At 38.1% G+C, this 72,089-nt stretch overlaps 2 protein-coding genes and 1 non-coding gene across 3 annotated transcripts; 2 read left to right on the forward strand and 1 right to left on the reverse strand.

Moving 5' to 3' along the window:
- The first annotated feature begins 27,808 nt into the window (after window positions 1-27,808).
- On the forward strand, window positions 27,809-31,263 carry LOC130980808 (uncharacterized). Its single transcript, XM_057904450.1, has 4 exons — window positions 27,809-27,988; window positions 29,821-29,989; window positions 30,353-30,371; window positions 30,978-31,263. The coding sequence occupies exons 1-4, from the start codon at window positions 27,809-27,811 to the stop codon at window positions 31,261-31,263; spliced, it is 654 nt and encodes a 217-aa protein (XP_057760433.1).
- A 5,074-nt stretch (window positions 31,264-36,337) lies between these two features.
- Window positions 36,338-37,036, reverse strand: LOC130980809 (uncharacterized). The gene has a single exon (XM_057904451.1). It carries the CDS (start codon window positions 37,034-37,036, stop codon window positions 36,338-36,340), a length of 699 nt encoding a protein of 232 aa, XP_057760434.1.
- Window positions 37,037-55,759: 18,723 nt separating this feature from the next.
- On the forward strand, window positions 55,760-55,863 carry LOC130984406 (small nucleolar RNA R71). Its single transcript, XR_009088344.1, has one exon. It is a non-coding gene; the product is annotated as a small nucleolar RNA R71 (small nucleolar RNA).
- Window positions 55,864-72,089: the final 16,226 nt, after the last annotated feature.

Raw genomic sequence — 72,089 nt, forward strand, 5'->3', positions numbered from 1 at the left:
TAGGCATATATACAGACAAACAGAAAACTGACAGTAAAAATGGCTTATACAATTCTTGTTCTCTCAATACATGCCTTTAGGCCAAAAACAAAATACAAAAGTGAGAGACGTATACAAAATAAATCAAAGGACTAAAAAAGAAGTATCCGGATCCTCTGCTTCTGTCACCAACCAAATAACTCACCGAGGTGGGTTGTGACCTGCATTTGAAAAACGCAACAGAAATATGGTATGAGAACCGGAGGTTCTCAGTATAATAAAAGTGCCCAGTGATGTAGGATATAAGACCCTGGGATGCCCAAGGCAATCCTAAGCCCCATATCCATGACAAGATTCCATCTTAAGGTATACTAAAACAATAAAATATATATATATATATATATATATATATATATATATATATATATATATATATATATATATATATATATATATATATATATATATATCGTAACATAAATAAACAGGGTACTCTATCTTAAGGAATTTCTATTCTAACCAAACACCGCTGTCCCATAGCCTTCACTAACCTATCCTCCACGCGATCACATCGCCACCGCCTTCTGAACCTCCTCAATCATAGTAGAAAACACAATTATATACAATGCAAGTAAAACACAAGTAGCAGCATATAAGGCAAGTAATTCAAGTAGCAATTAAACATGTTATACAAATAGGCATACAATTACAAGTCGGCAAAGCAATCAAACAGATAGAAATACCTGTCCTACTGGCTGTGATATCACATTGTCGGTTCAACTGCCAACCCGACACATCTCCCAGAGATCTTGCCTTTCAAAAATCATAATGGGAACCCTCAAGATATCGTGCTCGGATCACCGACCCGGATATAATGCTGGCACACTATATTGATTTCGAAAGGATGCGAGCGAGATACTCTTGCCTTAGACCTCACATCTCAATGTAAGCGGGATCTAACCATCGTCCTTACGCTGCCGCCGCTACCTCGACAGGCGGGATCCAACCGCCGTCCCTGCCGGGCGCATAACGTCTCATAATTTAGATATACAAATGATACATCAGTGGTTTTCCGAAAACACTTTCAATATCACATGGATCCATCATCTCTTTCAGAGTCCTCGACTCATCTCAACCACTGTCAATTCAACATTTTCCTTCCTCCTTCCCACTCCATCGAACCCATCCTCAGTACACCAGAAACCTAAACCTCCGTTCGCTAATTTTTCATAATAAACATCAATTAAAACCCTTAGTCCATTTCCCATATTCCCACACTCAAAACTTAGCCCAAAAACCTTAAAATGGTGTTATAGAGGCTTACAATCTTATTGGGAAGGTGAAATAGTTGAAAACAAAGTTTAAAATTGTTAAACAGGGCGTGTGCGTCCGCACAGGGGTGTGCTTGTGCACGCCCAGGAAGATTTTGAAAGTGTGCGTACGCACGGGGATGTGCTTACGCACAGATACTAATGTTTACAAGCCTGTTCACTTGCACAAGCTGTGCGAGCGCCCCCAATAGATGACCCTTCCCGACTTCTGTGTGTGCACAGGGATGTGCGTATGCATAGGTCGTAATTCTTCATTGATGTGAACGCGTACAAGCTGTGCTAACGCTGCAAGCAGAGAGCCTTTTCCTGCCTGTTATATCGAATTAAAGGGTTTTCAATGAAATTTAATTTCAAACAATTTTCAACCAATTTTGAAAACCGATGCATAAGTTATGATCAAACAAAGTTTATTAAAAATCAACTTTTACCCAAAGTTCCCAATTTACCAATTCTCCTAATTGTCATATCCCAAACAAATCAAAACCATACCAAACTCCCCTCTACAGCATAATCTACCCTCTTAGTTTACTCTTCACAATTAATACTAATCTTTCCATCCAATTTCATTATTTTCAACCTCAATAATAAAGTATATATATAACACTCCAAACACATATCCACCAATCATCATTTTATCACTAACAACCTTCATTATCAACTCAACCAAGCTTCATATTATTAACCAACAATATTCATTCATCCAAAACCGTCATATCTCAACATCATCATTTAACATCAACAACAATATCAATTCATGGTACATCATAAACCAACCAATCATCAACAACACATCAATTTTTAAACCTATCATATGTGTCACTAGCCTAAGTGTCTTTGAATATTATATACTACATAGAGAAAACTGAAACCATACCTTGGCCGATTTCTAATATGCACCAAAATCCCAAATTGAGCCCAATATAATCTTTCAAGCACAATCTAAGCCACCAAGGATCTCAAACAAGCATCAACGAGCTCCAAACATCACCATAAACAAGCTATATGTACATAAACATCACAAATCAACCTAGGGCTCATTAAAAATTGAAATTTCACAAGAGTTTCAATGCCTCTTACCTTGCCCAACAGTTTTGGAAGCCAAAACCAACATCAATCAAAGGCTAGAGTGCACCTAAACACCCAAAAATCACAAAACCTCACTTTGCTGAAACCCTAAAAAATCAAAACTTTGAGGAGAAGAATGGAAATGATTTCGTGGTTACCTCTCCAGTTTCTTGTATGGGTTTTATAGAGCTCTTCACAAGAAACGCGTAGCCACAAACTGTGTGGCGATCGGAGCTCTGTAGCTCAAGATATGAGCTTGTGAAGATTGAAGTGAATAGTGCTCAAGGGTTTCTCTTCTTCCCCTTCTCTTTCAGCTGAATGTGTGTTATGAGTGTGTTGTGGGTGTTTGGGTTCATTAATGAACCCTTATATATGTTGGGCTTGGGTCCAACTCGGGCCCGGTCCAACCCGTTAGCATTTTTAGCCCGTTTGGCCCAACTTTGGGCCAAACCTTTAACACTAACGCCCGGTTTTCCATCTCTAATATTTTTCTAAGATTTCTGGCTGTTTTCACTATTTCTTGCACATCACCGAGCAGGCTTGAACCGGTTTAACCGGTTTGACTGCCGGTTTACGATTTTTCAAGGTTTTTCGCAGAAAACACATTTTCTGACTCAGAAAGACCTACTGAGTCCAAAAATCATATTTAAATCCCCAAATTCTCAACCTAACTTTCCGGAATTTAATTTGGGCATTTAAATAATTTTATCCATGAGAAATCTAGTTCTTACATCCTCCCCACTTAAAAAAGATTTTCGCCCTCAAAAATCTGAATCACGCGATGTGATATATATATATATATATATATATATATATATATATATATATATATATATGCATATTCTCCACGAAGCATCCTACCGTGTTAATGTTCTCTCTCGCTAACTCCTCCATAGAATAGTTCACTCGGATAGGCAAAAAATGAGCGAACTTGGTTAAGCGATCCACGATCACCCAAATCGCATCAAATCCCGACTTAGCCTTTGGTAAACCGGTCACAAAATCCATCACGATTCCTTTCCACTTCCACTAAGGAATATCAAGAGGCTGTAGCATTTCTGAAGGCTGCTGATGCTCTATCTTCACCTGCTGACACGTCAAACACTTGGATACCACTGTAGCTACATCATCTTTCATCCCAGGCCACCAGGACATCTTCTTTAAGTCACAATACATCTTCATACTTCTGGGATGAATAGAAAATCCATTGTGATGAGCCTCCGAAATAAGCCTTGTCTCAAACTCCAGACATCCGGTATGCAAATTCTCCCCTTATATCTCCACAATCCTTCACCATCGATGGTGAATTCTCCAAGTCTCTTCTCACCAACTAGTTGGAACAATTACTGAAACTTCTGCTCATCTTGCTGAGCCCTTTTGAATCTCCATCTTAAACGTACTTGAAATCTGTAACTGGTTCAAATAAGCTCTTCCGGTAACCTCATCAATGTCCAGCTTAAGATCCACAAACTTATCCACTAGCTTCTCTTCTTGATTCTCATCCTGGCAATTGTTAAAGATCTTCGACTCAATGCGTTTGCGACCGCTTTCGCCTCTCCAGGGTGATAACTCATTTCAAAATCATAGTCCTTAAGCAACTCCATCCATCTTCTCTGACGTATATTAAGCTCTTTCTGATCAATGATGTACTTGAGACTCTTATGATAAGAAAAAGACACTAAACCTTACTTCATACAAGTGGTGCCTCTAAACCTTCAGTGCAAACACAATCGTTGCTAATTCCATGCCATGAGTTGGGTAGTTCACCTCATGCGATCTTAGATGACGTAATGCGTAAGCCACCACATTCCGGTGTTACATCAACACGCAACCTAAACCCTTTAGAAAAGCATCACAACATACTTTGAACGGTTCATGCAATCCCAACAAGATTAAAACAAGTGCTGAAGTTAACTTCTGCCTCAAACTTTGGAAACTCTCTTCACACTCTGATGTCCACACAAAAGGCACTTCATTTCTTGTCAACTTAGTCATCTGTAGTGCTATCCGGGAAAAATCTTTCAATGAATCTCCGGTAATATCCGGCTAAACCCAAGAAGCTTCTGACTTCCGTCACCATTGTCGGTCTTTTCCATTCAATCACCGTTTCCACCTTAGAAGGATCTACGGTTATTCCTCCTTTGCTTACCACGTGACCTAAGAACTTCACTTCCTCCTTCCAAAACTCACACGTCAACAACTTAGCGTACAACTTCCGCTCCGTCACTCTGATTATCGTCCTTAAGAATCCGAAAAGTTTCCTTAAACCAAATATCAATTTTGTAATATTTGTCAAAACCTTTAAAAATACTTCAATCTAAATGAGTCCATTGTTAAAACCTTATCAAAGAGTCAAAAACCATTTATTTGTAATTCAAACATTTAAAGCATGATTTGCCTAAATTCATTGAAACCTTTTAAATCAAAACCTTTCCTTTTGAATCCCTTTTGTTAAATTAAAATTTACAAACCAAAGTCACAAGTGAACAAAATCTTAGGACTCACTTTTCCTTTTTAAATCATATCATTTGATCAAAAGTTCCAATCTTAGTTTCAAAACCAAATCATTCAAAATAGTTCATTCTAAACCTTAAAACCGCAAAATCATAGCTAAAAACCGCAAAGGCGTCAATCGGTACTTCCGTTGCCACTAGTGCTGAACCGCAACCATCACCCATGTAGGGAGCCGCCAAGACTTCTAGTCATATCTGTTATCCATTCCGGCACGTCCACTCTGATCGTTTGTCCTTACCAGTCCGAAATCCTCGGCTACCGCCACTAGAATCTTCCCTTCCTATAGTTTACTTCCAGCAAAACACTAAGCTCTCTTAACCCTAACGGCGACTTTGTGAAAGATAGCACCAAGCTATCCTTAGGTCCAGGCAACATAATACTAAAAGCATACGCTTACCTCTTGTTAGAGGATCCGACCCCGTCGCATCACGTGCATCCAAAGTACACACACGACCTGACTGTTGATTTTGACCCTCATCTTGGCTGTTACCACGATAGCAATTTCTGGCAATATGTCCAGGTATTCCACATGCATAACATTGACCATTTCCTTTCGCCCGGCGAAGCTGGGAATTGTTGCTTCTTCTGAAGTTTTCTTGACCATGAGGATGTTGAGTGGCATGTCCATCCTTTTTGAAGATCTGGCCACTTGGTGGAAAATAACTCTCACGACCTCTGATACTTGTACCCCCGCGAGTATCTCTCGTTAAAGTCTGCTTCTTAATGCAATCCTTCACCATTCTTACCTCGTTCACCAATTCTAAGAATCCCGTAACCTCCAATGGAGCCACTACAGGCATGATATCTTCTCTCAACCCTACTTGGTACTTAATGCATTTCCAGCCTTCATAGGACTTAGGGGAACCCTGACTTATTCTCGAGAACTTACAAAGTTCCTCAAACTTACTAGTGTATTCAGCTATAGTCATGGACCCTTGCTTTAGCTGTAAGAACTCCAACTCTCTGGCCTTCTTTATTGACTCAAGAAGGTACTTTTTGTAGAAAGCTTCCTCGAATAACGCCCAGGTAATGTTCACGTTCTGTTGGTGTATTAGTTGGCGCTTTCCTTGCTACCATTGTTGAGCTTCTCCCACTAGTTGATAAGCCGCATGTTCCACGAACTGGTCATACGGTACATGTTGAGTTAGCAATGCACGCTCCACATCTTGGAACCAGTTGTTAGCTTCAGTATGGTTTGTCGAACCATTGAAAACCGGTGGGTCAGCTTTCTAAAAAGCAGCTAGAGTTCTCAGAATGCCTCTCAAGCTGTCTTCAGCACCCTCTCCATTTTCGCTTCCGTTTCCAGTCGGTTGGGCTAGCCTCTACACAATATGCAGAGTCACAGCAACATTTGCTTCCATGGTGTTTGGCAAATTCGCCATCGCTGCCATGAACTCAGCATGGTTATCAGCCGGTTGCCCATTTTTACTCTCTCGTGAATGTACTTGACCTCGTCTGCGAGTGGTCATTGGGTTTCTTGTTTATTCCAAACAATCGATATCGAGGTGATCAGTCCCAATATCAAAAGCCTAGTGTTTCCATTATCCCAAACAAGCACTCACAAACAAGCATGCTAGGAAATATCAAGTAGATAACCTAATAGCATCAAAGAAGAAACACATAGAGTATGCAATGAAGCACAATCGGTCCATCCTCAGGCTCACAAGGACAAACCACTCTAATACCACTAAATGTAATGCCCTAATTAGCCTAAACTTTACCTCGCATCATAAAGCAAAGGTTAATCAGAGATTACGATAGTTCTAAGCTCATATATATAATAGATTAAAGAATTAATATTATCTAGAAGTCTGATGAAAGGTATAGCTCAAAAATAGAATTTCAAAAGAGCAAAACGTACTAACGAAACTACTAACTTAAAGCACAAAGAATAGATACAGTATAACAAAATAACATAGTATAATATTATGAGAATCTAGTCACGGATCACGGAGTTTAAGCTGGCTAGGCATATATACAGACAAATAGAAAACTGACAGTAAAAACAGCTTATACAATTTTTGTTCTCTCAATACATGCCTCTAGGCCAAAAACAAAATACGAAAGTGAGAGACGTATACAAAATAAATCAAAGGACTAAAAAAGAAGTATCTGAATCCTCTGCTTCTGTCACCAACCAAAAAACTCACCGAGGTGGGTTGCAACCTGCATCTGAAAAATACAACAGAAATATGGTATGAGAACCGGAGGTTCTCAGTATGGTAACAGTGCCCAGTGATGTAGGATATAAGACCCCAGGATGCCAAAGGCAATCCTAAGCCCCATATCCATCACAAGATTCCATCTTAAGGTATACTAAAACAATAAAATAGGGTACTCTATCTTAAGGAATTTCTATTCTAACCAAACACCACTATCCCACAGCCTTCACCAACCTATCCTCCACGCGATCCCATCGCCACCGCCTTCCGAACCTCCTTAATCCAAGTAGAAAACACAATTACATACAATGCAAGTAAAACACAAGTAGCAGCATATAAGGCAAGTAATTCAAGTAGCAATTAAACATGTTATACAAATAGACATACAATTAAAAGTTGGCAAAGCAATCAAACAGATAGAAAATGCACATGATGAATGCTTGTCCTACTGGCTGTGATATCACATTGTCGGTTCAACTGCCAACCCGACACATCTCCCAGAGATGTTACCTTTCGGAAATCATAATGGGAACCCCCGAGATATCGTGCTCGGATCACCGACCCGGATATAGTTCCGGCACACTATAGTGATTCTGAAAGGATGCGAGCAGGATACTCTTGCCTCAGACCTCACATCTCAACGTAAGCGGGATCTAACCAATATCCTTACGCTACCGGCACTACCTCGACAGGCGGGATCCAACCGCCGTCCCTGCTGGGCGCATAGCGTCTCATAATTTCAATATACAAATGATACATCAGTGGTTTTCCAAAAACACTTTCAATATCACATGGATCCTTCATCTCTTTCAGAGTCCTCGACTCATCTCAACCACTGTCAATTCAACATTTTCCTTCCTCCTTCCCACTCCATCGATCCAATCCTCAGTACAATAGAAACCTAAACCTCTGTTCGCTAATTTTTTATAATAAACATCAACTAAAACCCTTAGTCCATTTCCGATATTCCCATACTCAAAATTTAGTCCAAAAACCTTAAAATGGTATTATAGAAGCTTACAACTTTGTTGGGAAGGTGAAATAGTTAAAAACAAAGTTTAAAATTGTGAAATAGGGCGTGTGCGTTCACACAAGGGTGTGTGTGCGCACGCCCAGGAAGATTTTGAAAGTGTGCGTGGGCACGAGGATGTGCGTACACACAGGTACTAAAGTTTACAAGCCTGTTAACTCGCACATGCTGTGCGAGCGCCCCCAACAGATGACCCTTCCCGACCTGTGCGTGCGCACAGGGTTGTGCGTACCCACAGGTCATAATTTTTCATTGATGTGCACGCACACAAGCTGTGATAACGCTGCAAGCAGAGTTCCTTTTCCTGCCTGTGCATACTGATAAACCACTATTTTATGGTTTATATTGTATTTAATTGAGTGGTTTTTATCAAATTCTTGCCCACTTATTCATAGGATTTGCATGATTTTACAATTCCTTCCTAGTTTAGTTCTATGGTTGAAAACTTGCTTCCTAGAGATCTTTTAATTACGTATTTTAATTTTCCTTTATACCATTCGATGCCGTGATCCGTGTGTAAAAAAAGGGACAAAATGCCCCAAAGTAAATGGCGATAGCAATGCATATGTACTGTACTCGAAATTAGGATGCATTAATTTGTGGAAAACATGGTTAATGGATAGTTAGATGTGGTATTATGATTACATGGATTGTCTAAATTTAGGTGGAAAATTTAAGTTAATTAAGGATTCAAATTTTAGTCCACTTGGTCAAATACAATCTTACCTTGACCCTAACCCCATTACAACCCTTAAAAGACATCTTGATATGTGTATCTGTGCATTAAATTTTTGTTGATTGTTAGATGAAGAGCAAGCCTTAGCAAGCAAGATTAGTAGAGAATTGAGAGAATCGAACCTTAAACACCTGAGCGATTAGAGTGCATACACTTCTAGTGACAGTTCGATGCTCGATTCCTTGCTCCCTTCTTTCATGAGCTATTTTCTTCTTGCAAGTTATTTGTACTTTATTTTATGATTTGAATTAGTGAAATCCAGTTCATATTTGTTCTTGAAAGATTTATTTACTTTTTCACCAAGTAGGTAGAATCATTTTAGCATGTAGTTGCATTCACATTCATAGGTTGCATTGCATGAGTCTTGCTTTTCCCTACTCATTTATTTTATCTCCTTAAGCTAAGCATGAGGACATGCTAATATTTAAGTGTGGGGAGGTTGATAAACCACTATTTTATGGTTTATATTGTGTTTAATTGAGTGGTTTTTATCAAATTCTTGCCCACTTGTTCATATGATTTGCATGATTTTATAATTCCTTCCTAGTTTAGTTCCATGGTTGAAAACTTGCTTCCTAGAGATCTTTTAATTACGTATTTTAATTTTCCTTTTTACCATTTGATGCCGTGTCCGTGTGTTAAGTGTTTCAGGCTTCATAGGGCAGAAATGGCTTAGAGAATGAAGAGAAAGCTTGAAAAAAGGGAAGGAGCACAAAAAATAAAGGAGGCAACTAGCGAACAGCGACGCGCATGCATGGCTGATACGTGCGTGCGATTTGGACAAAATCACAGCGACGCGTACGCATGCTTGACGCAAATGCGTGAATTGGAGTTCACGCAAACGACGCGAGCGTGTGCCTGACGCGCACGTGTGGAGAGGAAAATCGTCAAACGACACGTACGTGTGACCGACGCGTACGCGTGACATGCGCGATCTGCAGAAAATTCAGGAAATGCTGGGGACAATTTTGGGCCACGTTTTGATCCAGTTTTTGACGCAGAAACACATAATAAAGCCAGAGAACATGTAGAGACTCAATTCATACTGAGACAGCTTTAATATACATAATTTTAGGTTTTAGATGTAGTTTTTAGAGAAAGAGGTTCGTTCCTCTCTCTTAGGATTTAGGATTAGGATTCCTCTTAAAGGATTTAGGATTTCTTCTTCTCAATTTCCAGGTTTAATGTTCTTTTTATTTATTTTTCCAAATTAATTTATGAACTTTGCCATGTTATATTTGATTTCTTTTATTAATGCAATTTGAGGTATTTCAGATTTGATTTTTCTCCTTATTTTATTTATGAATGTTTTTAATTTAATTTAGATTTATTTTCCCTTTTTGCCTTTGGTTGAGTAATTAGTAACACTTGAGTTATCAAACTTAGCTGTTGATTGAAATTGGAATTCTTTGCTGATTAATTTGTACTCCAATAACTCTAGTCTTTCTATAGGAGTTGACTAGGACTTGAGGATCAAATTAATTAGTCCGCTTGACTTTCCTTTATCTTAACTAAAGTGGGAGCAGAGTCCGATTCTCATCACACCTGATAAGGATAATTAGGATAGGACTTCAATTTCTCATACCTTGCCAAGAGATTTTCGTAATTATTAATTTATTTTTCTCGCTATTTAAATTACTTGTTCCTTATTACAAAAACCCAAAATAAAATATATCTTTTCCATAACCAATAATAAAACACACCTCCCTGCAATTCCTTGAGAAGACGACCCGAGGTTTGAATACTTCGGTTAATTATTTTTATTGGGTTTGCTTAAGTGACAAACAAAACTTTTGTACGAAAGGATTCTCTGTTGGTTTAGAAACTATACTTACAACGCGATTATATTTGTGAATTTCTTTACCGATAGAAAATCAGTTCGTCAAAAATGGCGCCGTTGCCGGGGAATTGCAAACGTGTTCCTTATTATTGGTTATTGTAAATATTTTCTTTTTGATTGTTTATTTGTTTTTATTTTTAATTTTTTTAGCTACTATGAATTCTCACCCCTTTGGCTATGAGTTTAGTTATAATCATGTTGCAGGAAGAGGAGATTATAACAGGAACATGCATCAAGGTCAAAACAATCAAATATGGAAGGAGCCACAAGGATCTGATCAACCCTTTAGGAATCAACACCCTCCAAGATACCATGGACCACGACCATTCCATAATGCATGTCAAGACAATAGATATGGTGGACCCCGTTGTAGTTACCAACAAGCCCCACCCTATGATTATGAACTACCTCCACAACATGCCTTTGAACCACCAAACTCACAAGTCCCTTTTCGCCATTCACCTCCATATGACCCTAACCCTCAACCACCATACCAACCACCTTATGAGCCATATGAACCATACATAGAACCACCCCCATTCCAATACAATTACTCTCATTAGCCACCACCTCAATATTCACCATCTCTGTGCCCTTACCAAGAAAAACCACCTTCCTACCATGAACCCTTTCTCCCAACAAATGAACCCTCCTATCCACCTCAACCTCCATTGGATACCAGCACTCTTAGAGTTATGCACCAAAATCAAACATCCATGGAGAAAGCACTTACCGATTTAAACTCTGCTATACAAGCTCTCGTCGCCCAAATTGGACCACCGAATACCTTCAACAATCAACCCTCAAGCTCTAGTGCACTTTCTTTTCAACCACAAAATGATCTCTCCATCCCATCACCACCGTCCATGGAAGAGCACCCACATCCATCAATCCAAGAGCAACATGATCCCAATGATGCTATTGACATGGAATAAGAGAGAAGGGATCATCTTCGCGAATCCATAGTTCATAAGGAGCTAGAGGAGGCACTAAAGGTGAATGTAGAAGAGACCTTTGCAGATGAAGGAGTAGTTGAAGGGAGTTGTCATATAAAAAAATCATCAAGGAGGAGTACGATTTTATACTTAAACAACTAGACAAAGCAGCAATTATTGAAAAGGAAAATATGGTTGCAGACTTAGGAGATGTTGAACCTCCATGGGAAGGTCAAGTCATAGAGCCTCCTTCCAAGGTGTTTGATGTTGATGTTGAGGAAGGTGTACAACCTCCAAGGCATATCATAGTTGAAGACTTAGAAGAGGATAGTCAAGAGATGGAGATTCAAGAAGACGAAGCACAACCTCCCATGCCCTTGGTAAGCAATGAAGAAGAGATTGAATTGGAAGAAAGCTACCAAGAGGAAAAGGTTGATATTGAAGAAGCTTGCAAAGAGGTGAAAGATGTCAAAAAAGAGAACAATGGAGTAGAGCTTGCAAGATCATTAGAAACACCTCTCCCAAAGCCATTATCGTCCAATACAACATTCAAGTGGGTAAAATTCTTATCCTTAACCTTTACCTTCCCACTTGAATATGGGTGATGACAAGTCATCTTAGCCTAGTTTTACTAGTCTTTTTCTTGTGTTTTCACTTGAATTATGCACTTTCTTGAGGCTTAAGCAAGCCAAATTAGGTAGATTTTCATGCTTCCTTTGATTGAATCAACCATGTGTGAATTAAGGCTTTTTCATGAGGTTTGATGCCATAATTGGTGCATATTAGGATAGAATGATCATCTCATGATTTCAAGCATAGCTTTGATGTGTTTGGTTGATTTATGATAGGTGAAGAAAGCTTGGAAAAGGATTGAAGTGAGAAGGAATGGCTAGAAGATAAGAGAAGACAAGGAATCAAGTGAAATTGAACCAGGAAGAATGAAGTTGGAGTTGAAGTTAGCCTCAACGTTAGCCCCCTAACTTGGAGGCTAACGTTGGAAGCTAAAAATTCCTCCCAGGGCTAGCCACGTTAGCGCCAACGTTAGCCCCCTAACTTGGAGGCTAACGTTGGCATGAAGATTTGCTCCCAGGGCTGCCAACGTTTGCGCCAACGTTAGCCCCCTAACTTGGAGGCTAACGTTGGCATGAGTACTCTCCTCCAGGGTGTGCAACGTTTGCGCCAACGTTAGCCCCCTAACTTGGAGGCTAACGTTGGCGCCTCACCAACACAAAGCAAGGCCAACGTTAGGGACAAAGTTAGCCCCCTAACGTTGGCTCCAACGTGAGATGCAGAAAGTGAGTTTTGCTGCCATGAAAAGTTGGCCTCAAAGTTAGCCCCCTAACTTTGAGGCTAACTTTAAACCCAACTTTGCAAAACTCAATCCGGTTCAATTGATTCACTTGGGTCTCTCTCTAAACTTCAAGAGCAATCAACCAAGGCCTCTTTCAACCCAATTCCACCAAGAGCAAAGGCCCAAATCAAGGCTTAAAGATCAATTGAAGAAAGTGTATAAATAGGCTAGAATTCAATTCATTCGGGGGTTCCCTTTTTAGAATTTTTCATAGAACTTTCCTTTATTTTTCAGTTATAGAGAGTGATCTTTAGTTTCTTAGTTTGGGGAAGGAGAATTCCATTCTCTTCCTTTTAGTTTTAATTGCTTTCAATTTGAATTACACTTGTCTTGGATCTTGGGTTTGAGAATTGAAGGAATTCTGTTTCAATCTCACCTTGAATCTTGTTTACTTTCACTGCAAATTGAATTTCCTTTTCTGCTACTTGCTTTCTCATTTACTTTCTTTGCAATTTACAATTTCCTTGCTATTGTTCTTGTTGGATCTAGGAAGGCATTGAGATCTAGACTCAGTTTTCTAGTCTCTGGGACCTGAGATCCGAATTTACCATTTCAATTTTCTATTTCTTGCAATTATTGTTCATTTACTTTTCTGTTTGAATCTGATTCAACCCCAATTCCCATTTACTTTCTGTTTGAGGCAATTTAACTTTTCTTGGTTTAATTCCTGCAAATCTAAGTCCCAATCCCCTTTACATTTCAAGCCATTTACATTTCTTGTCATTTAAGATTCTTGCAATTTACATTTCTTGCAATCTAAGTTTTTGCCATTTAATTTCTTGTTCCTTAAGATTCAGCACTTTAATCTCTTGTTCTCTTTACTTTCAATGCAATTTAAATTCTGCAACTCAATCAACCAAATCTTGATTCGCTTGACTAATTCAACCACTAAATTAAAATTGCTCAATCCTTCAATCCCTGTGGGATCGACCTCACACCCGTGAGTTTTATTACTTGATACGACCCGGTGCACTTGCCGGTTAGATTGGTGTGTTTTTGGGAGAGATTCTTGTCTCCAACCAAAAAATTCCCATCAAGTTTTTGGCGCCGTTGCCGGGGATTGATTAGATTGACAATGATTAAGTGAGGTGGTTATTTAGATCAAGCATTTTTTTCTGTTTCTTTTATTTCTAACTTGCACACTAACTGTTTGAGACTTTGTCTCTACTAACTCTCACTGCACTCAAGCTACAAAATGTTCTGTGTATCTTTGCTGTTTTGGTTGTATGGCATAAACCAGGAGAAAGTTCTCTACCTCTGGAATTTCTGAAGAAGAGCACCAAGAAATGGAGGAGACTGGAAGGAAGTTCATAGTAAGAGGAGAAAAGCTAAGGCACTATGATTTTCAGCCTCCATGATCAAAGAACAAGATGTCAAGCTAGTGACAATAAAGAAGCGCTTGTTGGGAGGCAACCCAACCGGAGGTAACCATCTTTTCATATCTATCTCAATAAAAAAGGGTTAATTAGTTTTATCTATATTGCAAGAAGCTAAGTTTGGTGTTGCACACCAAAACAATCTAAGGGAGAATGAAGGATTTTAAGTTTGGTGTTCCACCAAAATTCCATCATACAATATATTCTCACCTTCTGCATAATGCTAGCTTCAAGCATTTAGACAAACTAATTAACTATTCTGCTATTTTCAGTTTTATTGCTTTTGAAAAAAAAAAAAAGAAAGAAGAAAGAATTTCACACATGGTTAATTTGATGCATTGGCAAGGTACTAAGTTTGGTGTTCCCACACCAAAGTAAGTTCAAAAAGCCTACAAATAGATCATGCAGACTAACCATTGTTTTTAAGTGCTTGGGGAACAAGCAACTTTTAATATCATTGCAGAATGTCATACAAGCCTTTGGAGGGATTTATCATCATCAATCAAAGAAGCAAAAGATGAACATAAAGGCTAGCATTAATGATGATGAGAAGGAAAGCAAGTGAACTCCAACAGGTTGTATTGTTAAGTGATTGTTTTACATCAATTGTTGCTGTGATTGAAAGTTAGATTGTATCCTTAATTGCCCTGTTTGTCTGCATCATATAGTTTTCTTTTTATGTTCCTGCCTGCCTGCATAGCATAATCTTCCTTTATAATTCAATAAGCAAGATGGCTGATCATTCACAACATTCTTATCTTCAAAACTTGTTTGCACTCAATTTTCAAGAATGCATCACATGAAAGTTCTTTGAAAAGAAGGATTGAGGGATTAAAAATAATTTTGAGGAAAGCAAAAGATTAGGAAAAGTGGTGGTTCTATTTGTATGATTATGTATTGAGGTTGCATGCTTGTGAAAACCTGCATGGGAGCTCATAGGCAGGATATGAAGTTCAAAGAAGTATTGTGGAGATTCTCAAAAATCAATTGATCCGAGAAGCAGCAACCAAAAAGAAAAGAAAAGAAAATACAAAAACAAAAAGAACATGGCCCAAGGCTCTGAGCATCAATTACTAGGCAGAAAAAGAAAGAAAGAAACAAAAACTCAAAGAGTTGCTATCCTAGTAAATGCTTGTGGTTGAAGTGTGTCAAGGAAAGAGGCTTGAGCAAGTAAATCCTGAGGGGTGCTTTAACACCTAATACCTTAAAACCAACTGGTTTAGGAGTATTGATTGAAAGCTTATCTAAAGAGCCGCCTTGAGACATGACACTTAGAGTCGAGGTCAAAGCACAGAAACTATAAGCTGCTTCAAGGTGATTACATATAAAGAGATCTCCATGATACCATTTGGATGAAAATCCTAAAGACCTACGACTCCTAATATGTAAGGACTAGTGAGCACTGAAACCCTTGCTTGAGCATACAATTTAGAGTTCACCCCACTGTTACTTAATCACTTCTCTCACTGTACTTTACAAGTGTTCCTCAGTCCATCTTAATTGAAAGAACCTTTGAGCATAATTCATTTCTTGCTTGGGGACAAGCAAGCTTTAAGTTTGGTGTTGTGATGACAAGTCATCTTAGCCTAGTTTTACTAGTCTTTTTCTTGTGTTTTCACTTGAATTATGCACTTTCTTGAGGCTTAAGCAAGCCAAATTAGGTAGATTTTCATGCTTCCTTTGATTGAATCAACCATGTGTGAATTAAGGCTTTTTCATGAGGTTTGATGCCATAATTGGTGCATATTAGGATAGAATGATCATCTCATGATTTCAAGCATAGCTTTGATGTGTTTGGTTGATCTATGATAGGTGAAGAAAGCTTGGAAAAGGATTGAAGTGAGAAGGAATGGCTAGAAGATAAGAGAAGACAAGGAATCAAGTGAAATTGAACCAGGAAGAATGAAGTTGGAGTTGAAGTTAGCCTCAACGTTAGCCCCCTAACTTGGAGGCTAACGTTGGAAGCTAAAAATTCCTCCCAGGGCTAGCCACGTTAGCGCCAACGTTAGCCCCTAACTTGGAGGCTAACGTTGGCATGAAGATTTGCTCCCAGGGCTGCCAACGTTTGCGCCAACGTTAGCCCCTAACTTGGAGGCTAACGTTGGCATGAGTACTCTCCTCCAGGGTGTGCAACGTTTGCGCCAACGTTAGCCCCCTAACTTGGAGGCTAACGTTGGCGCCTCACCAACACAAAGCAAGGCCAACGTTAGGGACAAAGTTAGCCCCCTAACGTTGGCTCCAACGTGAGATGCAGAAAGTGAGTTTTGCTGCCATGAAAAGTTGGCCTCAAAGTTAGCCCCTAACTTTGAGGCTAACTTTAAACCCAACTTTGCAAAACTCAATCCGGTTCAATTGATTCACTTGGGTCTCTCTCTAAACTTCAAGAGCAATCAACCAAGGCCTCTTTCAACCCAATTCCACCAAGAGCAAAGGCCCAAATCAAGGCTTAAAGATCAATTGAAGAAAGTGTATAAATAGGCTAGAATTCAATTCATTCGGGGGTTCCCTTTTTAGAATTTTTCATAGAACTTTCCTTTATTTTTCAGTTACAGAGAGTGATCTTTAGTTTCTTAGTTTGGGGAAGGAGAATTCCATTCTCTTCCTTTTAGTTTTAATTGCTTTCAATTTGAATTACACTTGTCTTGGATCTTGGGTTTGAGAATTGAAGGAATTCTGTTTCAATCTCACCTTGGATCTTGTTTACTTTCACTGCAAATTGAATTTCCTTTTCTGCTACTTGCTTTCTCATTTACTTTCTTTGCAATTTACAATTTCCTTGCTATTGTTCTTGTTGGATCTAGGAAGGCATTGAGATCTAGACTCAGTTTTCTAGTCTCTGGGACCTGAGATCCGAATTTACCATTTCAATTTTCTATTTCTTGCAATTATTGTTCATTTACTTTTCTGTTTGAATCTGATTCAACCCCAATTCCCATTTACTTTCTGTTTGAGGCAATTTAACTTTTCTTGGTTTAATTCCTGCAAATCTAAGTCCCAATCCCCTTTACATTTCAAGCCATTTACATTTTTTGTCATTTAAGATTCTTGCAATTTACATTTCTTGCAATCTAAGTTTCTGCCATTTAATTTCTTGTTCCTTAAGATTCAGCACTTTAATCTCTTGTTCTCTTTACTTTCAATGCAATTTAAATTCTGCAACTCAATCAACCAAATCTTGATTTGCTTGACTAATTCAACCACTAAATTAAAATTGCTCAATCCTTCAATCCCTGTGGGATCGACCTCACACCCGTGAGTTTTATTACTTGATACGACCCGGTGCACTTGCCGGTTAGATTGGTGTGTTTTTGGGAGAGATTCTTGTCTCCAACCAAAAAATTCCCATCAATGGGATTCTAGAGATGGATGGTCAACTTAGAGCTCTTTGTGGCATTAAGAGCAAGAGGAAGATGGTTAGTGGTTGGAGTTGTCAAGCAAGGTTCAACATGGTTGTATGCTCCAATTTGAAATGCAAGGTTTGGTGTAAAGCTCAATTGTATAGATCAAGGAAGCTGCTTGGATGCCTTAGTAAAAATTTCAATTGCGTGCCACCCGGATGGAATCATGATAATCAACAAGAAGACGGGTATAAAAGTAAGATCTGGGACCCCGAAATTCATTCTGGCAATCAACACTCTTGGGGTCTAGTCATCTGCTTTAACTTGCTTGAAGGCTTTATGTGCCTAGTTTGGGATCCCAGAGGATATTGGAATTACAAACATTGGTGGAGATTCCTGGATGAGTTCAAGCATAAGACACCATAACAAAGGACTCCCCAAATGTCCAACTTAAGGACTTTAACTAAAAGTGCTAGGTGGGAGACAACCCACCATGGTATAATCATTCCTTTGTTTATTTTATTTTTATTTTATTAGTGTCATTCATAATGTTTGCATTAGCATCTGCATACTGCATTCTGCATTTTGCATATATACCAGAAAAAAAATGCGTCCAACGCGGGCGCATGAACCACGCACACGCGTCACATGCGACACTAAACCTTACAGAGAGTTGCGCGGGAGCGTGGCTGGAGGCATGCCTCAGGCACAAACATGCCCACGCGAACGCGTCCCTGACGTGTCCGTGTCAATTGCAAAATCAGCCTTCCACGCGTACGCGTCACCCACGCATACGCGTGACCCTACAAATCGGCGTAAAAAGGTGTTAGGTCGAAAGTTGTGCTGGCCTGGTGCGGGCACTGTGCCCAAGGCACAAAATCACCCACGCGTATGCGTCACTGACGTGTGTGCGCCATTTTTAAATTTTGACCACCCACGCGTACGCGTGGGCGACGCTTACGCGTCACATGGTTAATGCGGTTTTCACGCGCACGCGTGCCCTGCGCGCGCGCGTCGCGCCTTGTTTTTAAATTCTTACTTCTTTCTTCTCTCCTTTCCTCCTCCTTTCTTACTTTCTTCTTCTTCATCCCTTAAACTCATCACTCTTCACTTCCATTCTATTTTATTTAATTTATTTGCATACTTTCATTCATTGCATTTTAATTTTGTGCATATTTTTATTTTTTAAAATTTATTATTTTTCCGTTGGCGTTAAATTTTCTTATTCAACTATTATATCTTTTCTGGTATTATTTTGGTGCTTAGTGACTTGTTTGCCATTGTTAGGTAATATTATTTAAGTCAATGCTCATCTTTTATGATACTTGTATTACTTTTGCATTGACATGAGCTTATACTATCTTGCATTACCCACACTCTTAGCCCCTTTGTTGCAATTCTTGCACTATTGATATGCCATGTACTTCTATTGTTTTCTCACTTGCATGTCGTAGCTACCATGTAATTGAGACCCTTATTATTTGGCATTAAACACCCATACTTTATTTGTTTTCTTATCTTTATTTCTGGGTTACTTTTCTTTCCTTTCATCTTCTTTCAGGATGGCCACCGAAGAAAGGAAAGGAAGAACTTCTATATGGGACAACCGACAAGTCCATCTGCACAATCTTTGGAGAAAAGCATCAGTTGGAGCCACCCGTCCACTTGCACGTCTCAGCATGCACCGAGGACACTACAATCTTTAAGTGTGGGGAGGTCGATACCGACTTCCGTGGGTTAGTTACTTCCTTCTCAACACCAATGTTTAATTTTCTTTGTTAAATTAGTTGTTGCATTTGCATGTTTGATTTCATGTTTGTTTGATTTTGTGCATATTTTACCACTTGGTTGCAGTAATATTTTCTTTTTCAAGAAACTTTTTATAGCATTTCACTAATTTGAATTAAACTTTTTGAAAAACTTGTTTGAAGAAATTTTATTTTGGAACATGGTTTTAGAGCTCGAACACACAAAACCAGTGAGATTTTGAGCCTAATTGATTGGTTGCATCTTATCAACCAATATTTTATTTTTTTGGTGTGTGTTGTTCTCTCTAAAATTGTGATCTTTGTCTTTCTTGATTCTATATTTTCATTGTTTAATGTATGAATACACTTATATGATTGATGCCTTATTTCACTGAGCTTACATACCCATATGGCCTTACCCTTCATTATCCCTTGCAACCCAATTTTGAGCCTATTTTACCCCTTTGTCCTTTACTTTAGCTCATCACTAACTCTAAGCGGAAAACAATAATGTCCTTAATTTGAATCCTTGGTTAGCTTAGACTAGTGAGAGTGCTCATGAATTAAGTGTGGGGAAAAGTGGGTTTGAAAACGTCTGGTTTAAGAATTAGGTGTTGTATATCTTTATGAAAATGTGAAAGAAATGTTTAGGACATGTTCATGCATTCAATAATTTAATCATATGCATTGAGAAAATTAGAAAAAAATAAAAAAAATAAAAAAAATAAAAAAAGAGAAGAAAAAGAGAAAAAGAAAAGAAAAAAGAGTAAAGAATAAAAAGGGGACAAAATGCCCCAAAGTAAATGGCGATAGCAATGTATATGTACTGTACTCAAAATCAGGATGCATGAATATGTGGAAAACATGGTTAATGGATAGTTAGATGTGGTATTATGATTACATGGATTGTCTAAAGTTAGGTGGAAAGTTTAAGTTAATTAAGGATTCAAATTTTAGTCCACTTGGCCAAATACAATCCTACCTTGACCCTAACCCCATTACAATCCTTAAAAGATCTCTTGATATGTGTATCTGTACATTAAATTTTTGTTGATTGTTAGATAAAGAGCAAGCCTTAGAAAGCAAAATTAGTAGAGAATTGAGAGAATTGAACCTTAAACACCTGAGCGATTAGAGTGCATACACTTCTAGTCACGGTTCGATGCTCGATTCCTTGCTCCCTGCTTTCATGAGCTATTTTCTTCTTGTAAGTTATTTATACTTTATTTTGTGATTTGAATTAGTGAAATCCAGTTCATATTTGTTCTTGAAAGATTTATTTACTTTTTCACCAAGTAGGTAGAATCATTTTAGCATGTAGTTGCATTCACATTCATAGGTTGCATTGCATGAGTCTTGCTTTTCTCTACTCATTTATTTTATCTCCTTAAGCTAAGCATGAGGACATGCTAATGTTTAAGTGTGATAAACTACTATTTTATGGTTTATATTGTGTTTAATTGAGTGGTTTTTTTTATCAAATTCTTGCCCACTTATTCATATGATTTGCATGATTTTACAATTCTTTCCTAGTTTAGTTCTATAGTTGAAAACTTGCTTCCTAGAGATCTTTTAATTACGCATTTTAATTCTCCTTTATACCATTCGATGCTGTGATCCGTGTGTTAAGTGTTTCAGGCTTCATAGGGCAGGAATGGCTTAGAGAATGGAGAGGAAGCTTGCAAAAAGGGAAGGAGCACAAGAAATAAAGGAGACAACCAGCGAACAGCGACGCTCACGCATGGCTATCGCGTGCGCACGATTTGGACAAAATCACAGTGACGCGTACGCATGCTTGACGCGTACGTGTAGATTGGAGTTCGCGCAAACGACACGAGTGCGTGCCTGACGCACACGCGTGGAGAGGAAAATCGTCAAACGACGCGTACGTGTAACCGACGCGTACGCGTGACATGCGCAATCTGCAAAAAATTCAGGAAATGCTTGGGACGATTTTGGGTCGCGTTTTGACCCAGTTTTCGACCCATAAACACAGAATAAAGTCAGGGAACATGTAGAGACTCAATTCATACTGAGACAGCTTTAATGTTCCTTTTATTTATTTTTCCAAATTAATTTATGAACTTTGCCATGTTGGATTTGATTTCTTTTATTAATGCAATTTGAGGTATTTCAGATTTGATTTTTCTCCTTATTTTATTTATGAATTCTTTTAATTTAATTTAGATTTATTTTCCCCTTTTGGCTTTGGTTGAGTAATTAGTAACACTTGAGTTATCAAACTGAGCTGTTGATTGAAATTGGAATTCTTTGCTGATTAATTTGTACTCCAATAACTCTAGTCTTTCCATAGGAGTTGACTAGGACTTGAGGATCAAATTAATTAGTCCGCTTGACTTTTCTTTATTTAGTAAGGGCTAACTAAAGTGGGAGCAGAGTCCAATTCTCATCACACCTGATAAGGATAACTAGGATAGGACTTCAATTTCTCATACCTTGCTAAGAGATTTTCGTAATTATTAATTTATTTTTCTCGCTATTTAAATTACTTGTTCCTTATTTCAAAAACCCAAAATAAAATATGTCTTTTTCCATAACCGATAATAAAATACACCTCCCTGAAATTTCTTGAAAAGACACCAGAGGTTTGAATACTTAAGTTAATTAATTTTATTGGGTTTGCTTAAGTGACAAACAAAACTTTTGTACGAAAGGATTCTCTATTGGTTTAGAAACTATACTTACAACGCGATTATATTTGTGAATTTCTTTACCGATAGAAAATCAGTTCGTCACATACGCACCTATCTGTGCATCCGCACAGAATAAGCTTTTCGCAGGGCTGTGCATTCACACAAAGCTATGCGTTCGCACATATCAGAAATCCTGAAATTCTGCAACAGATTTTTAACACCAACTTTGAATGATCATAACTTTCTCTACAAAATTCCAAATTTTACAAACTTTATATCGAATTAAAACATTTTCAATGACCTTTAATTTCAAAAAATTTTCAACCAATTTTGAAAAATGAGGCATAAGTTATAATCAGACAAATTTCATTAAAAATCAACTTTTACCCAAAGTTCTCAATTTACCAATGCTCCCAATTCTCATATCCCAAACCAATCAAAACCATACCAAACTCCCCTCTACAGCACAATCTACCCTCTTAGTTTACTCGTCACAATTAATACCAATCTTTCCATCCAATTTCATCATTTTCATCCTCAATAATCAAGTATATATATAACACTCCAAACACATATCCACCAATCATCATTTTATCACTAACTACCTTCATCATCAACTCAACCAAGCTTCATATTATTAGCCAACAATATTCATTCATCCAAAACCGTCATATCTCAACATCATCATTTAACATCAACAACAATATCAATTCATGGTACATCATAAACCAACCAATCATCAACAACATATCAATTTTCAAACCTATCCTATGGGTCACTAGCCTAAGTGTCCATGAATATTATATACTACATAGAGAAAACCGAAACCATACCTTGGCTGATCTCCAATATGCACCAAAATCCCAAATTGTGCCCAAGATAAGCTTTCAAGCACAATCTAAGCCACCAAAGATCTCCAACAAGCATCAACAATCATCAACAAGCTCCAAACATCACCATAAACAAGCTATATGTACATAAATCATCACAAATCAACCTAGGGCTCATTATAAATTGAAATTTCACAAGAGTTTCAATGCCTCTTACCTTGCCCAACAGTTTTAGAAGCCAAAACCAACATCAATCAAAGGCTAGAGTGCACCTAAACACCCAAAAATTACGAAACCTCACTTTGCCAAAACCCTAAAAACTCAAAACTTTGAGGAGAAGAATAGAAACAATTTCGTGGTTACCTCTCCAGTTTCTTGTATGGCTTTTGTAGAGCTCTTCACAAGAAATGCTTAGCCATAAACGGTGCGGCGATCGGAGCTCTGTAGCTCAAGATATGAGCTTGTGAAGATTGAAGTGAATAGTGTTCAAGGGTTTCTCCTCTTCTCCTTCTCTTTCAGCTGAGTGTGTGTGTTATGAGTGTGTTGTGGGTGTTTGGGTTCATTAATGAACCCTTATATATGTTGGGCATGGGTCCAACTCGAGCTCGATCCAACCCGTTAGCGTTTTTAGTCTGTTTGGCCCAACTTTAGGCCAAACCTTTAACACTAACGCCCAGTTTTCCATCTCTAATATTTTTCTAAGATTTTCGGCTATTTTCACTGTTTCTCGCACAACACCGAAAAGACTTGAACCAGTTCAACTGGTTCGACTGTCGGTTTGTGGTTTTCACGGTTTTTCGTAGAAAACATATTTTCTAACTCAGAAAGACCTACTGAGTCCAAAAATCATATTTAAATCCCCAAATTCTCATCCTAACTTTCTGGAATTTAATTTGGGCAGTTAAATGATTTTATCCATAAAAAACCCAGTTCTTACAATCTATCTTACAATATTAAAAGCAAAGGCAAGCATTCTTTATGTAATAATTTGTTAAAGGAACTTACTTGCAAAGTGAGATGTCTCTGTAGATGGCATTTAATTTACAAGAAATATACCAACCACTAATTATGTGATTCTAGTAAGTATATCTACATTCTCTTTTACCCAACCAACTATTTTATTGTTAAATATACTTTTTAGAATGCAAGTTTTGGAGTTGAATTAGGCTAATGCAGCAATGTAGGTGTGTAATATAGGGTGTTGCAATCCACCTTCTAGTTAGAGTACACTTTGTTTACTTTATAAATATGACATTAACCTCTCATAACTCATATGTTTCTAACTAACTGCCTAGAGGATGTTATCAGTATAATGATCTATAAAATGATTATATCTATTATTTCTCTGAATGGTTCCAAGTTGTCACATTGTTTAATAGACAAGTTGTTCAGTACTGGAAATTTTATTTCTTTAGTTCAAGGATAGAAACTCTTGAATTTTTGATAGTCTAAAAAATTTGATGGTTGCCAGTTTTGAAAAGTAAAAAATTTGTTCACCACTGTTGTTAGAATTTTCTTCCTTGATGGCTACAATTTCCATCAATCGAGAGCAATTCAAGACCACAAGCTCTTTAAGATTTTTTTTCAAGTGTTTTGGCGATAGGAATAGAAAATATGTTTTCCAACCTTTTTTTAATTTTGAACCCATATCTTATGCAAATTGTTTAACATAAGAACCCACTTTACTCCCACACAACGTAGATTATTGATAAACCACTATTTTATGGTTTATCTTGTGTTTAATTGAGTGGTTTTATTAAGTCTTTAACCACTTATTCATATGAACTGCATGATTTTACAATCCCCTCCTAAGTTTGTTCTATGGTTGAAAACTTGCTTCCTATAGATCTTTAATTTGTATATTTCAATTCTTCTTTATACCATTCGATACTGTGATCTGTGTGTTAAGTGTTTCAGGCTTCACAGGGCAGGAATGGCTTAGAGAATGGAGAGGAAGCTTGCAAAAATAGAAGGAACACAAGAAACTAAGGAGATAACCAGCAAGCATGACGCGATCGCGTGGCTCACGCGAGCGCGCGGAATGGAGAAAATCGCAGCGACGCGTGCGCGTGCCTGACGCGTACGCGTGACTTGCGCGATCTGCAGAAATAACAGAAAATGCTGGGGGTGATTTTGGGCCGAGCTTTGACCCAGTTTTTGGCCCAGGAATACAGAATAAAGCCAGGAAATGTGCAGAGACTCAAGACACATCAGCACACATTCTCATTAGGATAGTTTTAGGATTTTAGATCTGAATCTAGAGAGGAACTACTCTTCCTCTAGGTTCTCTTTACATTTATAGTTTATTAGTTATATGCTTTTTGCCTCAGATATTGAAGAGTCATCACCTCCGTTGAAGATACTATTCTAGTTTGTTTCCTTACTTGCTCTTTTATTTATTGCATATTTTTAATTCTTGTTTAAAGTGGTAAATGGATTATTTTCATGGATTGTTGACACAGAGGATTACTTTTATTTTTAATTAACTTTGAAGTCTCTATTTTATTTAATTTATTATGTCTTCTTCTTATATTTTTCTGAGTATTATATTCATGTCAATGGAGTAGATTTCCTACTTGACATGGGGGTTGATTAAAAGGAGACACTTGAGTTGGAAGGCTTAAGTGAAGATTAAACAGGAAGTTGTTGGCGAGTTCTGCATTTACTAACGCTTGACCTTCCCAAGGGAGAAGACTAGGATTTGCGAATAAGAGTTAGCTCAATCACTTGACTTTCCTTTATCTAGTAAGGGTTAACTAAGTGAAAACAACAACCTTTTTGATACTACACCTAAGAGATCCCAACAAGGATAGAACTTCCAATTGATCATTCCGGCAGTCAAGGCCTTTTTATTTAGAATATTAATAATCATTCTTAGTTTTTATTTCTTTAATTTACAACTATTTAATTGCTCATTATCCAACTCAACTCTCTTGAAAACCCCTAATTAATAAATTAGCATTCTCTCTGCAACTCGTTGGGAGATGACCTGGGACTCATACTCCAGTATTTTATTTCTAAAATTTTGTGACAACTCTTTTAAATTGATACGCGGAATCTTCATTGGTTAAGAGCTATACTTACAACACTGTTTTCTCTATAAACTCTTGATTGGTGATTTTTTGCCACATCAATTTTTGGCGCCGTTGCCGGCGAGTTGCAACAGTGTGCTAATTTGTTGGTTGGATTTTTATTTTATTTGCATTTTATTTTATTTTATTTTATTACCATGAGCTGTATGTCTCTTTCATTGAATGACGCGTTCAGTACCTGATCCGAGTCTACCCGTATTTAATCCTGAAATTGAAAGAATTATCTCACATATAAGGCGGGCTCACCGTTGGTTAGTCCTTTCTAAGGACTAATTTGAAACGTCATTTAAGGAAGAAACATGCTCTCTTTCTACTGATTTAGTTGATTTGAGCACAGAGGACGTGGTAGCTCCCAAGAGGATTACTTTTCAAGAGGCAGGAGCTCCAAATTTTACATTACCACCTTTCCAAGCACATAATCCAAATCTGGGTGTAGATATTGAAATAAAAACTGCACTAATTAATCTGTTGCCAAAGTTTCACGGCTTACCTGCTCAAGAGCCTCTCAAGCACCTCAGAGATTTTCAGACAGCCTGTTCTACTGTTAGGCATAATGGTGCGATTGAGACTTCTATTTTGCTAGCCGCTTTTCCGTTTTCTCTTGAGAAAAAAGCGAGGGAGTGGTACTACACTCAACCGGAAGCAGTTGTTACTAACTGGGATATGCTCAGGAGAGAATTCCTAGAAAAATACTTTCCAGCTGAAGTTACTGATAGACTAAGGAAAGAGATTTCAATGATCATCCAGGGCGAATCCGAGACTCTCTACGAGTACTCGGAGCGCTTCACTAATCTCCTAGACCCATGCCCCCACCACATAATTGACAAGTTGGTGTTGATCAGCTACTTCACACAAGGCATGAAGCCTCAGGATAAGACTACATTAGATTGTGCAAGCAATGGTTCTCTGAAAAAGTACAAGACCACAGATGAAGCATGGCAACTGATCGACGACTTGGCTGAGTATGCTCGAACTCACAAGTGCAACAGGAATAACCACCCCAAGGCCGTGGCAGAGGTTTCCTCTAGCAACGAGAATACTGCTCTCACACAATCACTATGTGAGATGACCAACCTACTGAAGCAGATACATCTGGGCCAACAACAGTCTCAACTTCCTTCACCATAACCTAGTCAACAACTGGTTCCTCAGAGAGTATGTGGAATATGTGCTAATTATAGTCATTACATTGATGAATGTCCACAAATCCAACATGAGGACAAAACCTTGGCAGCTACTCACAATCTTTATGACTGCCCGAATCAAGGATACTATCAATAAGGTAGCAACTATAACCAGGGTGGAAACTTTAACCAAGTTTGGCAGGACAACTCCAACCAGGGTTGGAGAGATAATTCCAACCAGGAATGGAGGGACAACTATAATAGAGGAGACAGAGACAATAATAAAAATCAGAGGTGGAATAATAACAACAGACAGCAGAATCAGAACTATCCTTACAGAGCACCTCACCAAAGACAGTCCCAAGCACCACAAAACAATCAACAGCAGACCCCTCAGATTACTTACCCCCCTTCCTCTTCCAATGACGAGTTGCTACACTCTATTGATCAAAGGTAGAAGACAATGGAGAACAACCTCACTTCTACCTTGAACGGTCTGAACTCTACCTTGCAAGCAATTATATCACAGATTGGATCACCAAATAACTCCAACAACTAGCCTTCAAACTCCAGTGGAATTCCCTCTCAACCTTTACCCAACCCCAAGTGGGATATCAATGCCATCACTTTGAGATCCGGAACTACACTGCAAGAGAGGAATTCGGAGGAGCCAAGCTCACTAGAACACACCCTAATAGAGGACATGGTTGAAGTGGAGGAAGTTGAAGAAGAAGATGAAGTGCAAAACTTGGTCGAAGAAGAAATACCTTACCCCGGAAATGAAACACCAAAGGAAGCAGAAGCTGCAAATGATGCCATTCCTATCCCATTTCCACACCTTACACGGAAATCTAAAAAGCAGATGGAACTTGATCCCAAAATGGTAGAAATTTTCAAAAAGGTTGAGGTAACTGTTCCCCCTTTTTTATGTTATTCAACAAGTACCTAAATATGCAAAGTTTCTGAAAGATTTATGCATACACAAAGATAAAATTTATGAATTAGAAACTATTCCTTTAGGTAGTTCTATATCTGCTTTAATGAGAGGTATACCTGAAAAATGTAGTGATCCAGGTCCATGCATGGTTTACTGTACCATTGGAGGTGTATTATTTTCTGACTGCATGTGTGATTTAAGAGCGTTTGTTAGTATAATGCCATTGTCTATATATGATGCTTTGAGGCTCTCTCCCTTAAAAAGGTTGGCAGCTCGTTTTGTGTTAGCAGATAAAAGCATTATTACAATAGTTGGAATTGCTGAAGATGTATTAGTGAGCATTAAGGGGCTCACATTTCCCATCGACTTCTATATCCTAAAAATGCCCCCTAATAACTTAGGAAGACCGTCATCAATCCTGCTTGGAAGACCATTCCTGAAGACTTCAAAGTTCAAGCTGGATGCATTCTCAGGAACTTACTCCTTTGAGATAGATGGCAGAACAGTGAGTTTCAGTTTGAATGATAAGCACCCTTCGGAAGACCATTCTATCTTCCAGTGCGACGTCATTGATGAATCTGTAGCTGAAGTTCACCAAGAAGAAGTAGAAGAGAAGCACTTGGAGCAAGGTCCAAGTGTGGGGACACCCTCTGAAGATAATGAGGACGCTTTGCCATTCTAAATAACCCCGGATAATCTAGACCTAGCCATGAGCAGAGATCGGAATTGAAGCCCCTCCCTCCACACCTCAAGTATGCTTACCTTGAGGATAATCAGAAGTTCCCAGTTATCATTGCAAGGGAACTCACTTCCCAACAGGAGGAGCAGCTGCTCAGTGTGCTGAGACAAAACAAGAAAGCAATTGGGTGGAGCTTGGCGGATATAGTAGGGATCAGCCCTCAAGTTTGTGAGCACAAAATATTCTTAGAAGAGGGATCAAACCTTGTCCGTCAACCCCAAAGAAGACTGAATCTCACCATCTTAGAGTTTGTCAAGAAAGAAGTAACCAGGCTACTTGAAGCAGACATCATCTACCCCATTTCAGATAGCGAATGGGTCAGTCCTGTACAAGTGGTGCCCAAGAAGTCTGGGGTCACAACAATAAAGAATGAGTATGGAGAGCTCCTGACAACTAGAGTGCAAAATTCATGGAGAGTTTGTATTGATTACAGGCGTCTCAACCAAGCCACTTGTAAGGATCACTATCCCCTGCCATTTATTGATCAAATGCTTGATCGCTTGTCAGGTAAATCCAATTACTACTTTTTAGATGGTTATACAGGCTATTTTCAAATTCATATAGCTCTTGAGGATCAGGAAAAGACTACTTTTACATGTCCATTTGGGACTCATGCTTACAAGAGAATGCTTTTTGGCTTGTGCAATACACCAGCTACTTTCCAAAGGTGCATGATGAGTCTTTTCTCTGATCTTTTTGAGAATTGTGTGGAGGTTTTTATGGATGATTTTAGCGGATATGGTGATTCTTTTAGCCTTTGCTTGGATAGTTTATCTAGAGTATTAGACATGTGTGTTAGTTCAAACCTTATATTGAATTTTGAAAAGTGTCATTTTATGGTGAAACAAGGGATTGTTCTAGGACATGTTGTCTCTCATCTGGTATTTTTGTAGACCAAACAAAGGTAGATGTCATTTCTAGTTTGCTTTATCCCTCCTCTGTGAGGGAAGTCCGTTCGTTCCTTGGCCATGCAGGTTTCTATAGGAGATTTATTAAGGACTTCAGTAAGGTAGCTTTACCTTTATCCAGACTACTGCAGAAAGATATTGAGTTTGAGTTCAGCGAGGATTGCATGCAAGCATTTGATAAACTGAAGATCGCCCTGACTCAAGCTCCAATTGTGAGAGGACCAGACTGGAGCCAGCATTTTGAGATTATGTGTGATGCCTCCAACCATGCAGTAGGAGCGGCACTGGCTCAGCGCGAAGGTAAGGATCATTTCGTAATAGCTTATGTGTCTAAGACCTTAGACGCTGCTCAGTCTAATTACACTACTACTGAAAAGGAGCTTCTTGCTATTGTTTTTGCTCTAAATAAATTCCGAGCCTATTTACTTGGTACTAAGGTAGTAGTGTACTCAGACCATGCAGCTCTAAAATATTTATTAGCTAAAAAAGAGTCCAAACCAAGGTTGATACAATGGATACTGTTGCTGCAAGAATTTGACTTAGAAATTAAGGATAGGAGTGGTAACCAGAATTTAGTGGCAGACCACTTGAGTCACCTTGAGCACATTAAGGATGACTCCACTCCTATTAATGATGCTTTTCCATTTGATAGCTTGCATGCAGTATCTGAAGTAGCTCCTTGGTATGTACCTGTAGCTAATTATCTAGTTAGCCATACTTTCCCTCTCAATTTTACTAAGCATCAAAGAGACAAGCTAAAAAGCGAGTCCAAATATTATATATGGGATGATCCATATTTATGGAGGTGTGGTGCTGACCAGGTAATTAGAAGGTGTGTACCCCAATCAGAATTCCAATCCATTTTAGAGGCCTGCCACTCTTCTGAGAGTGGAGGACATTTTGGCCCTCAAAGGACAGCTAGAAAAATTTTAGACTATGGATTCTGGTGGCCTACTCTTTTTAAAGGTGCTGCTATCTTTTGTAAATCTTGTTCCCCATGCCAAAGGTTTGGTAATATATCCAAGAGGGATGAGATACCTCAACAGATTATGCTTTTCTGTGAAATTTTTGATGTTTGGGGTATTGACTTCATGGGTCCATTTCCAAACCCTAATGGTTACCTTTACATACTGTTAGCTGTAGATTATGTTTCTAAATGGGTGGAAGCAATTCTTACCCGTACTGATGATACTAACACTATTGTTTCCTTTGTTAGAAACCATATTATCTGTCGCTTTGGATCACCACGAGCAATCGTGAGTGACCAAGGCACTCACTTTTGTAACAGGAGACTAACAGGATTACTGAAGAAGCATGAAATTGTTCACAAAGTAGCAACAGCTTATCATTCCCAGACCAATGGACAAGCAGAGGTATCTAACAGAGAGATTAAACGCATTCTGGAAAAGATAGTAAAGCCTCATAGGAAAGACTGGAGTGCCAAGTTACAAGATGCGCTCTGGGCATATCGAACAGCGTACAAGACACCTATTGGGATGAGCCCCTTTCGCTTAGTGTACGGTAAGGCTTGCCACCTTCCAGTAGAAATGAAACACAAGGCCTTCTGGCTGTAAATGAATGCAACATGAATTTTAAGGAAGCTGGTGCTAAAAGGAAGCTGCAACTAGCAGAATTAGAGAACCTTCGCCTAGAAGCATATGACAACTCCAGGCGATACAAGAAAAAGATAAAGGCCGTCCATGACAAGCACATTAAAAGGAGAGAATTCAGACCAAGGGAGTTAGTTCTTCTTTACAACTCCAGACTGAGGCTTATGCCAGGCAAACTGTGATCAAGATGGGAAGGTCCCTACAGAGTAGAAAAGGCAGAGCCATAGCAGTTTTTCACCTGCGTCATCCTTCTAGCTCCAAATTCATTAAGGTTAATGGACACCGCCTAAAGCTTTATCATGGTGAGAAGATGAAGGATCACAAAGAGCTAGAGGTCTTCCTCCTGGAAGACCCACCAACAGAAGCAGAACGAGCCTAAAGACTGTCCAACTTAAGGACGTAAAAGTAAAGTGCTAGGTGGGAGACAACCCACCATAGTATGATCGTTCCGTTTCAATCTCAATTTTCTTTTTTCATTTTCTGCTTTATTTTTTCTTAGTAACTCTTCTCATAATCTCTGCACATAGTCTGCATTGGCATTCGCATTCTGCACATATATAAAAAAGGGGTAAAGAGCATGCAACGCGCAAGCGTTGCTGACGCGTACGCGTCATATGTGCTTTCGTAACACGAGGAAAAGAAGCAGAAAGATACGTGGGAGCTTGGCTGGAGGTGTGCCATAGGCACAAACACGCCCACGCGAATACGTCCCTGAAGCGTCCGCGTCACTTGCAAAATCAGCCTTCCACGCGTGCGCGTCACTCACGCGCACGCGTGACCCTACGATATCGACGTAATATAAGTGTCTGCCACGTGCACGCGTCACTCTAAATTTTGGCAATGTGCGTATGAATCAAAGACTTGTGCGTGCACGATGCTGCTTTCGCACCAATAACACAAATCAGGTCACGCGTATGCGTGACCCACGCGTCCGCGTTACCTGAACTTATCACAAACCACGCGACTGCATGCCCCACGCATCCGTGTCACATGCGACGCACAACTTATCCAGATCAGCGCCATATATCTTATCTTTTCTTTCCCAATCCTACTTTCTCTTATCCATTCTTATCTCTTTCTTCTCCCTGATTCCTTCTTTATTCTTTCTCACTTTTCACTCTCTCCTCCCTTATTTTTCACATCTATTATCAAGGTTATTTACTTTTCCATTATTCTTTTTCTTTTTATTTTCTTCTTCCTTTTTCTTTTTCCTCTCATTATCTACGTTTTCTTTTTCTTTCTTTTTCTTTTTATATTCTTTTGATTGGTGTTAGAAATTTAATTGGGTGATTGTTTTCTTCTATATCTTGCTTGTGAGTGTATTAAGGAACCGCTTGACAATTAAACATTACTTCTTAAAAGGGTTGCTTGCATGTTCACTTTAATACTTTCAATAACATATTTACCACGCATGCTAAGTGTTTGTGAAAAAGCTTGTATGGCATTGTGCATTATTTTAAATTATTCTACCACTCTAACGCCTATTTTTTCACAAAATTCCTTTTATATTTTATTGATTAAATATAATTGTCAATACAAAACAGATTTTTAGTTTGAAAGAGTTGATAATCTAACTTGGACATTTAATGCTTGATCTATGCTACTCATGCTTTTGCCGGCATGCCAATAAACATCTTGCATCTAATTGCCATCACATGCACTCGCTATGTTTCCATTGATGAACTGGTCACATGTAGTCATGACCATGTGTTAACGACATCCTTCTTTACCGTGCATTGATTATCACATATCCTATCCTCTTCCTTGCTCTAACCCTTGAAGTTTTAAAGTACTTACCTTTTCCCTTTCAGGATGGCCACCAAGAAGGGTAAAGAGAAAGCTACTCCCAAACCACCAGCAAGGAAAGGAACAAAAAGAGCACTAATGGCAGAGCCATCTTCAACAGCTGTAAAGCCCTCAACAAAGCGAATCAAGAGGATCATCAAGGTCGATGAAAAAGAGAAAGCCTTTCCAGCAAAGGACACTGCGTGGTTCACTAACCGCTACTGTGAGCAGATATTTCCCATCATGGCTGAGAAGAATTATAACAATGAGTACCTTCTCATCCTTCCGACCAACATTGTTGAATTTGTTGAGCCCCGAATTGAACAAAGACAATAGGGATTCTTACGAAGACAGCCACGGTAGGTTAATCTATCATGGGTAGTTGAATTCTACTCCAATTTTCACATGCCAACACTACAGTCTGTCTATGTCTGTCAGAAGCAAGTCCCCATAACTGAAGAGGCCATTCAACGAGCTTTAGATCTTCCCCCTGCTCCTGAAGGATTGGACGCCTTTCAAGAAGCCTCTGTCCAATGCCAGACATACAAATTTGACTGGGACGTCATTCTCAGAGTTATAGCACAACCTGGCAGCAGATGGATCTATGGATACCATCGATCCCGACCTAAAGGGATATTGGCTTCAGCATTTACCTTGGAGGCTTGAGTATGGGTGCAGATTATGTCCCACTACATTTTTTCGAGAACTCATGAGTCCTCCTTCACCGCAGACATTACTGTTCTACTCTGGTGTATCCTTACAGACCAGCACCTCAATTTACCAAGACACATCCGGAATGCTATAGGACACGTACAAATTGTGGGCAACTAACCTTTTCCCACCTTGGTTTCAGATCTAGTCTCAGCAGCCGGAGTCTCTTACAGAGCTGGGGATATCAAGACCATACTTCTGCGAAATGATCAGTACGTCCCTAATGGGAAGTATATCAGACCTCTGGCGGCCACGACTAGCCGGCCTGCAGACTCGGCCGGAGATATTCCTTCTCCTTCCACATCACAAGCACCTCCAACAAACCAACTGCTCCATTAGATACTTGAGAGATTGGACCGGCTGGACGGGCAAGGAAAGCGAAGAGAGCGTCATAACAAGCACTGATTTACATACCTCAAGGAGCTGCTTGTTGGCAACCACTCACCCGAGGAAGATCCAGACTCCACTTCATTTACCAGCACCGGGAGCCATAACGGTCCCGCTTGTAGAGACACTGCTACAAGCCCCTCTTTGTTCCTGACAGATGGCACCGAGGACGGTGCAAAGCTTTAAGTGTGGAGAGGTCGGTCAGTACCCGATTTCTGGAGGTAATTTCTCTTCCTTAAACACCAATAAAATATGATATTTATTTATTTTCTTTTGATTAGGATAGGATAGATTGCATAGTAATAGGTTATTTGCATGCATGATCTATTTGGTTGAAATATAATAAGTTCTTTTTAAAACCCTATTTTTTAAAAATTTCACTAATTTAAAAGAAAATCTTTTCGTTAAAACTTGTTTGAAGTTGTATTTGGAACATAAAATGATAGCTAAAGAACACACAATCCGTGAGATTTCAGCTTAATTACATGGTTGCATTATTCAACCATAATATTTTATTCTTGTGTATTTTCTTCTCTATGATTGTAATCTTTATTTTGTTCCCTCCTATATGTCCAATAGTTAATGTGTTATATGCATGCATATGATTGAGGCCATTAATTTTTTTAGCTCACTTTTCCAAATAGCCTACCCTTTCAATTACCCTTGTTAGCCACTTCGAGCTTTTTAAATCTCATTTGTTCTATATTTTACCACATTACTAGTCTTAAGCGAAAAAATAATTAAATACCCCAATTGAATCATTGGTTAGCTTAAGTTAGAGATTGTGTATCAATTGAGTATGGGAAGATCGTGGGAACATGGGTTAATAAAGGAATATGTCATGATAAAATAAAGGGAATTTGGGTACCTACTCATGTAAGACCAGAAAAATTAAAAATCCATGTGCATTGATAATGTTATGTTTATTTTTATATTTAAAAAAAACAAAAAATATTCAAGTAATTAAGTAAATAAATAAATAAATAAGGGGACAAAATTACCCCAATGCTAAGTTAGGTTAATAAAAAGATCAATGCATAGATGGTAAAAAAATTATAAGAAAAGGGTGATGCATGAGTATATAATGCAAAAGTGAGAATTTTGGGTAGCTAGGCATGATTTAAGAAGAACATAGAGTATGTACAGGTAAGAGCTTAGTGCTTGTCCCCAAGCAAGAAATGAATTATTAGGAAGAAAGAATGAATTGGAAAAAGATGTTCATGCTAGCAGAATGTTATTGATAGTTCATGGGATTTTATGTTGATATGCACATACTCACTTCTTATTGATTCTTAGGCTTTAGAAAGTCTCCTTCAAGCTTCAAGTATCATACTGCTATGACCTCTCATTATTCCTTTATCCTTGGCTATTACTTTGTTCAAAGCTTTATTTGAGTGTCATGTGTAGCAAGTTCATTTTCTTTTCTTTATACTTGACACATTATTCACCATGGACACTTGGCTCACCTTTCCCTTTAAACATTGATGCCCAGCACCTTTTTGGTTACTAAATGCCTTGTAGTTAGGTTGCTCTTGATAGTGGATTTTCAGCTGATGATCCCGGATTAGTTAATCCAAGTCACCGAGTGTTGAAGCACTCCAAAGAGCTTAGTAGTCCAAGCAGATCCTAATACATAGACACCACAGGCATATATTTTTAAGGTTCAAGCTATTGGTGTCTAGCTTTGTTTCTTTTTTTCTTTTTTTTTTTTGTTTTCTTTGATTCTGCCATCTTTTGGCTATCTCTTTTCTTTCTTTCTTTTTATTTTTCTTTTGAACCAAGGATTTTCTTATTGAGATTCATAGACAGTAGATCACTCTATTCTTAGAAAAAGGCATCCTAGCCCTTTATTCACTAAAAGTGAGTCTTTATACAATCACACACAAACCACCACTTACTATTATTCTACTTCTTTCTAACAGAGAACTATCTCATGCCACATTCAAACACTTCTTTTATTGAATTAAAGATGCAGGGGACAGAACATGCTCTTAGTCAAGTGAAAGTAAACACACAAGCACAACTTAAACTAGCTTACTTATTTTAAGATAATGCAAAGACTATTAAAATGACAACTTAAAGATGCAAGGACACTTCAAACAGATAGAATGCATGCTTTTTCTTTGTAGTGATGAATAAGGAACAAGTCCACCTTTTATTTGTCATGCTTCTTCTTTCTTCTTTCATATACTTGGTTGTTGGAGTTCCCTGTGTCCATGTTTGTTGTCTGTTGACCCCTCCAAAACCCAGCTTTGTTCATCGTCTCCTCCACTCTATCTTCAAGCATCATGGCTTTGTTTGCTTCTATTTCACTTTTCTTTTTGAAGAACTCTTCATATGTTGGGAATGCTGGATCCATGTTGTGCAGATGTTCACCAATATAATTCAGTTTGATTTGACTATTAATGTTGTAATCGGCTTGGACTTCATATCTTGCATCTTGGAGAGTCGTAAACTCATTGAGAGCTCTCATGGTTTCGGCCTGCATTTGTGCTAACTTCCCAAATGCCTCATGAGATTGAAAGGCATGCTCCTCTTGCATTGCAACGAATTTTGACTCAAACTCATTTTGTTGGTTCATCATTTTCAGCTGCCATTCTTGTTGTTCTTGGTGATGCTTCAAGTATTGTGAATGGTACTCTTGTTGCCTTTCTTGAATTCTTGTGTATTGGTGTGACAGTCTTCCAATTGCTTCTTGCATTTGGGTCATATCCATATTGCCATGTGGGAAAAAGTGCGGCTGTTCCTCCTCTTCTTGTGGTTCTTCTTCTTGGTGTAACTCATCTTCTTCCATTGGTTCTTCTCTTTGCCTTCTTGGTCTTCGGCCATGATGTGCTTCGGGAGTTATTGTCATTCTTTCAATGGTTATGGGCAAGCCTTGGCCTATCCACTTTGGATTCTCATCTTCCAGTGGTATTTTAGCCTTCACACATAACCTCTAAATGGTACTTGGATAGTACAACCAAGATCCGGCCGCATTCTTCTCGGCAATCCGTTGGATATCTTTTGCAAGAATCTCATGGACTTTGATCTCTCCTCCTACCATGATGCAATGCAACATCACAGCTCTCTCCTTGTTAACTTCTGATGTGTTTACTGTGCCCAGAATTGATCTTTTTATCAGCTCATACCATCCTTTGGCTTCCGGGGTGAGGTCACATCTCTTCAAATACTTATATCGGTTCTTGCCATCTCCTTCCCATTCGGAGTTCTCTAAACAAATATCTCTAGCAATCTCATCATAATCCTGATCCTCATTCAACCTTTGTTGGTATCCTGGTTCATTAAAGCGGACTGACTTTAGCCCCAAGACTTTCTTGATTGCATTCGAGCTAAAATCTACTTCCACTCCCCGCACATAGCTCTTGTATGTTGGTGGCTCACGCATGTCAAGCCTCGGGATGTTGGCATAGAACTCTCTTACAATATTGGCATTGATTCGGGTATCTGGTGATGTAAGCTCCTCCCACCTCCTCTTTTGAATTTTGTTCTTCATTTCTTGACATCCATCATCCGGAAATAAGAATGGGATTTCTGGATAGATCTTCTTGTTGTTCATCCACTCCATTTGAAATTGATGGTATGAAGACTTGAACCTCCATCGGTCATATTCAGGGGTGCTCTCCTCCACCATAGGTTCTTTTCCTTTTCTTCGTTTGGTTCTTGATGAGGAGGCCATGATCACTTAGTTGGTGGAGTTTTGTAAGGTTAGAGGGGGTGTGAAGAGTGTTGGAGAGTTTGATGTGAGTTTGGAGCACAAAGAGGTGAGACCGAATTGGTTGGGGTAAGAATTGATGAAGGGAGGTTTAGATTGTTGGAAAGAAGTGTAGCTTATGATGAAGGATGAAAGAATTTAGGTTTCAAAGCCACAAGGATTCGGTTATGTGCATGGCTAAAAGGTGGTGAGCTTTTTAAATGAGCAATGAAAGGCTAGGATGCACTTGGACTTAAGGGAATCAAAGATATGTATGTAAGGATGAATGAAGACAAAATATGCTCATTGCCTTGCCTTTGCCGTGACCATCTTCTGAGGAATGGCAGATTCTCTTTTTGATGTGATGATATTTTGTCCTCATGCTATGCTTTCCTTTGTCTTGTCTCTTTCATTGAAGATTCTTTGACTACCTAATCATCACAACAAGACAACACATATTAGCTTATCCAACCGTGGCTAGAGTTGTTCTTTTTATAACAAAACAATTAATTAAACCGTGACACTCTCTTAGGAGGACACCAAACTTAGTGTTTGGTCATGTATAAAGAAAATAAGTCTCCTCCTCCAATTAGTGCAATTCCAATGTCAAATGTTCATAAGAATTGTTTTTGTTACACTTTTTTTTCTCTCTTTTTTTTCATGAAGGATCAATTGTGTCTCTAAATTGGTACATCAAAGTTTGGTGGACACCAAACTTGTTTCTTGACAAAAGGTGCCTCACAATTGATGCCTTCATTACCGAAAAGGATTTTTCTATTTATGAAATTTTGGAAAATAACAATTGTATGATTATTGATGCATGAATTCCTAACTTTCATGAAGTTATGTGAACACCAAACTTAGTGTTTGGCTATATGCTTTATCAAGACACTTTAAGCATGTAAAACGGAATTATTGCTTGAAAGCATACCAACTTCAGATAATGCATGCAGTTAATGATCCTGTTCATGAGAGGAAAGGGGGTTCATGCTCAAATGATCATAACTTATTGAATTTTAAAATGACATGAATTTTAAAGCATGGGTTGCCTCCCATGAAGCGCTCTTTTATTGTCATTAGCTTGACATTGAGGCTCTCTTTTATGGTGGTTGGTGCTTGTAGGGCCTCAATTTGTCTCCCCTGACTGTGATTCTCTTCTTTGTTTTCTGGTGTTCAATCTCAGCATGCTCTAATGAGAGTATGTTGCTGACAATGTAGTAGTCCTCATTTAGTTGATTTGACCCCAGCTGTTGATATATCAGCTGTACTTTGTCACCTTTGGAAAGCCCCTCTGTTGGAATCTTCCTATTCTTCCAACCCCTTTTTGTCTTGTTCCTACTTTTCATCCTTCCTTTTGTTGATCTTTCTTTTCTGGCCATGGGCTTCTCTTGGGGACCTCTCTTCTTTGTGGCTAATATTCCAATATCTTCTTGAGCTTCCTCATTAATTTGCACAATCCTTGTCCTTGGGGTGTTGCTGTGACTTTCCTTGTCATTTTCTTCCTTCAGCTGTGATCCTCCCTTATCAATTTCCATAGAGTCTTTCTTCTTTTCATTAAACTGTGCCTCTGGTAAGACCTTCAGAATGACCCTCTGATCATGCATCCTGAAAGTTAACTCCCCTTTCTCTATGTCTATGATGGCTCTAGCCGTGGCCAGAAATGGCCTTCCTAGTATAACAGAGTCACCATCATCCTCGTCTGACTCTAGAACCACAAAGTCAGCAGGGTATATAAAGCTGTCCACCTTGACCAACAGATTTTCAACTACACCCCTAGGGTGCACCATTGATTTATCTACAAGCTCCAGTGACATTTGTACTGGTTTGACTTCTTCTATATGTAGCTTTTTCACCAGGGAGGATGGTATTAAATTAATGCTTACTCCGAGATCGCACATTGCCTTAGTGATGGTCACTTCCCCAATGATGCAAGGTAACAAGAAACTCCCTGGGTCCTCAAGCTTGGGGGGCAGCCCTTTTTGAATTAAGACTCTGCATTCCTCAGTGAGTGATACGATTTCCTTCTCATCCCAACTTCTCTTTTTATTGATAAGATCCTTCAAGAACTTGGCATATAGAGGCATTTGCTCAAGGGCTTCAGCTAGAGGGATGTTGATTTCCAGCTTCTTGAAGGTCTCAAGGAATTTGTGGAAATGTTGGTCCTTAACCTCTTTGTTGAACCTTTGAGGATATGGCAGTGGAGGTGTAATGTTCTTTCCTATTTGCTGCTGTCCTTGAGTCATTCCCCTTGAGCTATGTGGCTGGTTCTCCTGTTCTTTGAGTTTCTCATTGCTTTTGGTTGGCACCACAACTTGCTCCTTAGCTTGATCTGCTTTTGTTTGTTTCTCATCCTCTGTTGGTTCTTTGATGCTCTCTTTTTGTTTCTTTGTAGTGTCATTGTTGCTCATCAATATTCTCCCACTTCTCAATTGTATTGCCTTGCATTCCTCCTTGGGATTTGGGATTGTATCACTAGGCAGTGAGCTTGAAGGTCTCTCAACAGAAATTTGCTTGGAGATTTGCCCGATCTGCCTTTCTAGGCTCTTTATGGAGGCCTCATGGTTTTTGTTTGTCATTTCTTGTAGTTTCATCATTTTTTCTATCATGGTTTCTAAGTTGGTGATTCTTTGGGGGTTCAGGTGGTGCTTGTGGTGGGTTATGAGCTGTGGTTGGTGGATGATAGGAATTTTGGTTGGTGGATTGGTACTGGTTGAGGTTGGGGTAATTGTTTTGAGGTTTTCTATAGGTATTTTGGTTGGTTTGCTGCTGGTTGAAATTTTGATTGTGTCTTGGGTTATTTTGGTTTGAGTTTCTCTGCCATGGTTGTTGGTTTTGGTTGTGAGTATCTCCCCATCTGAGGTTGGGGTGATTCTTCCATGAGGGGTTGTATGTATCACCATAGACTTCATTTGGATTAGAGTGCATGTACTGAACTTGTTCTTGCTGTTGCTCTTCTTGAACTTCTTCATTTTGTCCCCATGCGGCTGATGGTTGGCTAGTGTTGACTGCTGCAACTTGGAGGTTGTCAATCCTCTTGGTCATTTGCTCAAATTGTTGTTGAATTTGCTGCTGCATTAATTTGTTTTGAGCCAGGATTGAATCCACTCCTTCTAGCTCCATTACTCCTCTTCTCTGTGATGGTTGGCGACTTCTTTGATGAGCAAAGAAGTATTGATTGTTGGCCACCATATCAATAAGTTCTTGAGCCTCCTCTGCAGTTTTCATGAGTTGCAAGGAACCTCCAGCTGAGTGATCCAAGGATTCCTGAGACTTCAGTGTTAAGCCTTCATAGAAGTTTTGCAGCTTCTCCCATTCATTAAACATGTTGGAAGGGTATTTTCTGACTAGAGCTTTGTACCTCTCCCATGCCTCATAGATGGGTTCATTCTCCATTTGTGTGAATGTTTGTACCTCGGCCTTCAACCTTATGACCCTCTGTGGTGGATAAAACTTGGCAAGGAACTTGGTTACCAAGTCATCCCAATTGTTGATGCTGTCTCTTGGAAAGGATTCCAACCATTGAGTGGCCTTGTCCCTGAGAGAGAATGGGAATAGCATCAATTTGTAGCTGTCAGGAGGTACTCCATTAGTTTTGACAGTGTTGCATATCCTCAGGAAGGTGGATAAATGTTGATGTGGGTCTTCAAGTGATCCTCCACCAAAAGAGCAATTATTCTGAACCAAAGTGATGAGTTATGGCTTAAGTTCAAAATTGTTTGCATTGACATTTGGAGCCAAGATGCTGCTTCCACAATGTCTAGGATTGGCAAAGGTATAGGAAGCCAAAACTCTCCTCTGAGGTGGGTTGCCATTGTTGTTGTCTGCTCCACCTGGTGGATTAGTTGAATGTTCCTCCATCTCATGAAATTCTTCTTCTGATTCCTCTTCTCCAACAATATTTTTCCCTCTTTCAGCTCTCCTTAACCTCCTGAGGGTCCTCTCATCTTGTTCATGAAAATTTAGTGTGGTTCTTCTTGTACCTGACATACAAGCATAACATAAGAAATGTACACACCAATGATACTTCAATCTACTGCTAAATTGAAGTTTTGGTTAGTTTAAGCAAAAAGTCAAACAGTTAGTGGGTTAATCAAGAATTAAGAAAAAGTGCTTGATCTAAATTACCACCTCACTTAATCATTGTCAATCTAATCAATCCCCGGCAACGGCGCCAAAAACTTGATGGGAATTATTTTGGTGGAAAAATGAATTTCTCCCAAAACAATACCAATCTAACCGGCAAGTGCACCGGGTCGCATCAAGTAATAAAACTCACGGGTGTGAGGTCGATCCCACAGGGATTGAAGGATTGAGCAATTTTAGTTTAGTGGTTGAATTAGTCAAGCAAATCAAGATTTGGTTGATTGATTGATGAATTGCAGAATTTAAATTGCATTAAAAGTAAAGGGAATGAGAAACTGGTATGAATTTAAAGAGAACAGAAATTAAGATGCTGAAGCTTAAGAAGCAAGGAATTAAATGGCAGAAATTTAAAGAGCAAGAAATGTAAATTGCAAGAATCTTAAATGACAGGAAATGTAATTGGCTTGGAATGTAAAGGGGATTGGGACTTGGATTTGCAGGAAGTAAACAAAGAAAAGTTAAATTGCATCAAACAGAAAGTAAATGGGAATTGGGGTTGAATCAGATTCAAACAGAAAAGTAAATGAACAAGTAAAGCAAGAGCAGAAAATTGAAAATGGGGAAATTTGATCTCAGGACCCAGAGACTAGAAAACCAAGTCTAGATCTCAATGCCTTCCTAGATCCAACAAGAACAATAGAAAAGGAATTGTAAATTGCAGGGAAATTAAATGAGAAAGCAAGTAGCAGAAATGGAAATTCAATTTGCAGTGAAAGTAAACAAGATCCAAGGTGAGATTGAAACAGAATTCCTTCAATTCTCCAACCCAAGATCCAAGACAAGAGTAATTGAAAGTGAAAGCAATTAAACTCAGAAAATAAAGATCACTCAAGCTCCCAAAACATGAAAAGAAAACTCTCTAAAAACTCTAAAAAGGGAAGCTCCCCGACTAACTTGAATCTTAGCCTATTTATACACTTTCTTCAATTGATCTTCAAGCCTTGAGTTGGGCCTTTGCTCTTGATGGAATTGGGTTGAAAGAGGCCTTGGTTGATTGCTCTTGAAGCTTGGAGAGAAACCCAAGTGAACCAATTGAACCGGATTTGGGTTTTGCAAAGTTGGATTCAAAGTTAGCCTCAAAGTTAGGGGGCTAACTTTGAAGCTAACTTTTCATATCAGCAAACATCTCTTCCTGCCACTCACGTTGGTGCCAACGTTAGGGGGCTAACTTTGACCCTAACGTTGGCCTTGCTTTGTATGCTTGTGGCGCCAACGTTAGCCTCCAAGTTAGGGGGCTAACGTTGGCGCAAACGTTGGCACACCCTGGAGGAGATTTCTCATGCCAACGTTAGCCTACAAGTTAGGGGGCTAACATTGGCGCAAACGTTGGCACCCTGGGAAGCAAATCTTCATGCCAACGTTAGCCTCCAAGTTAGGGGGCTAACGTTGGCGCTAACGTTGGAACACCCTGGGAAGCATTTTCAATTCCCAACGTTAGCCTCCAAGTTAGGGGGCTAACGTTGAGGCTAACTTTTCATTCAAAAGTTTGTGCCAACGTTTGAGGGCTAACTTCAAGTCCAACTTTATTCTTCCTGGTTCAATTTCACTTGTTTCATTGTCTTCTCTTAGCCTCTAGCCATTCCTTCTCACTTCAATCCTTTTCCAAGCTTTCTTCACCTATCATAAATCAACCAAACACATCAAAGCTATGCTCAAAATCATGAGATATTCATTCTATCCTAATATGCACCAATTATGGCATCAAACCTCATGAAATTGCATTAATTTATCTATGGTTGATTTAATCAAAGGAAACATGAAAATCTACCTAAATTGGCTTGCTTGTGGCTTAAGAAAGTGCATAATTCAAGTGAAAACAAAAGAAAAAGACTAGTAAAACTAGGCTAAGATGACTTGTCATCACTTAGGTTAATCAAAGGATTCAATTTATAGCTCACTTAACTATATATATATCCTCACCTTTACTTTGGCCCCATTACAACCTTGAAAATACCTCATGATGTTTGCATTGGTACATTAATTATTTGTTGATTAAGTTAGGTGAAGAACAAAATTTAGAAAGCATGACTAGAGAAAAGTAGAGTGATTACCCTATACACTTGAGTGATTAGAGTGCACATACACCATCAGTGAGGGTTCAATGCTTAATTCTATGTTCCCTGCTTTCATGAGCTGTCTTCTCACAAGTTTACCTGTCTTTTACTGTATAATTTTAATTAGTGAAATTTGATTTATGTTTATCTTGAAGAACTTATTTACTTTTAACCAAATAGACAAAATCATCTTAGCATATAGTTGCATTCATAGGTTGCATTGCATTGCATGAGTCTTACTTTTCCTACTTGTTTATTTTATCTCCTTGAGCTAAGCATGAGGACATGCTAATGTTTAAGTGTGGAGAGGTTGATAAACCACTATTTTATGGTTTATCTTGTGTTTAATTGAGTGGTTTTATCAAATCTTTACCCACTTATTCATATGAACTGCATGATTTTACAATCCCTTCCTAAGTTTGTTCTATGGTTGAAAACTTGCTTCCTAGAGATTTTTAATTTGTGTATTTCAATTCTCCTTTATACCATTCGATGCCGTGATCTGTGTGTTAAGTGTTTCAGGCTTCACAGGGCAGGAATGACTTAGAGAATGGAGAGGAAGCTTGCAAAAATGGAAGGAACACAAGAAATTAAGGAGATAACCAGCGAGCATTGGCGCGAGCACATGGCTTATGAGAGCGCACGGAATGGAGAAAATTGCATCGACGCGTGCACGTGCCTGACACATACGCGTGACTTGTGTGATCTGCAGAAATAACAGAAAATGCTGGGGGCGATTTTGGGCTGAGCTTTGACCCAGTTTTTGGCTCAGAAACACAGAATAAAGCCAGAGAATGTGCAGAGACTCAAGACACATAAATACACATTCTCATTAGGATAATTTTAGAATTTTAAATCTGAATCTAGAGAGGAACTACTCTTCCTCTAGGTTCTCTTTACATTCATAGTTTATTAGTTCTATGCTTTTTGCCTCAGATATTGAAGAGTCATCACCTCTGTTGAAGATACTATTCTAGTTTGTTTCCTTACTTGCTCTTTTATTTATTCCATATTCTTAATTCTTGTTTAAAGTTGTAATTGGATTATTTTTATGGATTGTTGATACAGAGGATTACTTTTATTTTTAATTAACTTTCAAGTCTCTATTTTATTTAACTTATTATGTCTTCTTCTTATATTTTTCTGAGTATTATATTCATGTCAATGGAGTAGATTCCCTACTTGACATGGGGGTTGATTAAAAGGAGACACTTGAGTTAGAAGGCTTAAGTGAAGATTAAACTGGAAGTTGTTGGCTAGTTCTGTAATTACTAACGCTAGACCTTCCCAAGGGAGAGGACTAGGATTTGTGAATAAGAGTTAGCTCAATCACTTGACTTTCCTTTATCTAGTAAGGATTAACTAAGTGAAAACAACAACCTTTTTGATACTACACCTAAAAGATCCCAACAAGGATAGAACTTCCATTTGATCATTCCCCCAGTCAAGGCCTTTTTATTTAGAATATTAATAATTATTCTTAGTTTTTATTTCTTTAATTTACAACTATTTAATTGCTCATTATCCAACTCAACTCTCTTAAACCCCCTAATTAATAAATTAGCATTCTCTATGCAACTCGTTGGGAGACGACCTGGGACTCATACTCCCAGTATTTTATTTCTAAAATTTTGTGACAACTCTTTTAAATTGATACGCGAAATCTTCATTGGTTAAGAGCTACACTTGTAACGCTGTTTTCTCTATAAACTCTTGATCGGTGATTTTCCGCCACGTCAATTATGTCTACCAAAAACAATATATATATATATATATATATATATATATATATATATATATATATATATATATATATAATTTCACAACTAAAAAGGTTCAGGAACATATTGATGATTCATTTACCAAGCATAATAATTTTACTCAAACCACCATATTGTATGCTCAAAATAATTTAGAACAATTATTGAGTCATGTATTTATTGGTAAAAGGCTTAAATCCTACTTATTATATGTAACTGAACTACTCTACCTATCTAAATTACAATCACACCAGTCACCAGGTATGGATTTTAGTCTGTATCTAAGTCATTACATTTAGATAACATCCCCAAATAATGTGGGACTGTAGCAATAAAAAAAAATCTATGTGTGTATGGTTAATTTCAAATGCACTGAAGAAAATATTCAGCCTTTACTATATTCAAACTTTGTTATATATAATTAAATCCAAATTTTTCAAGCTTATTTTGAATCATTGCCAATAATTGTCTATTAATTATATCAAATGTTCACAAAACCATGTTTAAAAATACTACTATTTCACACACACACATAAAATCTCTTCCATTACTACAAGTTTCCATATTACTACTATTTCACACACACACATAAAAATACAACCTGCCATATTATATAGGGGAATTTTTGTTTTGGTGAAAAGTTAATTTCATTGAAGAGACAAGTTTTTAATTAAAAAATAATTTCCACTATATTAAAATCGAATTTCAATGTGTACAGGATATGGTTGGTAGAGACGGGAATCGCGGTCGTGGTCGTGGCCGTGGCCGAGGCCGAGGCCAAAAGGGTTATCCAGCTATTGTACATATCTCTGGTAAAGACGGAGATCGTGGCCATGGTCGAGGCCGAAAGGGGAGGCCCAGGCTTTTTACTGGTCGCCTGCTTGACTTACATGCAGATCCATACACTCTCGTTGGGTCATCATCAGGCATGACTGTTCTGACTAGTGGGAGACCGCCACCTATTGCTACTACTACCCCCTCTCGTCAAGAGCCTCAGATACACATGATGCCTACTCCGGGTGCACCAAGATCATGCGCTCAACAAGCCAATGAACATCCCGACACTACCTCAAATGGTGTGCAGAGTGATCCAGCTATTGTAGCTCCCAGTCGAGCAGGATCTTGTGGGGAAAAACAAACCACATCTTCTGGTAGCCAAGATACTCAGGGTCCAGGAACATCCAGTGCCACTGGTCACTCCGCACAAGTGCTCTTAAGCTTAGATATGATGGTGCCAAATGGTTTGTCATTTGCTTTAAATTTTATGAATAGCATGTCTCATTTTTATGAAATAACGTCTTTATAATTAGTTAGAATCTAGGCTTGCTGATATAAACTTCTACTAATCATTAGCCAAGGAATATACACAATAATCCCTCTGATCTCCTCTTTTAGTTTAAATTAATGTTGGTGGTAGGTCAGATATAGATATTGATGATATCAGCTAATGTCCCTTTCTATATATTATGAGATTTTATTGTGAAAACTTGCTGGGACCTCACGTTTTTACTAGAAATTCAAGAGTCTTCTTCCAAACTTAAAAGCTATTTTTCATTTTTCTTTTTCAACTACATTGTTCCTATGATTATGAAAATTGTCTATCACACTAAACAGATATACCTTGGAATTATTGATGTAGTTGGCACCCACATAAGCCTGGCTTGAAGCGCATTTTTCAGGTTTTTAAAGAAAATTACAACCAGTCTTGGCTGAGTTTTGATGAGGCAGATGATGATACTCGAAAAATATGGTGGACAGAATGGAGGATAAATTTTATCTATCTTATTTTACGTATTTTACAATCTTATATATTATAGTATGTTATATAATAGCAAGATGTTATTTCTTTTTTTAAAATAGAAATGCTTTGACATTCTTGATACGGAAGAGGATGACATCTATCAAGCTTGGAGGTTTAGGGCAGCCAAACGCCTACGAGGTATGCTCCATGCCATTCGCAAAAAAGGAACCCGTCCATATTGGAAACTACCAGAAGTTCTTGGTGAATTGATGAGACGTTGGGACACTAATGCCTATAGACAATTACAGGCGAGAAATACAACTGCTAGAAAATCAACTTGAGGCACCTCTCTTTACACTGCAGGAGGCACCACCTTTCCAGAAGCGAGGTTATGCTTGGTAATTTGTTTATTGTCGAAATTTGTTAGCACCTGCATTTAGAACTAGATATGAGATTGAAATGATTTACAATCTAGTTTGTTGATGTTTATGAATACTTCTTACAAAAAATATGTAATCTGGTTTGATGCACTGTTTTTCTCATTGTTCCTTAGTATGTTTGTCCTAGCTTGAACAACTAGCTGAAGTAGGATTTTTATTGGAGAGACACATTCTTGTTCTATTTAATTTTTTGATAGATTTTGAGAGATAGAAATAATGACATCTACCACTCTGATGATGGATGAGATGCTAACAATTAAAGATTATAAATAATGTTATATGTATGAATGGGCCTACCTAGTTTCACTGTTTTGTGAAGTTCTGGAGATATTCATGCCAAAATAAAATCTATTAATGAGAAATCTAGAATCAAATTAACTAGTTTAAAAGCAATGAACCTGCTGTGTGTAATAAATGGTACCTTCTTAACTAAGAATGAGCTGGGAAGTTGGTTAACACTCATGGAGAGGCACGGGATCACTCTTGTCAGCTCTTGTTCTACTAGTTATCCTTTGTAGTGTTTATCTTTACTTTACTGTCACATTAGGAGCCAGTCAACACTCATGGAGAAAGCTTCATGTCATACGCAGCATCTTACAGCTTATGTTGTCAAGGATAAACTGAAACATCATTGACATTTGTGATTTGAATATTATTTTTGGTGGAGATTGTGTTAGGTGACATGAAATGGAAACATCCTCAGGTAATCATTGTATTATATGTATACATAGTATTTATTTTGGTTATTATTAACACAAATACATACAGATCCCTTGATTGTTTCCTTTTTGCTGATTGTTCTAATCTAACTAATTATGCAAGAACCTTATTTGACTAGTAATAATGCAAAAGTTGAGTTTTTTTTCTAAACCTTGACAATAATATCAACTTCTTTCTTTTGATTATTACTTATATTATGTAGAATCAATCGCTTGGAAGACCATCACGTATGGATGAATTTTTTGAGCACACCCATACTCGCAAAGAGGATAGGACTCAATGGGTTGATGAACACTCCCAAACGGAAAAGGTAACTTACCTATTTTCATTGTAATTTCTTTTTGTGTAACTTAGAATGTGCAAAAAAAAAATGACTTAATACTTTCCTTTATTGTAATTTTGGACTTATTTTTGTCACATATCTTCTTAACTTTTGCATTATTATTGATACTTAAAGTAGTTTACCAATCATTGTAGGAGACATTTCTAGAACGCATGTTTCAGGCTGAGTAGTAGACGAAATTGTGATCATCAACAATGGCTCCAAAGACTTGGTGCTCTCAAACATAAATCACACTTTGTCACAACTCTGCACAACTAACCAGCAAGTGTACTGGGTCATCCAAGTAATACCTTACGTGAGTAAGGGTTGATCCCATAGAGATTATTGGTATGAAGCAAGTTATGGTCATCTTGTAAATCCCAGTCAGGCGGATTCAACTATATTAAGAGATTATTAGATTTTTGAATAATAATAATAAATTTAAACAGAAAATAAAGATTGAGTTACTCATGTAATTCAATGATGGGAATTTCATATAAGTGTATGGAGGTGCTGTGTTCTTTCCGAATCTCTGCTTTCCTACTGCTTTTATCCAATCCTTGTCACTCCTTTCTATGGCAAGCTGTATGTAGAGCATCACCGTTGTCAATGGCTACATCCCATCCTCTCAGTGAAAATGGTCCAAATGCTCTGTCACAGCACGGCTAATCATCTGTCAGTTCTCGATCATGTTGGAATAGAATCTCTTGATTCTTTTGTGTTTGTCATCACGCCCAGCAATCGCGAGTTTAAAGCTTGTCATAGTCATTCAATTCCGGAATCCTACTCGGAATACCACAGACAAGGTTAGACTTTCCGGATTCCCATGAATGCCGCCATCAATTCTAGCTTATACCACGAAGATTCTGATTAAGGAATCCAAGAGATATGTGCCTGGTCTAAGGTAGAACGGAAGTGGTTGTCAGTCACGTGTTCATAGGTGAGAATGATGATGAGTGACATGGATCATCACATTCATCATGTTGATGTGCAACGAATATCTTAGAATAAGAATAAGTCGAATTGAATAGAAAATAGTAGTACTCATATTGAAACTTGAGGTACAGCAGAGCTCCACACCCTTAATCTATGGTGTGTAGAAACTCCACTGTTGAAAATACATAAGTGATGAAGGTCCAGGCATGGCCGAATGGCCAGCCCCCAAAGTATGATGTGAATTCGAAAATAAAGGAGAAGGACCCGATAAGTGGTCAAAAGACTAGATAGTCAAAAGACATCTAATAAACTAGTAAAAAGTTCTATTTATACTAAACTAGCTACTAGGGTTTATAGAAGTAAGTAATTGATGCATAAATTCACTTCCGGGGCCCACTTGGTGTGTGCTTGGGCTGAGCTTGACCTATCCACGAGCTGAGGCTTCTCTTGGAGTTGAACGCCAAGTTGTAACGTGTTTTGGGCGTTCAACTCTGGTTCGTGACGTGTTTCTGGCGTCTGACTCTAGAATGCAGCATGGAACTGGTGTTGAGCGCCAGTTTACGTCATCTAATTACAAATAAAGTATAGACTATTATATATTACTAGAAAGCTCTGGATGTCTACTTTCCAATGCCGTTAAGAGCGCACCATTTGAAGTTCTGTAGCTCCAGAAAATCCATTTTGAGTGCAGGGAGGTCAGATTCCAACATCATCATCAGTCCTTTGTCAGCCTCCTATCAGAGTTTTGCTCAGGTACCTCAATTTCAGCCAAAAAATACCTAAAATCATAGAAAAACACAAAAACTCATAGTAAAGTCCAGAAATGTGAATTTAACATAAAAACTAATGAAAACATCCCTAAAAGTAACTAGATCATACAAAAAACTACTTAAAAACAATGCCAAAAAGCGTATAAATTATCCGCTCATCACAACACCAAAATTAAATTGTTGCTTGCCCCAAGCAACTAAAGATCAATTAGGATAAAAAGAAGAGAATATACTATAAATCCCAAAATATCAATGAATATTAATTCTAATTAGATGAGCGGGACTTGTAGCTTTTTGCTTCTGAATAGTTTTGGCATCTCACTTTTTCCTTTGAAGTTTAGAATTATTGGCTTCTATAGGAACATAGAATTTCAGATAGTGTTATTGATTCTCCTAGTTAAGTTTGTTGATTCTTGAACACAGATACTTTTATGAGTCTTGGCCGTGGCCCTAAGCATTTTGTTTTCCAGTATTACCACCGGATACATAAATGCCACAAACACATGACTGGGTGAACCTTTTCAGATTGTGACTCAGCTTTGCTAGAGTCCCCAGTTAGAGGTGTCCAGAGCTCTTAAGCACACTCTTTTTGCTTTGGATCATAACTTTAACCACTCAGTCTTAAGCTTTTCACTTGGACCTGCATGCCACAAGCACATGGTTAGGGACAGCTTGATTTAGCTGCTTAGGCCTGGATTTTATTTCCTTGGGCCCTCCTATCCATTGATGCTCAAAGCCTTGGATCTTTTTTACCCTTGTCTTTTGATTTTAAGGGCTATTGGCTTTTTCTGCTTGCTTTTTCTTTTTCTTTCTAAAATTTTTTTTCACAAGCTTTTGCTTTTTCACTGCTTTTTCTTGCTTCAAGAATCAATTTTCTTGATTTTTTCAGATTATCAATAGCATTTCTCTTTGTTCATCATTCTTTCAAGAGCCAACAATTTTAACATTCATAAACAACAAGATAAAAAATATGCACTATTCAAGCATTCATTCAGAAAACAAAAAGTATTGTCACCACATCAATATAATTGAACTAAATTCAAGGATAATTTCGAAATTCATGTACTTCTTGTTCTTTTGAATTAAAAACATTTTTCATTTAAGAAAGGTGAAGGATTTATGGAATTATTTATAGCCTTAAGACATAGTTACTCAATACTAATGATCATGAGGTAGAGACACAAAACATAAACACACATATAGCATAAAAATAGAAAAACAGAGATAAGAACAAGGAAGTTAAGGAATGAGTCCACCTTAGTGGCGTCTTCTTCTTGAAGGACAAATGATGTCCTTAAGCTCTTCTATGTCCCTTCCTTGCCTTTGTTGCTCCTCCCTCATTGCTCTTTGATTTTCTCTAATTTCATGGAGAATGATGGAGTGCTCTTAATGTTCCACCCTTAATTGATCCACATTGTAACTCAAATCTTCTAAGTGTTGAGTTGTTCCCAATAGTTGTTGGGAGAAAAGTGCATCCCTTGAGGCATCTCCGGGATTTCTTGGTGATGAGCTTCCTCATGCGTCTCTTGGGTTCCATGAGTGGGCTCTCTTGTTTGCTCCATCATTTTCTTAGTGATGGGCTTGTCCTCCTCAATGAGGATGTCTCCTTCTATGATAACTCCAGCTGAGTAACATAGATAGCAAATAAGATGAGGAAAAGCTAGCCTTGCCAAAGTAGAGGGCTTATCGGCTATTTCGTAGAATTCATGGGAGATGACTTCATGAACTTCTACTTCCTCTCCATTCATGATGCTATGAATCATGATGGCCCGATCCACAGTAACTTCAGATCGGTTGCTAGTGGGGATGAGGGAGCGTTGGATGAACTCCAACCATCCTCTAGCCACAGGCTTGAGGTCCAGTCTTCTTAGTTGAACTGGCTTGCCTTTGGAATCTCTTTTCCATTGAGCTCCTTCCACACATATGTCCATAAGGACTTGGTCCAACCTTTGATTAAAGTTGACCCTTCTAGTGTAGGGGCGTGCATCTCCTTGCATCATGGGCAAGTTGAACGCCAACCTCACATTTTTCGGACTAAAATCTAAGTATTTTCCCCAAACCATTGTAAGATAATTCTTTGGGTTCGGGTTCTTACTTTGATCATGGTTCCTAGTGATCCATGCATTGGCATAGAACTCTTGAACCATTAAGATTCCGACTTGTTAGATGGGGTTGGTTAGAACTTCCCAACCTCTTCTTTGGACCTCATGTGGGATCTCCGGATACTCATTTTTCTTGAGCTTGAAAGGGACCTCGGGGATCACCTTCTTCTTGGCCACAACATCATAGAAGTGGTCTTGTTGGGCTTTGGAGATGAATCTTTCCATCTCCCATGACTCGGAGGTGGAAGCTTTTGTCTTCCCTTTCCCTTTTCTAGAGGATTCTCCGGCCTTAGGTGCCATCAATGGTTATGGAAAAACAAAAAAGCTATGCTTTTACCACACCAAACTTAGAATATTGCTCGCCATCGAGCAAGAGATGAAAGAAGAGAAGAATAAGAAGAAGAAAATATGGAGGAGAGGGGGAGAGGTGTATTCGGCCGAGAAGGAGAAGAGAGGTTTGTGTTGTGTGAAAATGAAGAAAAATGGAGGGGTTTATATAGTGAGGGGAGAGGGAGTAGGTTCGGCCATTTAGGGTGGGTTTGGGTGCAAAAGAAATTTGAATTTTGAAGGTAGGTGGGGTTTATGGGGAATAGTGGATGGGTGTGAGTGGTGAAGGGGGGTGATTGGGAAGAGAGATTAAGGTGATTGGTAAAGGGTTTTGGGGAAGAGTGTTTATTGGAAAGAGAGGATGAATGTTGAGAAGAGGGGAAAATATGGTAGGTGGGGATCTTGTGGGATCCACAGATCCTGAGGTGTCAAGGATTTACATCCCTGCACCGATTAGGTATGTAAAATGCCTTTCCATGTAATTCTGGCATTTAAACGCCGAAGTGATGCATGATCTGGGTGTTCAACGCCCATGTGCAGCATGTTTCTGGCGTTGAACGCCAGTTCCATGCTTGTTTCTGGCGTTCAGCGCCAGCTCTCCTCAGGGTGCATTCCTGGCGTTTGAACGCCAGGATGTTGCTTGTTTCTGGCGTTCAGCGCCAGATCCATGCTCTGTTCTGGCATTGAACGCCAGCCAGATGCTCCTTACTGGCGTTTAAACGCCAGTAAGTCCTTCCTCCAGGGTGTATTTTTCTTCTGCTGTTTTTTATTCTGTTTTTAATTTTAATATTTTTTTCGTGACTCCACATGATCATGAACCTAATAAAACATAAAATAATAATAAAATAAAAAATAAAATTAGATAAATAAAAATTGGGTTACCTCCCAATAAGCGCTTCTTTAATGTCAATAGCTTGACAGAGGGATCTCATGGAGCCTCACATGTGATCAGGTCAATGTTGTATAGTCCCAACACCAAACTTAGAGTTTGATTGTGGGGGCTCTGTTTGACTCTGTACTGAGAGAAGCTTTGCATGCTTACTCTCCCTTGTTACAGAAGGATAGCCTTGTGCCTTAAACACAAGGTAGTCCCCATTCAATTGAAGGACTAATTCTCCTCTGTTAACATCTATCACAGCTTCTGCTGTGGCTAGGAAAGGTCTTCCAAGGATGATGCATTCATCCTCCTCCTTCCTAGTGTCTAAGATTATGAAATCAGCAGAAATGTAAAGGCCTTTAACCTTTACCAACACGTCCTCTACTAATTCATAAGCTTGTCTTACTGACTTGTCTGCCAATTGTAATGAGAATAAGGCAGGCTGTACCTCAATGATCCCCAGCTTCTCTATTACAGAGAGTGGCATAATATTTATGCCTGACCCTAGGTCACACAGAGCTTTTTCAAAGGTCATGGTGCCTATGGTACAGGGTATTAAGAATTTCCCAGGATCTTATTTCTTTTGAGGTAAGGTTTGCTGAACCCATATATCAAGTTCACTAATGAGTAAGGGATGTTCACCTTCCCAAGTCTCATTACCAAATAACTTGGCATTCAGCTTCATGATGGCTCCTAGATATTGAGCAACTTGCTATCCAATTACATCTTCATCCTCTTCAGAGGAAGAATAATCTTCAAAGCTCATGAATGGCAGAAGGAGATTTAATGGAATCTCTATGGCCTCTATATGAGCCTCAGATTCCTTTGGATCCTCAATAGGGAACTTTTTCCTGCTTGAGAGACGTCCCATGAGATCTTCCTCATTAGAATTCGCGTCCTCTCCCTCCTCCTTGTATTCGGCCATATTGATTATATCAATGGCCTTGCACTCTCTTTTTGGATTTTCTTCAGTATTGCTTGGGAGAGTACTAGGAGGGGTTTCAGTGATTTTCTTACTCAACTGGCTCACTTGTGCCTCCAGATTTCTGATGGAGGACCTTGTTTCATTCATGAAACTTAAAGTGGCCTTAGACAGATCAGAAACTAAGTTTGCTAAGTTAGAGGTATTCTGTTCATAATTCTCTGTCTGTTGCTGAGAAGATGATGGATAAGGTTTGATATTGTTGAGGCTATATCTTCCACCATTATTAAAGCCTTGTTGAGGCTTTTGTTGATCCTTCCATGAGAAATTCGGATGATTTCTCCATGATGAATTATAGGTGTTTCTATAAGGTTCACCCGTGTAATTTACCTCTGCCATTGCAGGGTTTTCAGGATCATAAGCTTCTTCTTCAGAAGATGCCTCTTTAGTACTGTTGGATGCATTTTGCCATCCATTCAGACTTTGAGAAATCATGTTGACTTGCTGAGTCAAAACTTTGTTCTGAGCCAATATGGCATTTAGAGCATCAATTTCAAGAACTCCCTTCCTCTGAGGCGTCTCATTATTCACAGAATTCCTCTCAGAAGTATACATGAATTGGTTATCTGCAACCGTGTCAATAAGTTCCTGAGCTTCAGCAGGCGTTTTCTTTAGGTGAATGGATCCACCTGCAGAGTGGTCCAATGACATCTTAGAAAACTCAGATAGACCATAATAGAATATATCTAATATGGTCCACTCTTAAAACATGTCAGAAGGACACTTTTTGGTCATCTGCTTGTATCTTTCCCAAGCTTCATAGAGGGATTCACCATCTTTTTGCTTGAAGGTCTGAACATCCACTCTAAGCTTGCTCAGCTTTTGAGGAGGAAAGAATTTATCCAAGAAGGTCGTGATCAGCTTATCCCAGGAGTCTAGGCTATCTTTAGGTTGTGAGTCCAACCATGTTCTAGCTCTGTCTCTTACAGCAAAAGGGAAAAGCATGAGCCTGTAGACTTCAAGATATACTCCATTCGTCTTAACAGTCTCACAAATCTGCAAGAACTCAGTTAAAAACTTGTAAGGATCTTCAGATGGAAGTCCATGAAACTTGCAGTTCTGTTGCATTAGAGTAACTAATTGAGGTTTCAGCTCAAAATTGTTTGCTCCAATGGCAGGAATTGAGATGCTTCTTCCATCAAAATTGGACGTGGGTTTAGTAAAATCACCAAGCATCCTCCTTGCATTATTGTTGTTGGGTTCAGCTGCCATCTCCTTCTCTTGTTCGAAAATTTCAGAAAGGTTGCCTCTGGATTGTTGTAATTTAGCTTCTCTTAGTTTCCTCTTCAGAGTCCTTTCAGGTTCAGGATCAGCTTCAACAAGAGTGTTTTTTTCCTTGTTCTTGCTCATATAAAAGAGAAGAGAACAAGAAAAGAAGAGGAATCCTCTATGTCACAGTAAAGAGGATCCTTATTATTAGTAGAAGAAGAAAAGAATAAAGAAAGGAGAATCTAAGCACAAGGGTAAGGATAGAGGCAGTGATTGGAGATGAAGAGAGGTGAAGAAAAGTGTTAGTAAATGAATAAATAAATAGAAGAAGATGAGAGAGAGAATTCAAAAATTAATTTTAAAAAGGAGTTAATGATTTTCAAAAATTAAAGATGAGATAGAATTAAAATTAAAATTTAAAATAATTAGTTAATTAAAAAGAATTCTTTTGAAAAAGAGGGAGGTATTTTTGAAAATTAGAGAGGGGAGAGTAGTTAGGTAGTTTTGAAAAAGATAAGAAACAAACAAAAAGTCAAATAATTAGTTGGAAGAGATATTAAAATCAAATTTGAAAAGATAAGAAGATAAGAAGTTAGATAAGATATTTTAAAATCAAAATTTTGAAAAAGATAAAATTTTGAAAAAGATATGATATAAAAGATAGGATAAGATAGATTTACTTTTTAAAGTTAAAATTAATTACTTAACTAATAAGAAACTAAAAGATAAGATTCTAGAATTTAAAGATTGAACCTTTCTTAACAAGAAATTAACAACTTCAAATTTTTTAACCAATCACATTAATTGTTAGCATAATTTTCGAAAATAAAGAGAAAATTAAGAAAAAAATTTTTGAAAAACATTTTTAAAAAGAAAATTTCGAAAATTAATAAGAAAAATGAAAAATATTTGATTTTTGAAAAAGTTTTGAAAAGATAAGATTTTTAAAATTGAAAATTTGACTTGACTTTGGCCCACTTGGTGTGTGCTTGGGCTGAGCTTGATCTATCCACGAGCTGAGGCTTCTCTTGGAGTAGAACGCCAAGTTGTAACGTGTTTTGGGCGTTCAACTCTGGTTCGTGACGTGTTTCTGGCATTTGACTCCAGAATGCAGCATGGAACTGGTGTTGAGTGCCAGTTTACATCGTCTAATTACGAATAAAGTATGAACTATTATATAATGCTGGAAAGCTCTGGATGTATACTTTCTAACGCCGTTAAGAGCGTGCCATTTGGAGTTCTGTAGCTCCAGAAAATTCATTTTGAGTGCAGGGAGGTCAGATTCCAACAGCATCAGCAGTCCTTTGTCAGTCTCCTATCAGAGTTTTGCTCAGGTCCCTCAATTTCAGCCAGAAAATATCTGAAATCATAGAAAAATACACAAACTCATAGTAAATTCCAGAAATGTGAATTTAGCATAAAAACTAATGAAAACGTCCCTAAAAGTAACTAGATCATACGAAAAACTACCTAAAAACAATGTCAAAAAGCGTATAAATTATCCGCTCATCACTGAGCAAGAGCGACAGGCTGCTATAGAGGCTGGTATAACTGACCCATCGCTTGTCTCTGAGGAGAGCATATGGATTGAGACAGTGGGTGGAAAATGAAGAGGTAGGGTATATGGCATAGGTGAGGTAAGGAACTCTTCCATGGTGCGACCCCGAGTTGATGGACCAATTACAACCACCAGCATTGATATTTTGGATCTTTGAGAACAAATTATATACTCAATAGGGAAGTTGAATAACATGCTGCTAAATCTAGAGAGCTTAAAGACCACTATCAAAGGGAGAAAAAAGAGTGGCAACATACGGTTGAATCCTTGTGTGAGCATCTCAACACCAGTAAGTCACAGATGGATCAGTTTAGTCATCAACTTAGCAGCTTGACTGAGTATGTGAGGGCCATGGGTCCTAGTAGTTCTAGATCACGTGTCCCTCCACCTCCTCCTTTTACTTTTCCAAGCTCCTAAAAAAGCGCAGCCCCAGGAAGAACACTCCCACCTATCTTGTAGCCCCTAGGACAGTCAAAGGGCGCTCGTATATATGGAGGATGATTTTGACAATCTCGATGACTCAGATGAGGACTATTTAGATGAGTACGAGTAGGATTATTTAATTTGTTTTGAATATTTTGTATTATTAGTGGAGTTTAGTTATTTATCTTGTTTTAAATCTTTAAGTAGTTAGAGGATTATTTATTATTATTTTGATAAGTATGTAAACTCATTATTTAATATTTATTATAAATTTTATTTGTGTATTTGAAAGTTTATTTGTCTCATTATTTAATATTTAATTGGCTATTATTTTTCAAATAATAAAAAAACTGTAACTATTAAAATCGACGGCAGTAATGTCAATTTTTAAATTCAAAATAGACAAAAGAAAATAAAAAATAAACGAAGAACTTGTCAATCTTTTTATAATTTTATCGACGGCTCATTTGTCCATTTTAATAAGTTAAAAATCGACGGTTTCCTTGTTCATTTTAGTAAGTCCAAAATCGACAGTTGGTATGTCGATTTTGTTTAATATTATCGACGACAGATGCGTCGCTTTTACTTAATATGGAAAAAACTTAAACTCATATTATCGACGCCAGAATTGTCGATTTTATTTAAAATATATCGACAGTTTGACATACCGTCGATTTTATTAGAATTTTAAAAAATCGACAAATTTAATAGCGACTACAACCGCCGTCCATTTTGCCATCAATTTTTAATATTATCGACGGCCTATCCGTCGATTTTACCGTCGATTTTAACGATCGATGTTTTTTGTAGTGAAAGTTTAAGAACTTATATAGACACTTTCTTTCTTTTTCATTCTTTCAAAGCAACATTTTCTTTCTCCTTTCCTTTTATCTCTCTTTCTTTCTCTCTAATATTTCTAAGTGTTTAAAATGATGATATGGCAAATGATATTAATGACAAAAGAGAGAAAAAAGAACTTATATATATTATTGAGCCTATTGCACTAATCCGTGAATGTGAAGGTTATTGAAAAGTTGTATTTGTTATGTTTTGTGGGCATGGAGCACGTTCAATAATCATATATAGAAAGTAAAACCAAATATTTCACACAGTGCTGCTAGGACTTTATTTATACATCAGAAGAGAAAAAGTAATGATAGTCATACAAACCATAATATGTATCAACCCATATATAGTCTCTTTTAGTATATTACAATATATATTATACATACACTATTCCTAAGCATCAAAATTCTCTCTTCTCTCTCTTTCTCTCTCTCTAGCACTCCCATCAAGCTCAAGAGGGTTACAATTTATCCCCTCCATTTCTCTAAGTTTCAGCCATAGCAATCTCAACTCCATTAATTAACAAATTGTCCTTGTTTAGAAAATCCTTGGGGATTAACGTGTTCAAGAGAGTGAATCAAAGAAAAGGCAATGGTTAGGAGTAGTTGTTTGATGTCTATGTTTGAGAGTGATGCTTATATCTTCTCTTGAAAGATCTATGATGTGTATGATTGTATGATGTTTTGATTAAGTAATGAATTGCCTTTTTATGAATGCAATGTATGCTTTATATGAAAATTACGGCTATGTCTAATGTATGAATGATGAAAGAATATGTGATGCACCTAGGACTGAAGTTTCATTTCATAAAAGACACCCAGAGTTAATATAAGTCATAAGATGAAGTTTTAAGAAAGATAATTATGAGAAAGAGCAAAAGATGTGTGAAAAAGGGTCAAAGGAGGTTGAAAACACAAAGTATAGCTCTAGAAAAAAAATATGATGCACCAAAAGTGGCACTTAGGTAAATTGAAAAACTAAAAAGGTTAAAAATATAATTAACAACAATTAGACCTAAAAACATAAAAGTAAAAATTGTAGGGATAAATATGTAATTATATTAAAGAATTGAGTCAAAATTATAATTAAAGAAAAGTGTCGAGTCTAATTAAAAATTTTAGCAAAAGATGGGGATAAAAGTGAAACTATAGTATTTAATAAGATAAGGGTAAAGAATTTAGGGACAAAGTAACACTTTATGCTAAAAACGATAAAATTGACATTAGTAAAAGCTTTAGGAATAATATGGTAAATAAAGAAATATAGGTGCAAAGTTGGTAACTTTGGTAATAACTGAGACTAAAGAGAATTAATAATGACATCTAGGATTGTAATGGTAATTTCAAAAAAGTAAAACTTAAAATAATTAAAAGTGTCACTGTTAGGGATAAATTGGTCTCTTTATAAAATACAAGGATAAACTAGTAAAGTGTCACTTTAAGGGGGTAACAATTATCCTTATAAAAGTACGATAGGAAATTAAAGCAAGAGTTAAGGAAAAGAAGGGCAATGTGAAAATTTGGTATAATATAATAATAGAAAATGATAATTATGAATTAAAAGTATAAAAGACTCAAGATAAAAAAAAACTCTAAAAAACTCTAAGTAAAATGCTAAGGGCAAAAAGGCCTCTTAATACAAGTGATGAGCGGATATTTTATACACTTTTTGACATTATTTTCATATAATTTTTATTATGTTTTGTTTAAGTTTCATAATGTTTTCATAAGTTTTAGTGCAAAAGTCACATTTTTTTATTCTACTTTGAGTTTGTGTGTTTTATTGTAGTTTCAGGTATTTTCTGGCTGAAATTGAGGAACTTGAGCAAAAGTTTGATTCAGGGACAGAGAAAGCACTGCAGATGCTGTTAGGATCTGTCCTCTATGCACTTGAAAGAGCTTTTATGGAGCTACAGAAGTCCAAATGGTGCGCTCTCAACGACTATGGAAAGCTAACATCCAGGGCTTTTTAGAAATATATAATAGTTCATACTTTGTTTCGGAAATGAAGGCCCAAAACTGGCGTTTAACGCCCACAAGGTGGTGGCTGGCGTCCAACGCCCATTAGGGAGTCCCCAGCCAGCGTTCAACGCCGTTAACGGGTACTAGCTCGTGGAGACACTCCAAACTCAGCCCAAACACTCACCAAGTGGGGCCAGAAAGTGGATTTTCACACCTCTAAGACTAGTCTGTCATATTTCTATAATCTTTAGTTATTAGAGTAGTATATATAGAACAAAGATCACCCATTTGAACCCTTCATTGTATTTTTCTATCAGTATGAGTCACTAACCTCCTAAGTTAGGGTTAGGAGCTCTGCTAAGTTTCATGGATTAATAATATTACTGTTCTATTTCACTACAATTTTGATTCTATTCTCTTATGCATTCTCGTTCTTCATCTCATGAATTGAGGGTGACCCATGACAATCACCCTTGTTCTACATGGGTTCTGTGCGATTCCTGATCCAGATAGCGTTGAACTAAAGCTAGAGATTGTTTTGCGGATTCCAATAGAGCATCTGAGCAACTTTGGATAACGTGACATAAAATTCCGTGACTATGTGTGCGTGTGGTCTCTGTGGCGTAAGGCTAGAGTTAGAAAAGCAGTACTTTCTGATTCGGAAGACATGTCTTGTCTGTGGCACTGATGAGCGGATAATTTGTACGCTTTTTGGCATTGTTTTTAGTATGTTTTTGGTAGTTTGAGTTGAGTTTTTAGTATATTTTTATTAATTTTTAGTTAAAATTCACTTTTCTGGACTTTACTATGAGTTTGTGTGTTTTTCTGTGATTTCAGGTATTTTCTGGCTGAAATTGAGGGACCTGAGCACAAATCTGATTCAGAGACTAAAAAGGACTGCAGATGCTGTTGGATTCTGACCTCCCTGCACTCGAAGTGGATTTTCTGGAGCTACAGAAGCCCAATTGGCGCGCTCTCAACGGCGTTGGAAAGTAGACATCCTGGGCTTTCCAGCAATATATGATAGTCCATACTTTGCCCAAGATTTGATGGCCCAAACCAGCGTTCAAAGTCACCTCAAGAAATTCCAGCGTTAAACGCCGGAACTGGCACCTAAATGGGAGTTAAACGCCCAAACTGGCATAAAAGCTGGCGTTTAACTCCAAGAAGAGTCTCTACACGAAAATGCTTCATTGCTCAGCCCAAGCACACACCAAGTGGGCCCGGAAGTGGATTTTTATGTCATTTACTCATCTCTGTACACCCTAGGCTACTAGTTCTCTATATATAGGACCTTTTACTATTGTATTTTTCATCTTTGGATTGTTTTTGATCCTTTGATCATCTTTGGACATCTAGTTCTTAGATCATTTGAGGGCTGGCCTCACGGCCATGCCTAGACTTTGTTCTTATGTATTTTCAACGGTGGAGTTTCTACACACCATAGATTAAGGTGTGGAGCTCTGCTGTACCTCGAGTATTAATGCAATTACTATTGTTCTTCTATTCAATTCCGCTTGTTCTTTGTCCAAGATATCACTTGTTCTTCAACTTGATGAATGTGATGATCCGTGACACTCATCATCATTCTCACTCATGAACAAAGTGACTGACAACCACTCTTGTTCTACAAGCAACCAAGGCTCTAGTGAATATCTCTTGGATTCTTTAATCAGAGTCTTCGTGGTAAAGGCAGGACTTGATGGCAGCATTCAAGAGAATCCGGAAGGTCTAACCTTGTCTGTGGTATTCTGAGTAGGATTCAATGATTGAATGACTGTGACGTGCTTCAAACCTGTAACCTACTGGGCGTTAGTGACAGACGCAAAAGAGTGATTCTATTCCGGTAGGGGAGGGAACCAAACCGGTGATTGGCAGTACTGTGACAGAGTGCGTGCATTAGCTTTCACTGCGCGGATGGGAGGTAGCTGCTGACAACAGTGAAACCCTACACGAGCTTGCCATGGAAAGGAGTAAGAAGGATTGGATGAAGACAGTAGGAAAGCAGAGAGACGGAAGGGAAGGCATCTTCATATGCTTGTCTGAAGCTCTTACACCAATGATATACATAAGTATCTCTATCTTTATCTTTATGTTATTTTCGTTCATCATCTATACCCATTTGAATTTGCCTAACTGAGATTTACAAGGTGACCATAGCTTGCTTCATACCACCAATCTCCGTGGGATCGACCCTTACTCACGTAAGGTATTACTTGGACGACCCAGTACACTTGCTGGTTAGTTGTACGAAGTTGTAGTGATCACAATTTCGTGCACCAAGTTTTTGGCGCCGTTGCCGGGGATTGTTCTTGTGTATGGACAACTGACGGTTCATCTTGTTGCTTAGATTAGGCATTTATTTTTTTTCAGAGTTCTTAAGAATGAATTTTAGTGTTTCAAGGTGATGTTCTTATCATCACCAAAGCTGATTGATCATCATCAATTTAGCTCTTGAATGCAATGTCTTGCTGAAGCTTAGCTAGCTATGTCTAATTCCTTTAGACTAAAGCTTTAGACTAACATTGCATGATTCCTGGAATTCTCACTAAGAATTTTGATACCCTTATTTTCCTTTTCACTCAATTTTCGAAAAAAAAAAACAAAAAAAAATTATTAGAAAATCATAAAAACCAAAAATATATCTTGCTTGAGTCTAGTGTCTCATCTTAAGTTTGGTGTCAATTGCATGCATTCATTCATGTGTCTTAAAGATCTTCAAGTAATTCTTGATGATTTCTTACTCTGATCTTTGAATTCTCTTGACTTGAGTGTTTATGTGTCTCATATGCATTTTTATTAGTGTCAGTAGTATACAAACTGCTAAGTTTGGTGTCTTGCATGCATTGTTATTTGATTCTTGTTGCATTTTGATTATTAAAAATCCAAAAATATTTTTAATTTGTGTCTTTTCAAGTCAATAGTACAGAGAATTGAAGATTCAGAACATACTGCAGAGGAATTATACAGAAAAAGCTGGGCATTCGAAAATGCCCAGTGAAGAAGGCAGACTGGCGTTTAAACGCCAGCCAGGGTACCTGGTTGGGCGTTTAACGCCCAAAAAGGGTGCATTTTGGGCGTTAAACGCCAGAATGGATACCATTCTGGGCGTTTAACGCCAGGATGGTGCTAGGGGGAAGATTTTGTTTTCAAATCAATTTTTTTTCAAGTTTTTCAAAATCAAATCTTTTTCAAATCATATCTTTTCAATCAAAGGTTTTCAAAATCAATTTCTTTCCTTTTTCAAAGATACTTACTAACAATTAATGATTTGATTGAACATTTTTTGCCTTTTCTGTAGAGGAAGGTTTTATGTTTGAATCATATCTTTTCTTGTTAGGCAAGTCATTAATTTTTAAAATCATATCTTTTTAAAATTGTTTTCAAATCTTTTTTTTTTAAATTGTTTTCAAATCAAATCTTTTTAAAATTGTTTTCAAATCATATCTTTTCAATCACATTTTTTTTAAAACCAATCATATCTTCTTAACCACATCTTTTTCAAAATAGCTTTCAATCAAATCTTTTTTATTTCTAATTTAAAAATCTTTTTCAAAAATCACTTGATTTCTTTTCCACTTTTATTTTCGAAAATCAATTAATGTTTTTCAAAAATGTTTTCAAAATATTTTAATTAATTTTCGAAAAATTACTTCCCTCCTTCTCACATCCTTCTATTTATGGAGTACCACTCCTTCTCAATGCACAATTCGAACCTTATCTAAGTAAAGTTCGAATTCTTCTTCTCCTTCTTCTTTCTATTTCTCTTTTCCTCTGACACCTCAAGGAATCTCTATACTGTGACATAGAGGATTCCACACTTTCTTGTTCTCTTCTCTTTCATATGAGCAGGAGCAGAGACAAAGACATTCTTGTTGAAGCTGACCCTGAACCCGAAAGGACCTTGAAGAGAAAGCTAAGAGAAGCCAAAGCACAACTTTCTTTAGAGAAGCTGACCGAATTCTTCAAAGAAGAAGAAGACATGGCAGCCGAAAACAACAACAATGCAAACAATGCAAGGAAGGTGCTGGGTGACTTTACTGCACCTACTCCTGATTTTTATGGGAGAAGCATCTCTATCCCTGCCATTGGAGCAAACAACTTTGAGCTTAAGCCTCAATTAGTTTCTCTAATGCAACAGAATTGCAAGTTCCATGGACTTCCAATGGAAGATCCTCATCAGTTCTTAGCTGAATTCTTGCAAATCTGTGACACAGTCAAGACTAATGGGGTTAACCCTGAGGTCTACAGACTGATGCTATTCCCTTTTGCTGTAAGAGACAGAGCTAGAATATGGTTGGATTCTCAACCTAAAGAAAGCATGGACTCTTGGGAAAAGCTAGTCAATGCCTTCTTGGCAAAGTTCTTTCCACCACAAAGATGGAGTAAGCTTAGAGTGGAAGTCCAAACCTTCAGACAGAAGGATCGAGAATCCCTCTATGAAGCTTGGGAAAGATACAAACAATTGATCAGAAAATGTCCATCTGACATGCTTTCTGAATGGAGCATCATAGGTATTTTCTATGATGGTCTCTCTGAACTATCCAAGATGTCTTTGGATAGCTCTGCTGGAGGATCTCTTCATTTGAAGAAGACGCCTACAGAAGCTCAAGAGCTGATTGAAATGGTTGCAAATAACCAATTCATGTACACTTCTAAAAAGAATCCTGTGAACAATGGGACTAATCAGAAGAAAGGAGTTCTTGAGATTGATGCTCTGAATGCCATTCTGGCTCAGAACAAGATATTGACTCAACAAGTCAATTTGATCTCTCAAAGTCTGTCTGGAATGCAAAATGCACCAAGCAGTACTAAGGAAGCTTCATCTGAGAAAGAAGCCTATGATCCTGAGAACCCTTCAATGGAAGAGGTGAATTACCTAGGAGAACCCTATGGAAACACCTATAATTCTTCATGGAGAAATCACCCAAATTTCTCATGGAAGAATCAAGAGAGACCTCAACAAGGTTTCAATAATAATAATGGTGGAAGAAATAGGTTTAGCAATGGCAAGCCTTTTCCATCATCTTCTCAGCAACAGACAGAGAGTTCTAAGCAGAATACCTCTGACTTAGCAACAATGGTCTCTGATCTAATCAAAACCACTCAAAGTTTCATGAATGAAACAAGGTCCTCCATTAGAAATTTGGAAGGGCAAGTGGGTCAGCTGAGCAAGAAAGTTACTGAAATCCCTCCTAGTACTCTCCCAAGCAATACAGAAGAAAATCCAAAAGGAGAGTGCAAAGCCATAAACATGGCCGAATATGGAGAGGAAAGAGAGGAGGTGGACGCCACTGAGGAAGGCCTCAATGGGCGTGCACCAACCTCCTCTGAGTTCCCCAATGAGGAACCATGGGAATCTGAGGCTCAAAATGAGACCATAGAGATTCCATTGGAGTTACTTCTGCCTTTCATGAGCTCTGATGAGTATTCCTCCTCTGAAGAGGATGAGTATGTCACTGAAGAGCAAGTTGCTAAATACTTTGGGGCAATCATGAAGCTAAATGACAAGTTATTTGGAAATGAGACTTGGGAGGATGAACCTCCTTTGCTCACCAAGGAACTGGATGACTTGTCTAGGCAGAAACTGCCTCAAAAGAGGCAGGATCCTGGGAAGTTTTCTATACCTTGTACCATAGGCACCATGACCTACAAGAAGGCCTTGTGTGACTTAGGGTCAAGTGTAAACCTCATGCCCCTCTCTGTAATGGAGAAATTAGGGATCTTTGAGGTGCAAGCTGCAAGAATCTCATTAGAGATGGCAGACAATTCAAGAAAACAAGCTCATGGACTTGTAGAGAATGTTTTGGTGAAGATTGAAGACCATTACATCCCTACTGATTTCATAGTCCTAGAGACTGGGAAATGCATGGATGAATCTATCATCCTTGGCAGACCCTTCCTAGCCACAGCAAAGGCTGTGATTGATGTTGATAGAGGAGAGTTGATCATTCAAGTGAATGAAGAATCCTTGGTGTTTAAGGCCCAAGGACATCCCTCTATCATCATGGAAAGGAAGCATGAAGAGCTTCTCTCAAAACAGAGCCAAGCAGAGCCCCCACAGTCAAACTCTAAGTTTGGTGTTGGGAGGCCACAACCAAACTCTAAGTTTGGTGTTGAACCCCCACATTCAAACTCTAAGTTTGGTGTTGGGAGGTTACAACACGGTTCTGAGTATTTCTGAGGCTCCATGAGAGTCCTCTATCAAGCTAATGACATTAAAGAAGCGCTTGTTGGGAGGCAACCCAATGTTTTATAGTTAACTATTTTCTTTTGTTATTTTATCTTTTTTGTAGGTTGATGATCATAAGAAGTCACAAAAACAATGAAAAAAGCAAAAACAGAATGAAAAACAGGAAGAAAAACAGCACACCTTGGAGGAGAAGAAGCTGGCGTTCAAACGCCAGTAATGCTAGCTGTTGGGCGTTTAACGCCCAGTCTGGCACCATTCTGGGCGTTTAACGCCAGAAAGGGGCACCAGACTGGCGTTAAACGCCAGTAAAGGGCAACAACCTGGCGTTAAACGCCAGGAATGGGCACCAGCCCGGCGTTTAACGCCAGAAATGGCTCAAAACGTGGATTTTGATGCCATTTGGTGCAGGGATGATTTTTCCTTGACACCTAAGGATCTGTGGACCCCACAGGATCCCCACCAACCCCACCACTCTCTCTTCTTCTTCACCCATTCACCATTCACCTCAATACCTCTTCACCACCTCCATCTCCTCCACTCTTCTTCTTCTACTCTTCTTTCTTCTTTTGCTCGAGGACGAGCAAACCTTTTAAGTTTGGTGTGGTAAAAGCATTGCTTTTTGTTTTTCCATAACCATTTATGGCATCCAAAGCCGGTTCAACTGAGAAGGCATGACCTCAAGCCCATCACTAAGAAAAAGATGGAGCAAACAAGAGACCCCTCTCATCATGAGATCCCTGAGATACCTCAAGGGATGCACTTTCCTCCACAAGACTATTTGGGAGCAACTAAACACCTCCCTAGGAGAGTTGAGTTCCAACATGGGACAACTAAGGGTGGAGCACCAAGAACATGCCATCCTCCTCCATGAAATTAGAGAAGATTAAAGAATCATGAGAGAGGAGCAACAAAGACAAGGAAGAGACATTGAGGAGCTCAAGCACTCCATAGGACCTTCAAGAGGAAGGAAGAGCCGCCATCACTAAGGTGGACCCGTTCCTTGATTTCCTTGTTCTTTATTCTTCTGTTTTTCGAATTTTTATGCTTATGTTTATCCATGTTTGTGTCTTATGATCATTAGTATCTTAGTGTCTATGCCTTAAAGCTATGAATATGAATCCATCACCTTTCTTAAATGAAAACTGTTTTTATCACAAAAGAACAAGAAGTACAGGATTTCAAATTCATCTTTAAAACTAGCTTATTTAGTTTGATGTGGTGGCAATACTTTTGTTTTCTGAATGTATGCTTGAACAGTGCATATGTCTTTTGAATTTGTTGTTCATGAATATTAAAATTGTTGGCTCTTGAAAGAATGATGAAAAAGGAGACATGTTACTGAGGATCTGAAAAATCATAAAAATGATTCTTGAAGCAAGAAAAAGCAGTGAATACAAAAAAAAAAAAGAGAAGTAGAAAAACGAAAAAAAAAAGGAGAGAAAGAAAAAGGGAAAAAGAAAGAAATAAAGTTGTGATCCAAGGCAATAAGAGTGTGCTTAAGAACCCTGGACACCTCTAATTGGGGACTTTAGCAAAGCTGAGTCACAATCTGAAAAGGTTCACCCAATTATGTGTCTGTGGCATGTATGTATCCGGTGGTAATACTGGAAGACAGAGTGCTTTGGGCCACGGCCAAGACTCAATAAGTAGCTGTGTTCAAGAATCATCATACTTAACTAGGAGAATCAATAACACTATCTGGATTCGGAGTTCCTAAAGAAGCCAATCATTCTGAATTTCAAAGGATAAAGTGAGATGCCAAAACTGTTTGGAGGCAAAAAGCTACTAGTCCCGCTCATCTAATTTGGAGCTATGTTTCATTGATAATTTGGAGTCTATAGTATATTCTCTTCTTTTTATCTTATTTGATTTTCAGTTGCTTGGGGACAAGCAACAATTTAAGTTTGGTGTTGTGATGAGCGGATAATTTGTACGCTTTTTGGCATTGTTTTTAGTATGTTTTTGGTAGTTTGAGTTGAGTTTTTAGTATATTTTTATTAGTTTTTAGTTAAAATTCACTTTTCTGGACTTTACTATGAGTTTGTGTGTTTTTCTGTGATTTCAGGTATTTTCTGGCTGAAATTGAGGGACCTGAGCACAAATCTGATTCAGAGACTAAAAAGGACTGCAGATGCTGTTGGATTCTGACCTCCCTGCACTCGAAGTGGATTTTCTGGAGCTACAGAAGCCCAATTGGCGCGCTCTCAACGGCGTTGGAAAGTAGACATCCTGGGCTTTCCAGAAATATATGATAGTCCATACTTTGTCCAAGATTTGATGGCCCAAACCGGCGTTCAAAGTCACCTCAAGAAATTCCAGCGTTAAACGCCGGAACTGGCACCTAAATGGGAGTTAAACGCCCAAACTGACATAAAAGCTGGCGTTTAACTCCAAGAAGAGTCTCTACACGAAAATGCTTCATTGCTCAGCCCAAGCACACACCAAGTGGGCCCGGAAGTGGATTTTTATGTCATTTACTCATCTCTGTACACCCTAGGCTACTAGTTCTCTATATATAGGACCTTTTACTATTGTATTTTTCATCTTTGGATTGTTTTTGATCCTTTGATCATCTTTGGACATCTAGTTCTTAGATCATTTGAGGGCTGGCCTCACGACCATGCCTAGACTTTGTTCTTATGTATTTTCAACGGTGGAGTTTCTACACACCATAGATTAAGGTGTGGAGCTCTGCTGTACCTCGAGTATTAATGCAATTACTATTGTTCTTCTATTCAATTCCGCTTGTTCTTTGTCCAAGATATCACTTGTTCTTCAACTTGATGAATGTGATGATCCGTGACACTCATCATCATTCTCACTCATGAACAAAGTGACTGACAACCACTCTTGTTCTACAAGCAACCAAGGCTCTAGTGAATATCTCTTGGATTCTTTAATCAGAGTCTTCGTGGTAAAGGCAGGACTTGATGGCAGCATTCAAGAGAATCCGGAAGGTCTAACCTTGTCTGTGGTATTCTGAGTAGGATTCAATGATTGAATGACTGTGACGTGCTTCAAACCTGTAACCTACTGGGCGTTAGTGACAGACGCAAAAGAGTGATTCTATTCCGGTAGGGGAGGGAACCAAACCGGTGATTGGCAGTACTGTGACAGAGTGCGTGCATTAGCTTTCACTGCGCGGATGGGAGGTAGCTGCTGACAACAGTGAAACCCTACACGAGCTTGCCATGGAAAGGAGTAAGAAGGATTGGATGAAGACAGTAGGAAAGCAGAGAGACGGAAGGGAAGGCATCTTCATATGCTTGTCTGAAGCTCTTACACCAATGATATACATAAGTATCTCTATCTTTATCTTTATGTTATTTTCGTTCATCATCTATACCCATTTGAATTTGCCTGACTGAGATTTACAAGGTGACCATAGCTTGCTTCATACCACCAATCTCCGTGGGATCGACCCTTACTCACGTAAGGTATTACTTGGACGACCCAGTACACTTGCTGGTTAGTTGTGCGAAGTTGTAGTGATCACAATTTCGTGCACCAGGCACCTTAAGTAGGATCATGAAGGGGAGTGGACTACTTAGAGCTTTATCTTTTGCTATAGTGAGAAACCTAGTAGTGGCTTGATGAGAGGACATGAGTTATGTGCAACATGGTGGATTGCTGCAGTGGAAGAGGTTAACTTGATGAGAGGACATGAGTTAATCACTTACGGCGGCCATTGAAGGAATTAAAATCTATTGAAGTAGACAGTGAGAAAGGTTAATCCGAAAAGACAAAGCATCTCCGAAGCCTTAACTAATTATCCATTATTATTTTCATACTTAATCCGGTATTTCTATCTTTATTTATCTGTTTTATGCATTCTTCGTGACAAACTAAATTCTCTATCCACCTAACTAAGATCTGCAAGGTATCCATTTCTTGCTCAAACCAACAATCCTCGTGGGATCGATCCTGACTCACCTCAAGTATTACTTGGATGACCCGGTATACTTGCCGGTCTATCTGTGCAAATTCTACGGAGCCAGTTTCGCGCACCAAGTTTTTGGCGCCGTTGACGGAGATTATTCGGATTTGATAAACAACCGAATTATCTTGTTGCTTAGATTATGTACTTTTTTACTATTTTGTTTGAGTCTTTTATTTTCTTTTTGTTTCAAAAAATTAAAAATTTTTCAAAAATATTTACTTTTCTTTATTGATTTTTATCTTTTGTTCAAGCCTTTTTGCTCTTGTTCTTGTTAAAGTTTTGAACTTTCATATTTTCTTTTCCAAAAATCTTCAAAAGTAGTATCTTTTGTTTGAGTCTAGTGTCAATTCTTAAGTTTGGTGTCCTTGGTATGTTCTATGTTTCCTTTGAATTTTTGAATTGTTCTTTGTGTTCTTTCTTGGTATTCAAGTTGTTCTTGTTTCTTTTCTTGTTTTGATCTTAAAAATTTTAAATTCCGTGTCTTTTGATGTTTTTCCTTTAAAAATTTCGAAAAATTTGTACTCTTTGATCTAAAAATTTTAAGTTTGGTGTCTATTGGTTGTTTTTCTCATTCTTCATTAATTCAAAAAATAAAAAATATCTTTCTATCTTCATTTTCAAAAATTTCAAAAAAAAAATTTTAATTTTAATTTTAAAATCATTATCTTATCTTATCTTAATTTCAAATTTCAATTTTTAAATCTTATCTTTTCAAATCTTTTCTTCTAATTTGATTCTTTCTTATCTTATCTTTCTTTTAAATTTTAAATTTCAAATCTTTATCTTATCTTGTTTCAATTTCAAATTCATATTTCAAAATTTAAAATTCAATTTTCAAAATTCAATTTTAAAATTTCAAAATCCAAAATTCAAATTTCAAATTTCAAAATCAAATCTTTTTAAAATCTT

The sequence above is a fragment of the Arachis stenosperma genome, chromosome 5 (genome assembly GCF_014773155.1).
Source record: "Arachis stenosperma cultivar V10309 chromosome 5, arast.V10309.gnm1.PFL2, whole genome shotgun sequence".
Taxonomy (NCBI): Eukaryota; Viridiplantae; Streptophyta; class Magnoliopsida; order Fabales; family Fabaceae; genus Arachis; species Arachis stenosperma.

Bases quoted from the DNA above. Each gene is read 5' to 3' on its own strand.
- LOC130980809 (XM_057904451.1), bottom strand. From the start codon at position 37,036: ATGACAATAACTCCCGAAGCACATCATGGCCGAAGACCAAGAAGGCAA.
- LOC130980808 (XM_057904450.1), top strand. From the start codon at position 27,809: ATGGTTGAAGTGGAGGAAGTTGAAGAAGAAGATGAAGTGCAAAACTTG. The intron at 27,989-29,820 runs GTAGAAATTTTC...AGACTACTGCAG, and splicing joins TGGAACTTGATCCCAAAATG to AAAGATATTGAGTTTGAGTT.